Here is a 72,089-nt window from a genome sequence, read left to right as displayed (position 1 = left end):
ATTACGCTGTAGGGGAAGAAGCAGTCGGCGCCTTCTTCAGCTGCGAAGGATGGAAAGGCAAGCCGTCTGCCGATGATGATGAGGGCCCCAGTCGAGGACCCAAGAAGAACAACAAGAAGAAGAAAACACGGCCTTTCCAGCGAGAGGACCTCGACGACGATCTCATCGCCACCATGGAGTGCAAAAGGCCTCGAGGACCCCCAGAGGGGGCTATATTTGACAAAATGCTAAAGGAGCCCTGCCCTTACCATAAGGGAGGGGCAAACCACAAGCTCGAAGACTGCCGTATGCTAAAGAAGCACTTCGACAGCCTGGGGTTCAAGAAGGACACCTGTGACGACCTGAAGAAAGAGAAGAACGGCGACAAGGGGGACGACAAAGATGACGAAGGGTTCCCAGCCGTCCATGACTGCTACATGATCTACAGTGGACCCTCGACGTATCTAACCGCAAGGCAGCGCAAGAGGGGCGCCGCGAGGTCTTTGTGGCAAGGATGGCAGTGCCCCAGTACCTCAGCTGGTCAAGCACTCCCATCACCTTCGATCGAGACGACCACCCCGACAAGGTAGTCGCCCCTGGCGTCTACCCGCTTGTCGTCGACCCCATCATCGTCAACGCCAAACTCTCGAAGGTGTTGATGGACGGTGGCAGCAGCCTGAACATCATCTACCTCGAGACCCTCGACCTTCTCGGCATCAACAGGGCGTAGCTCCAACCAAGCGCCGGCGGCTTCCATGGTGTCGTGCCTGGAAAGAAGGCGTTGCCAGTAGGTCGAATCGACCTGCCGGTCTGCTTTGGCACGGCGGCCAATTTTAGAAAGGAGACCCTCACCTTTGAGGTGGTGGGATTCCGGGGCACGTACCACGCCATCATCGGGCACCCGGGTTACGCCAAGTTCATGGCTATCCCCAACTACACCTACTTGAAGCTGAAGATGCCTGGACCCAAGGGCGTCATCACCGTCAGCTCCTCCTACGAGCACGCGTATGAGTGCGACGTCGAATGCGTTGAGTATGGGGAAGCTGTCGAGAACTCCACCGAGCTCGCCTCGAAGCTCGAAGCCCTGGCCGCAGAGGCTCCAGAGCCCAAGCGTCACGCGGGCAGCTTCAAGCCGACGGAAGGAACGAAGAAGATCCCGCTCGACCCCACCAACTCCGACGGCAAGGTGCTAACGATCAGCGCCGACCTCGACCCCAAATAGGAAGTCGTGCTCGTCGACTTCCTCCGTGCAAACGCCGACATGTTTGCATGGAGTCCCTCAGACATGCCAGGCATACCGAGGGAAGTCGCCGAGCACTCCTTGGAAATTCGAGCCGGTTCCAAACCAGTGAAACAACGGTTGCGTCGCTTCGACGAGGAGAAATGCAAGATCATTGGTGAGGAGATCCACAAGCTTTTGACGGCCGAATTCATCAAGGAGGTTCACCATCCTGACTGGTTAGCAAACCCTGTACTAGTTAAGAAAAAGAATGGGAAAATGAGGATGTGCGTCGATTATACAAGTTTAAATAAAGCATGTCCAAAAGTTCCTTTTCCATTACCACGTATCGATCAAATTGTTGATTCTACTGCGGGATGTGAAACCCTTTCTTTCCTTGATGCATATTCTGGTTACCATCAAATAAAAATCAAAGAGTCCAACCAGCTCGCGACATCTTTCATCACGCCTTTTGGGATGTATTGTTATGTAACCATGCCGTTCGGGCTTCGAAACGCGGGAGCAACATACCAGCGATGCATGCTCCACGTGTTTGGCAAGCATATAGGGTCGACGGTCGAGGCATACGTCGACGACATCGTTGTGAAGTCAATGCAACGGGGAGACCTGATTTGGGACCTCGAGATCGCTTTCAGTTGCATACGCGCCAACAAGATCAAGCTCAACCCCGAGAAATGCGTCTTTGGTGTACCCTGAGGCATGCTCCTGGGATACATAGTCTCCCAACGCGGCATCGAGGCCAACCCCGAGAAAGTCTCGGCCATCACGAGAATGGGGCCGATCCGAGACGTCAAGGGAGTGCAAAAGCTCACGCGATGTTTGGCGGTGCTGAGTCGTTTTATCACGAGGTTGGGAGAAAAGGCATTGCCACTGTATCGGCTCTTGAAAAAAGCCGAGTGTTTCTCTTGGACCCCCGAAGCCGAGGAAGCCCTCGATAACTTGAAGAAAACACTGACCTCCGCCCCGGTCCTAGTCCCACCTCAACACGGGTCGTCAGTGCAGCAGTAGTGGTCGAGAGGCAGGAGGAGGGGCATGCGCTGCCAGTCCAGAGGCCGGTCTATTTCGTCAGCGAGGTGCTTTCAGAGACCAAAGCACGGTACCCACAGATCCAGAAGCTAATCTACGCCGTGATCCTCGCCCGACACGAGCTGCAACATTACTTCCTTGGCCACCCTATCACGGTGGTCTCGTCCTTCCCCTTGGGTGAGATCATCCAAAGTCGGGAGGCCACGGGAAGAATCGCCAAATGGTCGGTCGAGCTCATGAGCGAGACTCTCACTTATGCGCCCCGCAAAGCTATCAAGTCTCAAGATCTGGTGGATTTCGTCGCAGAATGGACGGACTCCCAACTCCCCCCGACTCAGGTTCAAGCAGAGCTATGGACGATGTATTTCGACGGGTCTCTCATGAAGACGCGAGCGGGGGCGGGCCTGCTATTCATCTCGCCCTTGGGTGTTCATATGAGGTATGTCATCAGGATACATTTTGCTGCATCTAACAACGTTGCGGAATACGAGGCCCTTGTCAATGGGCTGAAAATTGCCATCGAGCTAGGAGTTCGGCGCCTCGACATTCGAGGCGACTCCCAACTCGTCATCGACCAAGTGATGAAAGCCTCCAACTGCCACGACCCAAAAATGGAGGCATACTGCTAGGAGGTACGTCGGCTCGAGGATAAGTTCCACGGCCTCGAACTCGTCCACATCGCTCGACGCTACAACGAGGTAGCCGACGAACTCGCTAAGATCGCGTCCACTCGAGGCACGATCCCGCCCGACGCATTCTCGAGAGATCTCCACAAGCCATCCGTCGACTTGGGCGCGGGGGCTGATGTCGAAACCACCGCCCCACAACAAACTGACACCATCGAGGCACTGCTAGCAGCAGCAGAGGAAATGGAGGCAGAGCAGCGACCCGGTCGACTGTTCGACTGGCGCATGCCGTTCCTCGACTGCCTGATTCGTTGCAAGCTACCAAAAGATCGATCCGAGGCCCACCGTATCGCTCAACGGGCCAAGTCATACGTAATCTACGGCGAAGGCAATGAGCTATACCGACGAAGCCCGACAGGAATCTTGCAGCGCTGTATCACCACAGAGGAAGGCCGAAAGCTCCTCGAAGATCTACATTCGGGGGCTTGTGGCCACCACGCTGCTCCGCGGACCCTCGTAGGGAACGCTTTCCGACAAGGCTTCTACTGGCCAACGGTCGTAGCTGACACCGTTGAGCTCGTACGCTCGTGCCATGGGTGTCAATTTTACACCAAGCAGATGCACCTCCCCGCCCACGCTCTCCAAATGATCCCCACCACGTGGCCGTTCGCGGTATGGGGACTCGACCTAGTAGGGCCCCTACAGAAAGCAGCAGGGGGATACACCCATTTGCTGGTGGCCATCGACAAATTCTCCAAATGGATCGAGGCTCGACCCATCACGAACATCCGCTCCGAGCAGGCCGTCCTTTTCTTCACCGACATCATCCACCGGTTTGGGATCCCCAACGTTATCATCACCGACAACGGCACTCAGTTCACCGGCAAAAAGTTCTTAGACTTCTGTGACCGGCATCACATCCATGTGAACTGGTCCGCACTGGCCCATCCTCGAACTAACGGCCAGGTCGAACGTGCCAACGGCATGATTTTACAGGGCTTAAACCAAGAATCTACAACCGGTTGAAGAAATTCGGCAAGAAATGAGTCGAAGAGCTCTCTTCTGTCCTATTGAGCTTAAGGACGACGCCAAGCAGGGCCACTAAATACACCCCGTTCTTCATGGTCTACGGCTCTGAGGCTGTGCTCCCAACAGACCTCGAGTATGGGTCCCCTCGACTCAAAGCCTACAACGAGCAGTCAAATAAGGAGACTCGAGAGAACGCGGTCGACCAGCTCGAGGAAGCTCGAGACATGGCTCTCCTCAACTCCACTAGATACCAGCAGAAGCTTCGACTCTACCACGACAAGCACGTACGGAGAAGGGATCTGAACATGGGTGATCTTTTTCTACGGCGGCAGCAAAGCAACCAAGGATGCCACAAGCTGACCCCGCCCTGGGAGGGCCCATACGTGGTGGCCGAGGTCCTGAAGCCAGGAACGTACAAGCTCGCGGACGAAAAGGGGGCGGTCTTCACCAACGCGTGGAACATCGAACAGCTACGTCGATTCTACCCCTAGAATTTCAAAGATTTATGTTCCCATGTACATCCTGTACCAAGACCTTATGAATGAATGCATGAATTGATAAGATCTTTCCCTTGAGTAATTTACTTTTTTCATTGGTCGAAATCTCGACGTTAGAAGGGAGTACCAACTATGACCCATCATAGTCGATACCCCCTCGGGGGCTAGCAGGGGGTGCCCCCCAAGTGTCAAAAAAAACCAAGCGATTCTTTCTTTCCTATTAGTAAGCCTCGCACGGTCAAGCAGTAGAGGCACCTCGAGCCCCTCAAGGGCCGAGAGACAACGAGCCTGAGAACTCCTACGCCCCCGGGCTATGGTAACTCTACTCGCTTCCTCACCCTCGAGGCAATCGAGATCGCCCTAAACAAAAGACCAAACGGGGAATACAAACATAGGCACAAAAGGAAACAAAGGAACCTCAAGCGAAAAGACATGCAAATATCCACAGATCTATAAATCGCTTAAAAGACACAGTATTACTTAACACAAAATAATATACAAGGGGCCTCAGCACCCAGAGTAGGCTCGCAGGCCTCAGTCCACATCTCGGCCCTCACCACCATCGTCTACGCCCGAGCTAATCTCGTGAGGAAGTACTTCTAGCTCGAACAACTTGGCCAACCTTTCCCCATGAACCTCCGCATCGTCGATCAAGGCGTGGAGCCTCTCCTCGTTCTCCACGTCAGTCTTGGAGATGTCGGTGACGAAGCCGTGGGACACCACCTCCATATCATAAGAAAAGCCTGAGCAGACGACCGCCATTGCCCGCTTCACTCTGATATGAAGAGCGTCCCGCACTCGATCCCTCAGCATTGCACCAAGGTAGCACAACTGATCGACCAGTGTGTCGCCTCGAGCCGCCTCCCTCGACTCGTCCACAGGCTCGAGCTCCCAGGAGGCCGAGAGATCGCTTATCGTGGTCTGTAGCCGACCGTTCAAAGCAACCTCCCCCTCGAGCTGAGCCTTGGTAGAGCGGGCCTCAACTTGAGCCGCGAGCAGTTCATCCTTGAACCCTATAAAGGCCAACACAGACAAATTAGGCAACACAAATCATGCCTTTGAAGGAAAACATGATAGTAAAAACGTACCGTGAATTTTCTCCTCTAGAGCGGTGTTCTCACCAACAAGGTTGGTGTTGGCCCTCTCGATCCTTTTGTAGGTGTGCACCAGGTCGGTGTTGGCGACCCGCAGGTCTTCGATCACCTTGCCCGCCTGCGCGATGGCTCCATCTTTCTCCAACAACGCTCTCTTTAGATGGTCGACGTCATCAGAGAGGCTGCGAGATCGAGTCCGCTACGCCTCGAGATCTTAGAGGGCCTTCTTCTTGGCCTCCTCTGCGGCGCTACGAGCGATCTCGCCCTTCACACACTCCACCTTCATCTCTTGGTAGACCGCTCGGGCAGAGGCAACGTCAGCCGTGAGGAGGGCCTTCTCCTTGTCAAGATCGGCAGCTGCGTCCTTGTAAAATTTGGCCTCTTCCTGGGCCTTGGATGCAGCCTCCTCGACCGTTGTGGTCCGCTCCCTCAGCAACGCGGCTTCCTCCACCGCCTTCCTCAAGGCCTCCAGAGCCTCAGCCAGAGCGGCCTCCCTCTCCTTCTCCTCCTCGAGCGCCAAAAGTTCCTTTTAAGCCTTGAGGAGTTTCTCCGGCGACTCTAGGAGTTGGTCCTTGAGGAGAGGGAGTTGCTCCCAACTGCCCCACGTCGCATGGATAAAGCTTGACTTGATGCGGGAGGTCTCTTTCAGATCCTGCGAGCCAGCAGTGGAACAGTAAGGACACAAATCCAAAACGTCCTATGATAGCTAAGGCCCAAAGATACTCACAAAATAAGCCGGTCCGAGCCCGTTGTTGACGACGTCGGACAGGAGCCCCACCACATGCTTCATCTAGAGGCAAGGCTCCTCGAGGTGTTCCCACTTTTTGGCCTTCTTCCGATCGTCCAAAAAGATGTTAGGCTCGGACGGGTCGGTGGAGGCCCGGATGCGAATCCGGTCGGGGCACCAGTTCTCCATTTCCTCTTTCGTGCGCACCTTAACGCCCCGGATGAGCTCCTGGACGGCCTCGAGCGATCCCCCATGACATAAAAATAGGTCGATTAGGGAGGGGAATCGCCCGTCATCATCCACTGTCTTCTAGGTCCCGGTCTCGTCGGAAGCGCCACCCCCTGACGTCCCGGCTTCATCCTCCTCAGAGGGCTTGTGGTCTTCCCACAGCCGTCGTTCTTGGAGAAATCTGGGAGCGATCCCCTCAATGCCGTAGACCGTGCCCTTGATCTCGGACTGAGGGTCCACTGGGGTGCGCATCATGCAAGCAAGCGCCACCACTCCATCCGCCCGCCTTGGCTCCACCGGGAAAGAAGAGGGCGCTCCTGGGCGGAGCCACGCTAGGGTCGGAGGACCGTAGACCGGTAGACCTTTCTCCCCGGTCTCAGGCTCTTGCGGTGTCGGCGGCACTAGCTGGGGCGGATTGTGGGGCGGCGGCTCGAGCAGTCCCTCTAATTGCTAGCTCCTCTGCTGCTGCTGCTGCTCCTGGAGCTCCCGCAGCTCCTCCTGCCGGTCCTGCTCCAACAGTTCCTCGAGCCGGGCTCCTTCCGGCCGGCGCCCCTCCTCTCCTTCTCCCTCTTGCTGCTGCGGCTGCTGCTGCCCCTCATGCTGCTGTTGTCGCGTCTCCCGCTCACGCTCCTCCTCCTCCCTCTTCCTCTGCTCCTCGATGGAGTGGAGCCCGATGGGCCACGGCGTCCGCTTCGCCACAGGGGAAGCCTCGACCTCCTCGTCCATGGATTGAGCTTCCTTTGAAGGCCCGTCGCCGCCAGACCCGTCTCTTATAGTGATAGGATCCCCCTCGACCCTAGATCGGGGAGGCTCGGGGGCTCCCTCCTGCTCTTGGGGGTGAGGCGCCTCGACCCGCTTCGGCGACGGCGGGGTGGACTCCCCCACCAATGGGCTGGGCGGGGCGCTCTCGACGCCAGTTGGTGGCCTAGGGTTGGAGGAGCCTGTAAGCACAAAAAGCAAGTCAGCCATGATGATCGATATGAGGGTAACACGATATCGGGAATAAACCTCTAACCTGAGTCTTTGGAGGCCGCTCCCACCTTAAGCCTCTTGGCCATTGAGGGCTGGGCCTATTTGAGCGTCCGCTTCAACCTGAGGGAAGAAGAATGAACGTAAGTAAAAATCGCAGCCCAAGAAAATGCAAAAGCATCTGAAACCAGAACCACGACATTAAGACCTTACCCCACAGGAAGGGCGACCCGTCTACCGATCCCTCGACCAGCAGGCTTCGAGCCACCCCGTGTCGAGGCTCCGGGCCCCTCGCGAGCGGGCACCGGTCTCGGCTCGGCATCTCCCGCCTGGCCGGCGCCTGGACTTGTGCTCCTGCGATATGTTCCCCCCTTGCTCGAGGCCGCGGCGCGACCACGAGTCAGCGGCTCCGTCGTCAGGGACTTAACCCGGTGGCCTGCCTTAGACGTGGGAGGAGGTTGGGGGCGGGGGACGGTCCGACCTGGCGCAGGCTCTGGAGGAGTGTCGGCGCAGGAACAACGTGGAGACAGCTCCCTCTACTGACTTTCACGAGACCCGCTTGGCGCCTCCTTTGGGACTCCCGTCCGCGGGACGTCGACACCGGTCGGGGGAGGGCCCTCGAGGATCCGGTCGAGACGAGACGCCATTCCCTCGGAATCATTGCTGTCGTCGTCACCTTCGCCGCCATCGTCCTCGTTGGGGGATTCTTCCTCTGGCTCCCCCCTCTGCCTAGACTTCGCTCGACGCGTCTCCAGCGCTTGACGCTCGAGATTCTTCTTCTTTTCCATCTTCTTTTTCAAGTCCACTGCGGACTTCTGCTTTTCCGTGGACTCTCGCCGCTTGTCACGATCGACCTCGTCCTCCTTTACTGGAGGCCTCGAGGATCGAGCGTCGATCGGTCCCTGCACGGGCAGAGATGGTTCTTAAAAATGGTCGAAGAAGATCGAGATTCAAGATCGTACATAGGAAAAGGACTTACCAGGTCGATCGACCCCTGATCGGGCCTCATGGGGAAGCCGTTGACGTGCTCCGGCTGGAAGTCGCCAACAACGGCCGCCCTAACTCGGGCCGCAACCTCATCGTCTGCCGGAGCCTCGTTGGACATCCAGCAAGCCTCGAGATCCCGAGACGGAACACCGGGACCCATCTTGTCCATCCTCAACGGCCGGGACATCAACGGGAGAACCCTCCGATGTTGGACGGCGGAGAGAACGAGAGCAGCTGTCAGGCCTTCCTCGCGTAGCTTCTTCAATGCGTTGAGGAGGGGGTCGAGCCGCGCCTGGTGAGGTTGGACGACGTCGTAGCTCCAATGGCTCGGGCGCTCCGAGATCAAGCGCCCAGTGTAGACAGGGAAGAGGTCGTCGTCGTTCCGTAGATAAAACCACTGGGAGTCCCATCCGGCGTGGTTCGATGTTAACCCCACCGGGATGTACTCGCTCGGCCTCTCCGACTTGCCAGTCTTGAGCACCAGGTTGAGGTAACCGGCCCGTACCGGCTTCCTCACCCCTATGGTTCTGGTAGGGGCATTGAAGAGCTTGTCCCAGTACAAATGGAGCCACAGCTCCCAATGAGGCATCATCCCCAGGAAGCCCTCACACACCGCGGCAAAAACCGCCGCAGCGGTGACGATGTTCGACGAGAAGTGCTGGAGCTCCACCCCGTAGTGCTGGCAGAGCGCCCGCATGAAGCGGCTCGGAGGAGAGCCTAGGCCGTGGCGGTGGAACTTGGCGAAGGAGACCACGTAGCCCTTGGGCGGCCTTGGCTCCCGGTGGTCCGCCGTCAGCACGATCCACTCCGGCCGCGACGACAGAGTGCAGGGGCGCAGGAGTCCCTCCCTCTCGAGCTCGAGCAGCCGACGCTCCGTCATCGACGACGGGCGCCAGTCATTGGCGGCGATGAGTCTCACAGGCATTTTCAGGTGGGAGAAAGGCAACTTTACTACTGCTCGAGGGAGCGCGCGTGTGAGATGGCAAGGAAGCTGAGGCAAGAATGGAGGCAGAAGGCGGAAGGAGCGACGACAACAAGGCCACGGGGCATTTATAGACGGCAACCCACCAACGGACAGATTCCATGGATACGGTAACTCCTCCCATAAATGCGCCGCCTAACGGTCCTTATCTCTCTCACAGACGGGACGCTACGAATTCCACGCTGGCACAGTGCTGCAACGGCTCCCTCCTGAAAAGACGCGCCCAATGGGCAAAAAGATGAACCGCCACGGCCTTTTCCTTCCCTCGTAAGCTAAGGTACACATTTGTTACAACTAAAACCTCGAGAGGTCGCAGGCTGGCCCACCGAATGGGTTCGACAACCGATCTCGAGTACTGGAGTCAGGGATGCCCAGCGATTGGTCGAAAGTCGAGGCCCGCCTCGAGAATTCGCTGGGGATGTTCAAGGCAAGGTCGAGACGGTCGAGAGGAATCCCCCTGAAGGGAGGCATCGAGCCACTGGACTCTATGGAACGAGTCCAGCATCCCCGACCATATCGACCCCGCTTTATGAGAACGCCTCCGGGCTACAGCTGACCCCCTCGAAAGGGGCACAGGTTCTCACTTGGATTACCCGCTAGGAGCTCAATCTAGGGTAGATGACGCTCGCTCCACCAGGAGTACGTCGAGACCCCTGCGTAAAACGAATCGATCAGAGCCTTCCACGATGGATATCGAGAGCGTTTTCGCAAATTAGGCAATATAACCCTCGAAGGAGTCAAACACTCCTCCAAGGGCTCGGGGGCTACCCCCGCGGGGTCGCTCGCGCGCCCCCACAGAAACTCGACCGCAAAATATAGCCTCCACTCGAGCGCCAGCGCTCGAATGGAGACTCGAGGGCTACTGTCGAGGATATCAGTAAGGGGTACCCTAACTGATGAGCATATCAAGAGTAATCCATACACAAGTCAAGGCATCCGACTCGACACCCAGTTGTGTGCACGGTCCTCAACGACCATAGTCTCGAACACGGAAAGAGCGTCCTGCGAATCGATCAAGGCTCGAGCGCCGGCTACCGTGGAATACGGAAACAGGCTCGTACGAATTAGGAGACCTCGAGCGCAAGGACGCCACACGCCACCTGACGCGGGCATGGGAACCAGGGCATTTAATGCGCCTGCCGCGTTCTCACGTAACCCGCCAGTCACGGGAAGCGTGATAGGGAACAGGCACCCGTCCTGTCATTCTTTTTGCAGCCTTCCCCACCAAACAAGCTAGAACGTGGCAGGACGCAGGGAGTGTTGGCGGTTCTTAATGACATATTTACCCCGTCAACATAGTCCATGCAAAGGAAGAAAAGCATGTATTTTACTCACATATACTTATTAAATGCTTACCAAGTTCCACATGTAGTGCAAGTTGTGTTTTCCAGATCATATACAGGCATACAGGTGGAAAGCAAATAAAAAGGCGCAATCCGACACGTCAAAAAAATGCGCAAATAAACAAGTACCCAAAAGCCCAATATAGAAGTGCATCAATTTGCAGGTGGATCTGGACTCAGGGGCCCGATAGGAAGGCAACGGGCTTCGGGCCGGGGCCAGTGGGGCCCACCAGGGGGCGGCCGCCCCCTAGGGTCGGCCGACCCTGACCCAGCCCATCTCGGCACTGCCTTTCGCAGAGGCGGTGCTGAGCCTATCCTCCCGCAGTCCCCGCGTGCAAATTGTTGTTTACACCCTCGGGGACCGACCTTCCCCACCTATTTAAGGAGGGGGAGAGGGAGGCTCCATTCATCTCATCACATTCACAATCAACACTCCACCTTCAAGGCACTTGGGCACTACCACTTCTTAGTTTTTCCTTTTAGCTTTTAAAGAGAGAGTTGGGTGAGCTATCAAGGAGGGCTTGGCTCCTTGGAGAGAAACTTGGGTATGAATAAAGAATATCTTTACTCCAAGTCCGTGCCTTATCATGTCCGATATTGTTCTTCATATGAACTAGAGTATAGTTCGTATGCTATGGTATATGATATAGATCATAGGCCATGTTGTATGATGCTAGCATATGAACTAGAATATAGTTCTAGTGGAAATGATATGACATACATTTTAGTATATAGTTCTTATAGTATAATGCTACCCTAGGGCTAGTAGTGTATTATATGAACTAGTGCTAAGTGTATGTTGTATTATTCTCACTTAGGACTTTAGTCTAATTGCTTCATGTTAATTAATTGCCTAGAAATAGCTTTGTGTGAAGATGGGGGTTTATCATGCTCTTTTGAGAAGGCTCGGGCTTCTTACCTGTCGATCCGTAGGGTCGGGGACCCGGGGGAGTCCGAGTAGGTTCTTTGCATGTAAGCATGGTGCTTGGGTGTAGAGGCCGGGTAAATGCATTGTCCTAGTCCATGGTTGAGGAGATGGCTGCAGGTGGTGACAGCCCTGTCCGTCCTTGGCATTCCCCCACATTCGGCTAGGGTGTAGGAGTCTAAATAGTTGCGGAGGTTGCTGGCAGACCAGTACTCGCGTAACCTCCCAAACCATCTAAACACAGGACTAGATCTAAGTAGTATAATTACATGATTAACTAGTTCTATGACATGATCTGTATCTAGAACCACACCTGCTCCAATAGGTTGTTTGTTTATTCTTTGATTCAATTCATTCTTTTAGTCTCTTTTTATTCCTTAGCCCATATGCCATGCCTAGATTGTGATGGATCACTATTCTACATATAAATGTTTATCACCTGCTATGACCCTTGATTCCATTATTGCTATCATAATTACTTTGATCTATGCTTATCTTAGAATCCTTAACATATTAAGCCTTCCTTAGAGCGAACCTATAAATACGACACTCGGTAAATCCCCGGGTTGAAATGCTACACAATAATTCCCGTCCGCTTGCAGTACTTAAACTCCAAACCTAAGGAACTATCACCCCGGTATATACTTAACATTGTTGGTAGACATGCGCCGAGCTAGTGACTTGTTAAGGAATACCAACATGGCAATCTTAGTGCCACTACCATGATTAAGAACTGGAACCCTACCCTAACGGTAATAAGGCGCCGTTATCGGGAAGGTAGATCTAGCTTCCTATTCAAGGTGGTGATGCTACGGATCTGCCAATATAACACTGCCAATGTCATTATCATGAGTAGAGCAGAACCCTATTCTGGGTAGCGACGCTGAGAAACGCTAACAAGCATTTCTGGCACCGTTGCTTAGGATAGATTTATACTCTAATCTTGGTGATTGCATTAGTAAGTGTTATCACGACATTTCTGACATCGTTGCTGAGGACGGATTAAACCCTGTTCTTAGTGATGACGTTAAGAAATGCCAACAATCATTTCTGGCGCCGTTGCCGGGGAAGGCTAATATGAACATGATTCTAGATAAATATAATCAAGTAATCTGATGTGCGTAATGAGTCAATTGTTATGCAGGATAACTCTGCCTGTTTTCACCATGTTGTGGATGAAACAGGAGGAATAGTGTATGCCTGGTTTCTCTTTGCCGGAAAACTACATCTCCGATCCCGAGGCACTCCTAAGGACTAGACGGTCTCGAACCGTTTCGTCTTTTGCTACTCCACCGACAAGTGAACCAGCCGGTACCGCACCAACCCCGAGCGAACTCATGGCCGCCGAGAAGACACTCCGCAAGTTCTCCGTGCCCGCTGTCACCAACGTGGCCACTGGCCCTGCTGTTGACACGGTCGGCAAGAACTTCGAGCTACGCACCGGCCTGATCACCATGGTGCAGGCGAGCCCATTCTGTGGCTTGCCAAGCGAGGATGCGAATGCATACCTTCAACACTTCCTGGAGCTATGTGACACGATTGTCATCAAGGACATCACTCCTGATGTCATTCGGCTCCGCCTCTTTCCTTTCTCCCTCGTGGGGAAGGCGAAGAGGTGGTTCTATCAAGGTAAAGAAGCTGTCACCACATGGGAAAAATGACCCGCGGCATTCCTCGCCAAGTTCTTCCCCATAAGCAAAACCAATGCTTTGAGGGGAAGGATTGCCAGTTTTCAACAAAATGCCAGCGAAACAATCCCTGAAGCATGGGAGCGGCTACAAGAGTACATCCTAAGCTGCCCCCATCACGGCATGGAGAACTAGATGGTGCTCCAGAACTTCTACAATGGGCTCACGCCCATGTCGAAGGGACACCTTGACGCCACCGTTGGAGGCGCGTTCCTATCACTTACCACCGCCAGGGCCAAGGCCCTGATCGAGAAAATGGTAGAACACCAGAGCTTTGGGGAGGACAGGACTCAACCACCAGCTGCCAAAACACAAAAAGGCATGCATACCGTGAAGGAGATGGATATGCTTGCCGCAAAAATAGATTTATTGATGAAGCAACTCACCGAGAGGAACCAAGAGAACCCCTCGAACTCGGTGAAGGCCATAGACTCGCACATGACGTGCGAGGTCTGTGGAGAAGTTGGCCATTCGGGGAATGATTGCCCCGAAACCCGTGAAGACGCTGCCTACATCAACAACGAGTTTCGCCAACAAGGAGGCGCCAACCAAGGTAATGGTTGGAATAATCAGTCACGCTATTCATTCCAAGGTAATTCGAGTTTTAATTCGAATCAACCTTCATTAAAAGACCTAGTTCTTGGACAAGCTAAAATAAATGAAAACTTAACTAAAAAGTTGCTGTCCAATGATAAGGTTTTAGAAAACGTAAATACGAAATTAGAAAACTTGACTTCTTCTGTTCATAATCAACTGAGCTTTAATAAGATGCTTGAAACACAAATAGCTCAGATAGCTGCTGCCCTTCCTACTGAATATAAAAATAATTCTGAAAATGTAAAAGCGGTGACCACGAGGGGTGGTAAGACCACTCGTGATCCACCGAACCCTAATGCTGATGCAGGGAAGGACAAAGAGCAACAGGAGATAACAAAGAAAACCCAAAAAGATGTCAGACCAGAAGAAGAGGAAATGGCACCAAAAGACCCATTGGGGTACACGGACACCACGTACCTGCCATTTCCCACAAGAAATAGAAAACAAGCTGTGGATGAACAATTCACTCGCTTGTTGAGATGATGGAGAAGATACATGTAAGCGTTCCTTTGATGGACGTTCTACATGTACCTTCTTATGCCAAGTACATCAAGGATATCATCAACAACAAGCACCCACTGCCATCCACTGAAACAATTAAGCTGACGGAAGAGTGTAGCGCTGCTATACTCAACCGTCTCCCAGAGAAGAGGAAGGACCCGTGGTGCCCTACAATCACATGCTCAATTGGAACTCAGCGCTTTGATCATGCGCTATGTGATTTAGGTAGAAGCGTAAGTGTGATGCCTAAAGTTGTCTTTGACCAGCTCAACTTCACTCAACTCAAGCCAACCACGATGACTCTCCAACTGGCTAACTCATCGGTCAGGCATCCAACTGGAATAGCCGAAGATGTACCAGTACAAATCAGAGGACTGTTTGTTCCCGTGGACTTTGTGGTGCTTGATATGGAGTTAACCAAGGAATCACCATTGATCCTTGGGAGACCCTTCTTGAGCACCGCAGGAGCACAGATTGATGTGAAGGAAGGAAAGATCAGTTTACACATCAATGGGAAGGAGGAGAAGTTTGAGTTCAAACCAAGGCATCAAGAGCAATGCTCAATGATCCTGGTTAGATATGGACCAAATAAACAGATAAAAGAGGTGCAGATACAGCCTGAAATTATTTATAGCATCTCTAAATCAGTAAAAAGACCTACACAAAAGCCGGAGCAAAAGAAAAAGGCAGCTCCCAAAAATAAACATGAGGAGCAAAATAAAGCTTGTAAGCAAAACAAGGCTCCGGAAGAAAAAGAGAGTCCCCTTCCACCAAAGAAGGTATGGAAGGAGATCCAAAAGGCCACCACACCACCAAAAACCAATCAGATGAAGTGGAGGCCAAAGAAGGAACAAGCATCTCCGTCCACTTCTCCCAGACAAGGAGGTCCATCACCAAGCATGGGAGAAAAAGGTCTTGCTCACCAGACCTAAAAAGGTAAGCCCTAAAAAAAAATAAAACAATAATAATAATAAACACTGGCCAGAAGCTAGCTTGGGGGAGGACCCCCAATCCCGAGGTTATCTGCATTGCATATTTATTTTCACGCATCCTTAATTTTAAATTAGCATGTTTACTTTATGAAATTTTCATTAGTTAAATTCATGTTTTAATTATTGCATATAAAAAATGAAAAAAATGCTAAAAAGACAAAAATATAATTCCACTCTTATATGTGATGTAAGATATATGCTTCTTCCTTGTTGAAATGATGAATAGTTGCTCTATCATAATTTCTTTCCAGTATCTAGTTTCAACCATGAATTCTCCAAATTAATAAAATGATTAAATGCGTGGGTTGCAAAATGCTCTATCTAAAGTCTATAGTAATTAATGGATATATTTGTGATGATCTGAGCTGCTAGTATCTTGTTCTAAACAACGCTGGAGTTCTGGAGTTTTTACAAAAGTAAAATAATCACATTGAGTTAGATTAAGCTTTTTTGACCCTTTGAGAGGTTGTCATACCATGGAAAACAAAAATATTTCATTATGTTATCATCTCAAAAGTTTGTTAGAAGGCATATGGCTATGAAAAAGAAAAAAAAGCATCCGAGGAAATAAAAAGGCATGTGTCCGAAACCTCAAAAAGAAAGATCACGTGGAAATAAAAAGGGACATGTGTCCGGAACCTCAAAAAAAATAAAAATAAAAAAATGGGCAAGTGCCTAACAGTAGAATTAGCCACATAGCCATGTGTCTCTAATAGACAAAAAGAGAATGATGGAAAAGAAAAGGTTTTCAAAAATTCAATGGTATGATTAACTTTCTCTTTGGATCCATTGTTTAATTTGACAAATAAATGTGCTAAGTTTTGAAAATCAAAAACTCCAGAACAAAGGTGAAGTAAAGAACTTGGGATATAGCACTCGATCTGATCAAATCCATCCTGCAAATGCTTAAGGTCCCAAGGTATGAGCAATAAGCCCCATGACATATCTGTTCAAAATTCAAAGGAGAATTCTTGTTTGAAGGTATGTACTGGATAGAAGTGAAAATATTGTAGCAACTCCTAATCAACAACCAAGATCTTAGCTTCTTGCTCGAGGACGAGCAAGGGGTAAGTGTTGACGGTCCTTAATGCTCACATTTCACCATCAACTAATCATAGAAAAGGATCCAAATGCAACCAACACCTAGACTTAGGGTTTTATCTGACAGAATTCCACAAATTTTGGTGTTTGTCTATTTCTGCAGGGGGTTATCAGGAAATAGGGAAGAAAGGCCCACACGTCGGGTTTACATAGAGATATTAACGTGCTGCACAATTATCTACCATCTAGAAGAGTCCAGAAGCCACGGGAGCGAACGGGAGACGTAACGGAGCCGGGCACTGGGCGCCCGCCCTCCCCCCTGGACCAAACAGAGTCCAATTCAGGGACAATGCTCCACCGACCTAATACTTCAAGGAAAACCACACGATCAATATCGGTTTGATCCGACGGCCCAGATTCACTTGGAGGGACTATAAAACCAGACCCCCCTGGCACCTGGAGATCATACCTCTTCTACAGAATCAAAGTTAGGGTTTCAATTCTTCATCTAAGTAGAGAGGATCCCTCTAGTTCTTCTAGTTCTACCTCTAGTTCATCTAGATCTAGTTCTAGTTCATCTAGTTCTAGTTCTAGTTCCTCTAGTTCTAGTTCTAGTTAGTTCTAGTTGTAATCTAGAAAATAGGGAGAGAGAAGAGGAGAGCGGAGGAGGAGCCGGATCTGTCGGATCTTCCTCAACATAATACTTTTGCAGCATCTGGTTTGTTCTTCATCATTCTCCAGGTTCTTCAATTCATAACTCCTGAGTTCTTTAATTACTTTTATTTACATTCAAGTTATTTATTGGATTCCCGCTTGCATCAAGTGCTCTAGTCTTTATAACGCTAGAGTAGTAATTAATAGATTAGACGTGGTGTTTAGTCTTGCAATTACCTGGAATTGCACCCAATCCTACGGATTGTTGTGGTAGCCTTAGGGTAGTGACAGCCCTAATGGTCGACGTATTCCACCTCGTTCGGATCGGTGTTTGTAGGACCGTAGTCGGAGCTTCCTAGCCCCCTTCTCATCTCTTTCTGTGGTTAGTGTTCTGATGTCCTGAAATAGATAATCTTGAAGTAATTCTTGATTCTTAGATCAACTAGAGAACTCTCAGGAAACTTCCTCTCTTCCCACCAAAAATATTCATATAGTTATCCTTGGGCGATCTTGGATCTTAATTAGTACACTCACATTCTCTGTGGAAAATCGATACTCTGGAATACTCCCGGGTGAAGGCTACATCGGTATCCGTGCGCTTGCGGATTTTTCTGTTTGCGTTTAAAATACTCAACAAGCTTTCTGGCGCCGCTGCCGGGGAACGGTAGCTGTGCTAGTTTCGAACCAAGTCGTCCGTGTATCCTTTATCTTTTCCTTTTTTTTTACCACACTCACCTTACCATTTTCACCACACCACATGGATTTCACTCTAAGCATTAATGAGCATGGAATTTATTTCATAGCCACTTCATTTACTCCATGCTCATATGCAACATCTTCACAATCCATTGGTCTCTCCAACATCACCACATTCGAGATCTCCAACCCCCACTTCCTTTCTATTTATAGAAACTTTAAAAGGGCGGTTGTCGATGCATATGTCTATAGTAAATTTTGCAGATCTCGTTGAGTTGATCTTGATATAGGTCAGCGTTGGAGGGGAAACCACTTCACTGACATAAATGGATGGTTTCCCAAGGACAAGCTTAGTGTCCTAAAACAAGCACTGATCAGATTGTAACATGAGCTTTTAATTATTTGCAACATTACCTTGTGTATTGAGCATATAAGGATAATTGTAAAAATATTCCTTCGGGTATTCTTGTCACTAACCTTTCCAGGATTGGAGCAAGAAGATCGGATGAATGACAAGCACAATGTATGTCCAACCAATCATCATACAACATTGAATTAAACTCATCCAAACTTGAATTTTGCAAAATTCAAGCTTGGGGGAGTACTTTACATAAAATCATCCTTCCTATGTTGCTATGTTGGTTGTCCCTACCTTTAAGACATGCTCAATTTGTTAAATACTAATCACACTACTTCATCTCCACTTGAGTAGATCTCTATAAATGCTTTCATGCTACCTTTATTTGCTTTAGTATATGTCTAGGTTTGGAGTAGTTTCATTTATCTCTTAATTAAGCATGGTGCTTAGTTAGGAATGTTGATCTTACTTCCAAAGGATTTTAAATTAAGCATGATGCTTAGGTTAAAATTCCCTCCTAAATCAAATTAGACATGGTGTCTAGGTTGATCTTTGAGCCGATAGTATGCTATAGTAGATATTGGATATTTTGTTGGACGAACCCCTGCAGGAAAACTTTCAATATCGACCTGGGAAGTCCTGAGATAAACTCACATTGGAGACAAAGAGAGAGACACATGAAGTTTAACAATTTACACAAGGAAGGCATAGCTCACAAGAGATGATCCATGGAGGGTGCCACAAACACAATACACAACTACTAAGAGAGGAAAGCTTCCACAAGGTGATGCTGTACCATCACTCTTAAAGTAAGGTAACATCTTAAAGTACTTGACTATCACTTCTATAAGCTTCTCCTTATTTCTGGCGTTCACATGAATAAAAGAGACAAACATGTATGATTTACAACTCTAGATTAACCAACCCAATCGATTCAATATGTTTAATCCTTCCACCTTTGTGATCCCACACTCCTAATCATATGAACTAAAATATTGCACACTCAATCTATGGAAGATATATAAAAAACAAGATAAATATAGATTGATTATCTTTCCTTTAGGTTGAGTGATCTGATCTGACAAATGTTTTAAATGCTACACTCATGATCTTATTATCCATCAACTTTGTCTTGCTCACTATGCTTGAGGTTAGAGGAGAACAAACACACTTTTGGTTCTGTTGGTGTTTTCCACCAACAGGGCCCATGCACTTGATCTCTGCCTTGTCTCTATGAGCAGGTACACTTCGAGCAAAATATGAAGGACTTTTACAACTCCTAGACTCCACCAAGTGAAGAACCTAGATCTACGAGCACAAACACACTGGAGAGACTGGACACTTAGGCAATCACTGCCCTGAGATGCTTAAGGACATAACTTCTGGAGTAACCCTGTTGTGGAAGTAATTACTGACCTTCTGCCGGTCAAGAGAGACAATCCAGGACACCCCGTCATCCCGATCTCCATCGGCATGGTGGACTTCCTAGAAGCACTCTGCGAATTTGGCTACAGCGTCAACATTAGGCCCAGGGTACTCTATGAAAAATTCTTTACACTTCCTTTACTAGAGACAACCATGTGTTTGCAGCTTGCAGCTCGGACACTATGTTTCCCAAAGGGAATATTGAAGAACCTCTACGTCCGAGTTGTTACCTTGTGCGCCCCAGCAGACTTCGTGATGATAGAGACTGGTACTGTTGAGAGGGCACCCATCATCCTAAGGAGGCCATTCCTAAACACCTCGGGAGCTATCATCTATGCTAGTGCTGCCAAGATCAGTTTCTACATCAAGGGGAGGAAGGAGACGTTTTCCTTCAAGAACAAGACTACACAAATCTCAGAGCATTCCTGACATGAACCAAGGAAGAGGACCAACAGGAGGAACAGGAACAAGCAAGTGTGGACCGAGTCAGCTAAGATTGTCACTGCAGTTCAAGGAGGACAAGATCATCTATTTAAGTCACCGTTCCTAACCAAAAAGGACGACCCAGGCATGCCAAGCATCCAGTGCTCCATTAATGGATACAACTTCCAGAAGATGCTTTGCGACACCGGGTCAGGCGTCAACATAATGGCCGCAGTCACCTATCAACTCCTGTTCGGAACCATGCCACTAAAACCGTCATACATTTAGCTCCAGATGATTTTAAGGTTATTGACATGGGAGAAGACAAGTATGATCCACCCATCATCCTTGGAAGACCGTTCCTCAGCACCGTTAAAGCAATCATCTACATTGGAACCAGAGAAGTCCACATGCACTTCCCCTCTGAGAAGGTACGCCGCTATTTTACTGACCCTAACTATATAGTTGAAGACTCTAAGCAGGTCAGGACAAGAAGAAGACGACGCAACCTCAACCAGAGAAGACAAATCATCAAGGACGGATGGGTAGACTATGAAGGAGAATAGGTAATGTCTGAAGACATACAACTTGAACAGAACTGTCCTAAGGAGACCGTAGCACCGAGTCAGGTGTGTAGAGAGAAGAATGTTATACACGAAGAGGAGGCGCCGCCGGAACCACCGACTACGCCATCCAGCGAATCCCAGGACGATTGAGAAAACAGAGAGTCCCGTTCGGAGGACATAAAAACACCGAACGTCTTGCCAAGAGGTAAACTTGGTAGTTATCTTTTTCCTTTCAATTATTTTAGCTAATCAGGTTCATATCATCTTGAAAATAAAATAAAAATGTTTAAAATAGTAAGCCCCATGTGAGTATGCTCATGGCATAAAACCCATAAGTACATTCACTGTGGTGGCGTAAAAATAAAATAAATATATTCCTGTCCTAGAAAAATGAAAATACAAAAATAGATTTATGATCCTACTAAAGAGAGTAACATTTACTAAGGAGGCTCAACATGATAAAGGCTAGAGATTTTATGCTAACACTTAACTAGTTCCACAAAGCTTTGTTGTCTATTTGAGCTCCATAGAATTCAAGGATCAAAGAAGACTAGCACACGGAGGACATCTTAATCACTGTCAGAGTGCTGCCGACATTCAAATACACCTCCGCCACTTCTAGCTACATCACAAGGAATTACGTCAAAATCCAGCTTGGGGGAGAGCACTGCCATTTATCCAGCTAAGTGTTTCTACTCACGTTTATACTTTACTCGAATAATAAAAAGATGCATAATCATAAAAACCCAAATAAAAATTTTGTGCTTATATATATATATATATATATCTTTGCTTAGTTTGCTAAATAAATAAATAAATAAAGTTTGCTATGAACCCTCATGATAAGCTCTCACATGGAAATGATGAATAGTTGCTCTGCCATGTACCTAGTTTTCAAGTTTAAGCTTTCTCTCAAGTTTAGTCGTAACTGTTATTAATTAAGATTTGCTCTAAATCTGAACTTGTGGGAAGAGTACTTGATATGAAGTCTAAGTCGTTAACGGATATGATATGGGAAGGTTGAGCTGTTGTTTATCAGTTCCTAGAGATGCTAGAATTCTGGAGAATTTTATCTTTGAAAATCTTTAAAATGTTGCATGATGAGTTCCTGTATGATGAGAGTTTAAATTCCTACCACAGCCATATGTACATGCTTGCTAGACTTTGAGCCACACATTTACTTTTTACTGCTTATGAGCATTGAGTGTGGTCAAGCTGTGTAGACCCTTAGGAGCTTGTCATGTGGTTAAGTCAAGATTCACTTGCACGTTCACTCACACATGCTGCTTCTACTCCGAAAGTACGCATCCACATATATCCACCCATTTCCATCTTCAGAACCACCCAAAAATATCCTACTCCTAATCCGGGAGAGAATAGCCAAAAACATTTCTGTTTTCCCCTGTGAAATAAATGCTCAAGTTATCATGTTACTACCACTTGCTATATTATCTCATGAGATGAGTGCTCTAAAAAAAAGAAGAGAGAGAGAAAAAAGTGAATACGAGGAAATAAAAAGGGGCAAGTGCCCGGAACCTCGAAAGAAAAGAAAAAGTGAGACGAGAGGTAAAAATGGACAAGTGTCCGACAGTAGAATTAGCGGTACAAGATACCCACCTGAGAGAAAAGAAAAAAAAGAGAGAAAATATAGAGCATCTCATTCTCCTCTAAAAGTTTCAAAAGAGCAAGAAAGGTATGTATCCCCTCAAAAGAGCACAAGTAGAATTAGACTTCCACCATTGTTATCACCATCATCACCATACACCATTCATTCGCCACACATGCACATCTTGATTTGACTTATTGACTTATTCTTCTGGATCCATGGTTTGACTATGCAATAAATGTCTTGTAAGTATGTATTAGCTGTCTCCCACCTATGAGCTCCAGATATCAAAACCTTAGTAGAGTAGGGTGAGAGAGAAGGCAATGCCACTATGCCTCATACCAAAAATACCACATACTTTGAGAGAAGGCATACACCATTACTGCCTTGGTAAGGATCCAGAAATACCACAAAAGAGAGACTAGAGAGAGTCATACAAGGAATCTCTGAGTTTTATTTGAAAATCTGCAAAAACTCCAGAGCTATAGTTAATCGAAGAACAAGAGACATGGCGCTTGACTAGACCGTTCTATCTTTTAACTGCTCAAGACAGAAGTGACGGTTACAAGTCCCGTGGTGGAAGGTAAAATGAGTAAGTTTAAATCTTAACAGTTTACCCTAACCCAGAGATGAGATCTTGTTTGAACGTATGTGTATCTTTAAGGCATGAAACCACTGCAGAAACTCTTGAGTCCATCTTTGCTCAGGGACGAGCAAAGGTTAAGCTTGGGGGAGCTTGTTGACGGTCCTTAATGCTCACATTTAACCATCAACTAATCATAGAAAAGGATCCAAATGCAACAAACACCTAGACTTAGGGTTTTATCTGACAGAATTCCACAAGTTTTGGTGTTTGTCTATTTCTGCAGGGGGTCATCAGGAAATACGGAATAAAGGCCCACACGTCGGGTTTACATAGAGATATTAACGTGCCGCACAATTATCTACCATCTAGAAGAGTCCAGAAGCCACGAGACCGAATGGGAGACGTAACGGAGCCGCGCACTGGGTGCCCGCCCTCCCCCCTGGACCAAACAGAGTCCAATTCGGGGACAATGCTCCACCGACCTAATACTTTAAGGAAAACCACACGATCAATGTCAGTTTGATCCGATGGCCCAGATTCACTTGAAGGGACTATAAAACCAGACCCCCCTGGCCCCTGGAGATCATACCTCTTCTACAGAATCAAAGTTAGGGTTTCAATTCTTCATCCAAGTAGAGAGGATCCCTCTAGTTCTTCTAGTTCTACCTCTAGTTCATCTAGATCTAGTTCTAGTTCATCTAGTTCTAGTTCTAGTTCCTCTAGTTCTAGTTCTAGTTAGTTCTAGTTGTAATCTAGAAAATAGGGAGAGAGAGGAGGAGAGCAGAGGAGGAGCCGGATCTGTCGGATCTTCCTCAACATTATACTTTTGCAGCATCTGGTTCGTTCTTCATCGTTCTCCAGGTTCTTCAATTCATAACTCCTGAGTTCTTTAATTACTTTTATTTACATTCAAGTTATTTATTGGATTCCCGCTTGCATCAAGTGCTCTAGTCTTTATAACGCTAGAGTAGTAATTAATAGATTAGACGTGGTGTTTAGTCTTGCAATTACCTGGAATTGCACCCAATCCTACGGATTGTTGTGGTAGCCTTAGGGTAGTGACAGCCCTAACGGTCGACGTATTCCACCTCGTTCGGATCGGTGTTTGTAGGACCGTAGTCGGAGCTTCCTAGCCCCCTTCTCATCTATTTCTGTGGCTAGTGTTCTGATGTCCCGAAATAGATAATCTTGAAGTAATTCTTGATTCTTAGATCAACTAGAGAAATCTCAGGAAACTTCCTCTCTTCCCACCAAAAATATTCATATAGTTATCCTTGGGCGATCTTGGATCTTAATTAGTACACTCACGTTCTCTGTGGAAAATCGATACTCTGGAATACTCTCGGGTGAAGGCTACATCGGTATCCGTGCGCTTGTGGATTTTTCTGTTTGCGTTTAAAATACCCAACAGTAAGCTTGGGGGAGTTTGTTGGCGGTTCTTAATGACATATTTACCCCGCCAACATAGTCCATGCAAAGGAAGAAAAGCATGTATTTTACTCACATATACTTATTAAATGCTTACCAAGTTCCACATGTAGTGCAAGTTGTGTTTTGCAGATCATATACAGGCATACAGGTGGAAAGCAAATAAAAAGGCGCAATCCGACACGTCAAAAAAATGAGCAAATAAACAAGTACCCAAAAGCCCAATATAGAAGTGCATCAATTTGCAGGTGGATCTGGACCCAGGGGCCCGAGAGGAAGGCAACGGGCTTCGGCCCGGGGCCTGCGGGGCCCACCAGGGGGCGGCCGCCCCCTAGGGTCGGCCGACCCTGACCCAGCCCATCTCGGCACCGCCTTTCGCAGAGGCGGTGCTGAGCCTATCCTCCCGCAGTCCCCGCGTGCAAATTGCAGTTTACACCCTGGGGAACCGACCTTCCCCACCTATTTAAGGAGGGGGAGAGGGAGGCTCCATTCATCTCATCACATTCACAATCAACACTCCACCTTCAAGGCACTTGGGCACTACCTCTTCTTAGTTTTTCCTTATAGCTTTTAAAGAGAGAGTTGGGTGAGCTATCAAGGAGGGCTTGGCTCCTTGGAGAGAAACTTGGGTATGAATAAAGAATATCTTTACTCCAACTCCATGCCTTATCATGTCCGATATAGTTCTTCATATGAACTAGAGTATAGTTCTTATGCTATGGTATATGATATAGATCATAGGCCATGTTTATGATGCTAGCATATGAACTAGAATATAGTTCTAGTGGAAATGATATGACATACATTTTAGTATATAGTTCTTAGTATAATGCTACCCTAGGGCTAGTAGTGTATTATATGAATTAGTGCTAAGTGTATGTTGTATTATTCTCACTTAGGACTTTAGTCTAATTGCTTCATCTTAATTAATTGCCTAGAAATAGCTTTATGTGAAGATGGGGGTTTATCATGATCTTTTGAGTAGGCTCGGGCTTCTTACCTGTCGATCCGTAGGGTCGGGGACCCGGGGGAGTCCGAGTAGCTTCTTTGCATGTAAGCATGGTGCTTGGGTGTAGAGGCCGGGTAAATGCATTGTCCTAGTCCACGGTTGAATGGATGGCAGCAGGTGGTGACAGCCCTATCCGTCCTTGGCATTCCCCCACGTTCGGCTAGGGTGTAGGAGTCTAAATAGTTGCGGAGGTTGCTGGCAGACCAGTACTCGCGTAACCTCCCAAACCATCTAAACATAGGACTAGATCTAAGTAGTATAATTACATGATTAACTTGTTCTATGACATGATCTGTATCTAGGACCACACCTGCTACAATAGGTTGTTTGTTTATTCTTTGATTCAATTCATTCTTTTAGTCTCTTTTTATTCCTTAGCCCATATGCCATGCCTAGATTGTGATGGATCACTATTCTACATATAAATGTTTATCACCTGCTATGACCCTTGATTCCATTATTGCTATCATAATTACTTTGATCTATGCTTATCTTAGAATCCTTAACATATTAAGCCTTCCTTAGAGCGAACCTATAAATACGACACTCGGTAAATCCCCGGGTTGAAATGCTACACGATAGTTCCCGTCCGCTTGCGGTACTTAAACTCCAAACCTAAGGAACTATCACCCCGGTATATACTTAACACTATTGCTAGACATGCGCCGAGCTAGTGACATGTTAAGGAATACCAACATGGCAATCCTAGTGCCACTACCATGACTAAGAACTGGAACCCTACCCTAACGGTAATAAGGCGCCGTTATCGGGAAGGTAGATCTAGCTTCCTATTCAAGGTGGTGATGCTACGGATCTGCCAATATAACACTGCCAATGTCATTATCATGAGTAGAGCAGAACCCTATTCTGGCTAGCGACGCTAAGAAACGCTAACAAGCATTTCTGGCACCGTTGATTAGGATAGATTTATACTCTAATCTTGGTGATTGCATTAGTAAGTGTTATCACGACATTTCTGACATCGTTGCTCAGGACGGATTAAACCCTGTTCTTAGTGATGACGTTAAGAAATGCCAACAGGGAGTGGGTCGGAACGTCTAATCAAGACCCCCCTCGAGACGCCCAAGGTCAGCGCTCTGGCTAGCGAGGCGTTACACGGCACCCGACCCTCGAGTAGGCACGTTTCCTTCCTGGGGAAGGGTTGGGCGACGAGTGACAGCACCTCAACCACTCCGACGCAGCTGCTGCCGTGACGTACAAGCATGCAACAGATAAACCAGTCCAGGACGACACATAGAGCGGGATACAGGGGCACGCGTAATCATCATCAAGGTACCAAGACAAGATGGCTCGAGACCACGCCGGTACGGAGGCCTCGAGTAGGTCAGCGCGCCTTACCTCTATCGACCCCTACTCTAACGCCTATACATGTACCCTAGGCCTCTTCTTGGAAATATAAAAGGGGAGGCCCGGGAGCGGATAGAACACATGCAACACAACACAAGACTCACGTAGTAGAAGAACCTTACACATCTCAGTTCATACACGCCTGTATTCACCCCTGTACAAGCATTTAGGTGCAAGATAATACAAACTCTCCTCCCCCGCTGGACGTAGGGCCTTCTCTTGCCCGAACCAGGATAAATCTTTGTGTCTTTTCTTGTATCCCATCTGGAAAGGGGAGCACGCATACAAGTTTCACTCGTTGGTGTGACCCCCCGGGGGGAAAACACCGACAAGTTGTGATGAAACCCTTGCTGCATTTTACTCCTTCCTTGTCCAGATATCTTACCATTACCTGGTCATAGAGTTAGGATCAAGTCGCAGCTTAGTCATGCTTTAATCAGTAGAAGTCGGCTGATATCCTGTCACCTGCGCGAGATAGGGTTGTGTCGGATCACGATTGTCTATATGTGCTATCGTGGAAGGAACCTGATTAAAATGACTTAAGCCAGGCGGAGTTTTGCAAGGTTGTAGTAACTCCGTCTTTGGCAGCTAAGGACCGATCGTTGTACGTCCTCTTATCATGTTGAGCGCATGCCTGACACTTAGTTGGCCGGATAACTCGTTCCGACCGTGAAGCCTTGTAGTATGACTCAGGCCGGAATACCGGGAAGTATAAAGTGCGCACTACCGGAGGAAGTGCGGTGTGCGGGGGACCATTGGTGTAAGACCAAAGGCAGGTGAGTTAAAAGTCCTGACCTCCCTGGAAGAGTGGTAGCCCTGGGAGTGCGGCGCTGATCGGAGCCGCGATTCCTGAGTCGTACCAAAGGTGACCCACTGGCTCTCCGACGGGGGAAGCTTGGGTGAGTGCTAGGAATAACCCTCCAGCTGGATAGGAATCGATTCGAAGCGCCGTCTCTCCCGGATAGTGAGAACTTGACAGAGCAGCGGCAAAGGTAGCATTCACTAAGTACAATGGTTCTTGATAATGTTGTTGATGATAGCAAGGAAGAACATATGATGAACTTGATATGGTTATTATTGCTTGTAATAATCAAGTGAAGTGTTTTAGTCCAGGTGCTAATCTAGTGATAGGCTAATGATGATTAATATGATGCTAATGCAAGTAGTAAAGTAATCACTTAAGCTTTTGGCAAATGTTGAGTCAAGCCAGTTACACTTTATGCTCAAACTTACATGATCCTTGGTGTCTTTTATGTTTTACTAGACGGGTAAGTCTAGCTGAGTACATCCTCGTACTCAGGGTTTATTCCCACCTATTGCAGATGATATCTTTTATGATGGCTTCTGCAAGACCTGTCTCCATCCCGCTGCGGATGAAGACTAAACCGTTGGGCATGGTTCTCTAACTACTTTGTATCTGTTGCTTTTGATGGATGGCATGAGACTCTGGCTGAAACAAGAACTTGTGAAATGAACTTGGGAATGTGAGTTGTAAACTATTTTGCTTCCGCTACTACAAACATGTGTTGTAATAACTAAGTAACTCCGATGTGGTGCCGCTTCGATGGCAATGAATGACTATGTAACATTCGCTGTGTTATATTGAACTATTATGATCTTGGTTTGTTGCAAGTTGGTTTGAAGTCCTTCGTGATTTCAGTTGACTACCGGGATTATATGGGCTCCAGTTCGGAAACTTGATTACTAGTTGATCGTTTCTACACTTGAACTCTTATAATTTGGTCGGTTCTGTGACATGTCACGGGTACGGGGGCCAGAGCATTTAATGCGGCTGCCATGCTCCCACCTAACCTGACAATCACGGGAAGTGTAATAGGGGAACAAGCACCTGTCAAATCCCAAATTTTCCTAGCTTTATCCCCGAGATTGGAGAAAAGTACAGACCCGTACAGTATGGCAGACGTAATATCCCATCGCGACCCCTCGAGACGCTCAAAATCAGCGCTCTACATAACAAAGCCGCCTGAGCCTCCTGACCCTTGAACAGGCTTGTTCCTTCCCAGGGAAGGATCAAGCGACGGAAGTCAGCGCTTCAACCACCCCAGATGTGACTACTGCCACAACGTACAAGCGTGCTCACACCCAAGCCAATACCAGACGATGTGCAGGGAGTTAGGCTCAGGGAACGCACGCGCCATCATAAAAAAATACCCCATAACAAGACAGCTCGAGAACACGCCGGTACGAAGGCATCAAGTGGGTCAGCGCCATACCCCTATCAAGGCCTACTCAAACGCCTAAACTCTGTAACCTAGGCCTCCCCTTGGAACTATAAAAGGGGACGCTGGGAGAAACATCCAAGAGATATATAGAACACGATTCTCACACCACCACCATTGGCTAGGACTTAGAACCCTTAGTCACATCCACTTGTATTCACCCCTGTACAAGCACTTAGGTTCAAGATAATACAAAGTCTCCCCCCCCACTGGACATTGGGCCTTCTTTTGCCCGAACCAGGATAAATCTTTATGCCACTCTTGTATCACCATCCGAAAAGGGGAGCACGCACACAAATTCACCCGTTGGTGTCACCCCCCAGGGTCAAAACACCGACAGTTGGTGCGCCAGGTAGGGGTCCTGCGTGTTGCCATTGATTTCTCATCTCTTTTTGGATGGCCACTCACGTCTCACTGATCCCACGGTCCACGGTGATCTGGTTCGGGAGCCTTGAGTTCATGTCCACCGGCTTCAGCTACGACATGATCCTACTCTCAGTCAAAGGACTAGGAGGGGCCCACGTCATGCCCACGCGGTCAAAGGCCCCGCGACGGCCTCACCACCACGCTTACCCGCCCAAGAGGAGGCGTGATCAGCATCGCCACCGCCCCACCGCTGTTGCACGATCGTCGCCTCGTGCAAGACAGGCAACGATGGAGGGGCCGACAGCTCCGCACATCGAGACCACAGTCACGATGGCCAGGCGACAGAGCGGCCACACGACGGCGTCAGGGGGCAGTGTACCCCGTGCACCCTCGCCACCATCTACACTGCTACCACATGGTCTGTTCGCCACAAGGCGGATGCTCCCATTCAGGTTGGACAACGCTGCGATGTCGCTCGGCAGGACATATGTCCAGGTGCCGGGACGTGAGTGGAGCGACCATTGGTCCTCCCGCACGACATAGAGATGCAGCAGCAAACTCAGCAAGTGGCTGAGCAGTCAGGTTTTCCCTAGATACGTAGGCCTCGACGCCTAGGACCTAGGTGATACACCCTCACCACGCTCAGACAACAGTTGTCGGAGGAGGGGCGTGGATGTTTCTACACCACCGAGCTAGACCCCGACTCTGAATCCGACAGCTACGACCCTACAAGGGTATGTTTCAACATCGACAGGGCCATGGCTACCACGGCCGACACGCAGGACGCCGCCACTGGTGCTCGAGCTCCCGCAGCTAGGGAAGATCCTAGGACACCTGGGAACGATGGGTAGGCAGACCCACCCCTCAGGACGACAAGGCCACAACTTGCGCAGCTGTGAGAGCTGAAAGCCAAGCTAGACGAGGATCGCAAGCGCCTCAGCTAGCTTGAGCAGGCCCTCGAGCGAGACCAACCGCACCCGCATGGTGGGGGCACGCGCGGTCGTGCTCGAGACGTGTACCAATAGATCATCGGGGATGAAGAGCCTGAGCGGCTCGTAAGTTGTTTCCCTCGAGCTGGTCAGAACATCGTGGAAGCCTGAGCCTGTTGACGGTCCTTAAGTATCAAATTTAATTATCAAATAAATAAAGAAAATGATCCAAATGAAATCAAGATCTAGACTTAGGGTTTTATCTGACAGAATTCCACGAGTTTTGGTGTTTGTCTATTTCTGTAGGGGGTTATCAGGAAATACGGAAGAAAGGCCCACACGTCGGGATTACATAGAGATATTAACGTGCCGCGCAATTATCTTACATCTAGAAGACTCCAGAAGCCACAAGACCGAAGCGGAGTCGAAATGGGGCCAGAGGCAGGGCGCCCGCCCTCCTGCCCTGGGCGCCCGCCCCCTCCCTGAGTCCAATCAGGACTCTGCTTCGTGGGAGATCTCCACCGACCTAAAGGATGAATCTAAACCATACAATCTATGTCGGTTTGATCCAATGGCCCATATTCACTTGGAGGGACTATAAAACCAGACCCCCTGGCCCCTGGAGGAGGGAGCCTCTCAACCCTAATTCATTGTTCCATCAAGGGAGAAGAAGCCTCTGATCAAGATTAGAGCCACCACATCAATTAGACATCTAGATTAGCATAGCTACATAGGATTAGAACTAGAAGGAGTCAATCTTCGATTGGTTTCCGGATCTGTCAAGTGGATTCTTGGTAATTCGCTAATTGTGCTTCTAATTACTTTCTAATTATCTTTGTTCTTCAATATTATGAATATGACTTTGTTCTACTTCAATATATTGCTTATGACTTTGCTCTACTTGCTTATATTCAAGATTATATTGTTCTTAGTTTATCATAGTTATGTACTTGGCTTAGTTAGATTCGATCTATATACATGCTTAGGATCGTATAGCGTTTATCCATCGGATCCATGGGTAAATGATAGATATTGTGTAGGCGTGGTGCTTATACCGTATTTATCTGCGATTGTACCCAATATGCCAGATCGTGGGGTGGTTCGTGATAGTGACAGCTTCATTGATTCTTATATAGTCCCCCTCTCGTGTATTGGGCTGGCAGAGCAACATTATTACAGGGGAGTGATTGCTAAGTTTCTCATTTACCTTGCTAATATCACTATGCATGGGCGTAGTCTTGTCTTGCAATGATTGCTAAGTATGCTTGCACTAACTATGATATGCTAGACTATATAGTTGAGAATAACTTAGGGAATATTCTTGTAGTTCGTTCTAATACCATGCTAATGACTTTCTAGAGTATCTAATTGAGGTGCTTATCATATTTATTATGTGGCTAGATCAGATTAGTTATCCTTGTCACTATTATTATTTCATATATCTTTTATGTGACACTTATCCCTATATGAAGAGTTAGATATAATGTTCTCAATTATACATGCAATGATAGATGCTCAATCTCATATTCTATTCTGTACTCAATAGTGATGATTGCTAATCCCTTCCTAGTGGTAAAAATATAAATAACGATACCTGGAATACTTCCCGGTTAAAATGCTACATCGGTATTAATCTGTGCGCTTGCAGATCCCATTCATTATTTATTTAGAAGAGCAATTGCATATTTCAATACCGTGTCTCTTATATCATGCTGGGGATGACAACTTGGCTTAAGTGGTGTGAGGGATAGGTTTGGCATTTTTGGCACCGTTACTAGATTTAGAGAACTTAGTCTACTTTTGGTAATGATGTTAAGAATACCCAACAGAGCCCTCAAACTCTCAGGCATGGCGCATTCGAGACGAGGTGCAGGGCCTGCTCCACATGGCAGCAACCCAGCAAGCCGAGAGCTCAGCCTCTCGACGTCGAGGGGCAGCCACAAAAAAGTGCCCTGAGCCGGCCCGAAATGAGAGGGAGATATCAGTCCATCAGGAGCCACTGCCTCGAGGCAAGAAGATGGTGCCCGTTTAGGAGCGCCTCGTCGACAATCGAGGACCGCGCAACGCTCGACATGACATTAACGAGCATCGACGCCGTAGACACGGTGACGCTTAGGAGCAGAGTTACAGCGCCCAGTGTGGCAGACGATGTGATAGCGACGAAGACCGGATGGCTCCAGAGCCACCGGGCCCTCCAGTCTTCAGCAGGGCGATCCCCAGCACGCCGCTGCCAAGCCCATTCCAACCCCCGACCAGCATCGCAAAATACAATGGCGAAACTAAGCCAGAACTGTGGCTAGCAAACTTCTAGCTTGCATGCCAGCTGGGAGGCGCTCAAGGGGACGATCAAGCCATCATCCGGCAGCTGCCACTCTTCCTCTCCGACACCGCTCGAAGGTGGCTCGAGGAGCTCCCTGTCAACCAAATCCACGACTGGACCGACCTGGTCCGGGTGTTCGAAGCAAATTTTAAGGGGACTTACATCCACCCTGACAATTCATGGGACCTCAACAAGTGCAAGCAGAAATCTAGAGAATCCCTCTGAGAGTATGCTCGATGCTTCTCCAAGCAACGCACCGAACTCCTGCACATTCTCGACCACAACGTCATTCTGACTTTCGTCTCGGGCACCACTTGTAAGGAGTTGGTGCGAGAGTTAGGCCGAAATCGTCCGCGGACCGTCGATGAGCTGATAGATGTGGTGGCAAACTACGCCGCCGGCGAGGAGGCGGTCGGTGCTTTCTTCAGCCACGAGAACAACAAGGGGAAGGCACCTGCAGACGACAACGAGGGCCCTAGCTAGGGGCCCAAAAAGAACAACAAGAAGAAGAAGACGCGGCAGATCAAGCGAGAGGCCCACGATGATGATTTCGTCGCCACTGTCGAGCGCAAGAAGCCTCGAGGCCCCCTAGAGGGGGCCATCTTTGACAAGATGCTCAAAGAGCCCTGCCCCTACCACAAGGGAGGGGCTAATCGCTAGCTCAAGGACTACCGCATGCTCAAGAAGTACTTTGACAGCCTAAGGCTGAAGAAGGACAACCAAAGGAAGGATAGAAGCGACAACAAGGGCAGAAACAAAGACGATGAGGGGTTCCCCACCGTCCATGATTGTTACATGATCTACGACGAAACCTCGACGCAGCTCACCTCGAGACAGCGCAAGAGGGAGCGCCGGGAGGTTTTCACGGTGAGGATGGCAGTGCCATAGTACCTCAACTGGTCGAGCACCCCCATCACCTTCAATCGCGACGACCACCCCGACAGGGTTGTCGCCCCTGGTGTCTACCCGCTCGTCGTCGACCCCATCATCATCAACATCCGGCTCTTGAAGGTGTTGATGGACGGTGGCAACAGCCTCAACATCATCTACCTCGAGACCCTCGACCTCCTAGGCATCGAGAGAGCACAGCTCCAACCCAGCACTGGCGGTTTCCATGGTGTCGTGCCAGGGAAAAAGGCGCTACCGGTGGGTCGAATCGACCTACTAGTCTGTTTTGGCACGACGGCCAACTTCAGGAAGGAAACCATCACTTTTGAAGTGGTGGGTTTTCGAGGCACCTATCACGCCATCATCGGCCGCCCAGGATACGCCAAGTTTATGCCGATCCCCAACTACACATACCTCAAGTTGATGATGCCCGGGCCTAGGGGAGTGATCACCATCAGCTCCTCTTATGAACACGCCTACGAATGCGATGTCGAGTGCATCGAGTACGGGGAAGCAGTTGAGAGCTCTGTCGAGCTTGCCTCGAGGCTCGAGGCCCTCACCGCTGAGGCTCCAGAGCCTAAGCGCCATGCAGGCAGCTTCGAGCCAGCTGAGGTGAAAGCTCTAGTTTGGTTTTGGATAATTGATGAAACCCTAGTACTAACCTCTATACTAAGTGTGTGTAGACTTAATGAGGTTGGTACATGCCAAGTGATGGAGCAAGTGATGATCATGGTGATGATGGTGATGACCACAAGATAATCAAGTGCTCAATGTGCAAAAGAAGAAAGAGAAAAACAAAACCCTATGGAGATCAAGGCAAAGGTATTGCTTAGGGTTTTGGCTTTGGTGATTAAGACACCATAGAGGGTGTGATCACATTTAGGATAGATAGCCGTACTATAAAGAGGGGAATTCTTTGGCTAAGCGGTTATCAAGTGCCACTAGGTGACATTGTTCATGTGCATGAATTTAGAACCTAGTGAGCTAACTTAACTCCTTTGATGAAAAAGATTGTGAAAATGCTAACACACATGCACATGTTGGTTTACACTTTGTGGTGTTGGCAAACTTTGAGAAGGAGGTGGAGTTTGAAGGGTAGAGACAGGATGGGTTCGGCAGGATTTGGTGCTTTTTGAGAAAATGAAGTGCATATTTTCTATTGCGCCGGTGGGAAACTTTGGAAAAGTCACGAGAGTGTTTCTCACTAAGAAACACTCACTGGACGCTGGCCGTTGACGCACCGGACGTAGAGGCTGGGAGTCCGGTGTGCTGTGGTGCTAGGGTTAAGCATCGGACGGTGAACACCGGACGCAGGGGAGCTCCTGTTCGTGCGTCTGGTCCTTTCTAACTTTGGCCGATGTGTTTGACTAGAAGCACCAGACGCTCAGGGAGCATCCGGTGGTGTGTGTCCAGTGACCTGTGCATTTTGCAAACCTCTCTGGGTTTAAGACCAGTGAGCACCGGACGGTCCGGTGCTCAGCGTCCGATGCCCTGCACGTTTTGCAGACCTCTCTATGTTTAGGACCGGTGTACACCGGACGCGTCCGGTGGTAACTTGCTCAGCGTCCGGTGCTTTGCAGGTTACCGTTAGACTCTGACACGTGGCTGTTTCTAGAGCACCGGACGCAGGTGTTGAGCGTTCGGTGCCCCTTTAAGAGCATCCGGTGACCCCATGTTTTGCCCAGTGAAAAGAGCCAACGGCTCTATTTGTTTAAGGGGCTATAAATTCTTGTTGGCCGGCTTAGGGCTCACACTCTTGGTATTCTTGACTACTAGACATCCTTGTGAGCCTAAGCAAACACCTCCCACTCATCTCCTTCGTAGATTAAACATCTTTGTGAGATTGGGAGTGATTCCAAGTGCATTTGCTTGAGTGATTGCATTTAGTGGCACTTGGGGATCGTTGTAGCTGCGGTTTTCTTGTTACTCTTGGTTGTTGCCGCCACCTAGATGGCTTGGAGCAGCGGAGGAGGATTGGCACGAGTTGGTGATTGTTCGTGGCCATCTCCCGGTGATTCTGAGGGGTCTTGTACCTTCCCCGGTGGAGAGCCAAAAGGTAACTCTAGTAAAGTGCTCGTGTCATTGAGTTACCTCACTTGTGGGTAGGTTCTTGTGGTGTCCTAGTGAGGACGAGGTTCGTGCTACACCTCTGAGCCACTAAACCACCAAGTGTTGGTCGACACAACGGGGACGTAGCGTGCCGGCAAGCACGTGAACCTCGGGAGAAAAATTGGTGTCTCAATTGTGTTTGATTGGCATTATCCCAGTTCTTGATTGTTTATATTGGTGATTGGTTCATCCCCTACTCGGTGGTATAATTTCCTCATCCACTCTTTTACATTTCCGTAAACTAGAGTAGCTTACTTGTATAGAAACTTTAGGTAGCTTTCTAGTGTAAGTAGTGACATAGCTCTTGTGTGCCTAGTGATTATATCAAGTAGAATTGTGGGATAGGTGGCTTGCAAACACCCCTTTAGAGCTAGAGCAAAAAGCTTTGCTTTGTTATTTACTAACCTCTTGCTCTAGTGAGTTTGTAGAATTTTTAAATAGGCTATTCACCCCCCTCTAGCCATATTAGGACCTTTCAAGTGGTATCGGAGCCGTGGTCACCGTTTTGTGAAGGCTTAACAACCTCGGTGCTCAAATTATGGCTCAAATAGTGTTCAACCATGTTGTGGGCAAACCACCATTCTTTGATGGCACAAGTTCTTTTGATTATTGGAAGAGAAAAATGAAAATGTACCTTGGATCAATCAATGATAGAGTGTGGGAACTCACGGACAATGATTTTGTGATCCTTGACCCCGCCAACCCCACCGACAATGAGAGAGCAAACAAGCAATGCAATACTATGGCTCTCAACACAATCTACAATGGCATTGATTCAAAGGTATTTGAACAAGTCAAAGATCTTGAGAAGGCAAGTGAAGTGTGGACAAGGCTAGGAGAAACATATGAGGGCACTACAACGGTAAAAAGTGCCAAGTTGTATATGCTCAAGGACAAGCTATCCAACTTCAAGATGAAGGATGATGAGTCAATCCTAGAGATGTTCTATAGGCTCCAAGTCATCATCAATGATCTCAAGGGCCTTGGTGATAAAGTAAAGGATGAGGACTTCATTCACAAGTTCTAGATGTGCTTGCCCAAGAGGTTCAAGACATTAAGAACCATCATATTTAGAGGAGGATTAACGGGTGTATCTCCCAATGAGGTACTTGGAGATGTCATGACCGAAGATCAATACAATAACAATGATGATGAAGTGGTCATGAAGAAGGATGATGATGATAAGAAGAAGAAGAGCGTAGCATTCAAAGCTAGCTCTTCATCCAAGAGCAAGAACAAGGGCAAGGCCAAGAAGGAAGAATCAAGTGATGAGGAGTGCTCCAATGATGATAGTGATGATGAAGCACTAGCACTCTTCGTCCGCAAGTTTGGCAAGATGATGAAGAAGAAGGGCTATCACACAAGAAAGAGAAGAGATCACTTCAAGAACAAGGAGCATGTAAGGCTATGCTACAAGTGCAAGAGCCCCGATCATATTGTGGCGGATTGTCCTTACAATAGTGACAATGATGAGGATGACAAGAAGAATAAGAAGGAGAAGAAAGAAAAGAAGGAGAAGAAGATGGTCTTCAAGAAGAAGAAGAAGGGTGGATCCTATGTTGTGACATGGGATAGTGATGCTTCTTCGGATGATGATTCTAGTGATGATGACAAGGCATCCAAGAAGAAGGCACTTGAAAGCATTGCTATCAACAAGCCATCACTCTTCGACACTCCTTCATGCTTCATGGCCAAGGGCCACAAGGTACAATATGATGAAAGTGAAAGTGAAAGTGAAAATCAACATGATAGTGATAGTGATAGTGATAATGATGATGAATTCACTAATGAACAACTCATGGACATGCTAGAACAAGCCGATTCACTTATTCAATCTAAAAACAAGAAGTGAAAAGAATTGACCAAGAAGTTGAAAGCTCTTGAGCAATCCTTTGATGAGCTCAATGCTAATCATGAGAGGCTAGTGGAAGCCCATGAGAAGCTTGGCAAGGCTCACACCAAGCTTGAGAAAGCTCACTCCTTTTTGTTAGAAGAGAACAAGGAAAAGGTTGTTGTATCATGTTATGTGGGCACAACATGTGACTTAATTAAAGAATCACTCAACCCACTTATTGTTGTTGCCACTAACTCTTCTTGTAGGTCTTCATCCACCACCACCAACTCTACCTCTACTTCTAGTGTTAGTGTCACTTGTGATACCTCACTAAAGGATGAGAATGAGACTCTCAAGAGAGAGGTGGATGAGCTCACTCACGCCTTAGGCAAAGCCTATGGTGGTGAGGCCCGCTTGCTAAAGTGCTTGGGTAGCCAAAGGTTTTCTCTCAACAAAGAGGGATTAGGCTATGCCCCCAAGAAAGGCAAGGTGGGCTTTGCATCTCACAAGCCTAGGTTTGTGAAGAGCAATGGTCGGTATTGCAATAGATGCAAGCAAGTTGGGCACCTAGAGCATAATTGCAACAAAATAAACAAGAACAAGAAAATTGCTAATGTACCCTACATTCCTTTTGATTCTTGTTATGTGCTTACCAAGGGTGAGAAGGGTGTGCATGCTAAGTTTGTTGGTACACCAGTTGTGGGTCCAAAGAAGAAGGCCATTTGGGTACCAAAAAGCTTAGTCACTAACCTCCAAGGACCCAAACAAGTATGGGTACCTAAGAAACATTGATTTGTTTTGTAGGTAAACTATAAAGCCGGAGGAAGGCATTGGGTGCTTGATAGTGGGTGCACACAACACATGACAGGTGATGCAAGAATGTTCAATTCAATCAATCCAAATGATGACAATGGTGTTGATAGTATCACATTTGGTGACAATGGCAAAGGCAAGGTCAAAGGGCTCGGTAAAATTGCTATATCCAATGATTTGAGAATTTCCAATGTGCTACTAGTAGAGAGCTTGAACTTCAACTTGCTATCCGTAGCTCAACTTTGTGATCTTGGTTTCAAATGCATATTTGGAGTTGATGATGTAGAGATCATAAGTGTAGATGGCTCTAACTTGATATTCAAAGGCTTTAGATATGAGAATCTATACTTGGTTGATTTCAATGCTAGTGAAGCTCAATTGTCAACATCCTTGCTCACTAAATCTAGCATGGGTTGGTTATGGCATAGAAGGCTTGGTCATGTTGGAATAAAACAATTGAACAAGTTAGTCAAGCATGATCTTGTTAGAGGCTTGAAAGATGTCACATTTGAGAAAGACAAGCTTTGTAGTGCATGTCAAGCCGGAAAGCAAGTTGGCAACACTCATCCAAAGAAGAGCATCATGAGTACATGCAAGGAATTTGAGTTGTTGCTCATGGATCTATTTGGACCAACCACATACACAAGCATTGGTGGAAACAAATATGGATTTGTGATAGTAGATGATTTCACAAGATACACATGGGTAGAAATTGATGGTTGTGAATGTCTAGTTACTAATGGTGCTAAGGATGGTGTATATTGGCAACTCCGATTGGTATCACACTTCAAAGGTCCATTCTTTACACCTTAGCACCATTCGGTAGAAATTGACTCCTATATTTCCTATTCAAGCATATGTGCAAGCTTTCAAATCCAAACTCTTAGCACATATGTAGGGGGAGCAATTGCTACCAATTTCGGTTTATGAAACTTGTCCATAATCTTTGCACATGGTAAAATGCTTGGGCAAGCAACATGAATTCAAGAAAGTTTTATTGAAAATCTTTGTAAAAAGGGTTGTCATCAATTACCAAAAAGGGGGAGATTGAAAGCCCTAGTTTGGTTTTGGATAACTGATGAAACCCTTGTACTAACCTCTATACTAAGTGTGTGTAGACTTAATGTGGTTGGTACATGCCAAAGTAATGGAGCAAGTGATGATCATGGTGATGATGGTGATGACCACAAGATGATCAAGTGCTCAGCATGGAAAAGAAGAAAGAGAAAAACAAAACCATATGGAGATCAAGGCAAAGGTATTGCTTAGGGTTTTGGTTTTTGTGATCAAGACACCATAGAGGGTGTGATCACATTTAGGATAGATAGCCATACTATAAACGGGGGAATTCTTTGGCTAAGTGGTTATCGAGTGCCACTAGGTGTCATTGTTCATGTGCATGCATTTAGAACCTAGTGAGCTAACTCAACTCCTTCAAAGAAAATGATTGTGAAAATGCTAACACACGTGCACATGTTGGTTTACACTTTGTGGTGTTGGCACACTTTGAGAAGGAGGTGGAGTTTAAAGGCTAGAGAGAGGATGGGTTCCTCTCTCCCTCCCGCCGAGCTTTTTGAGAAAATGAAGTGCATATTTTCTATTGCGCCGGTGGGAAAATTGGAGAAATCGCGGGAGTGTTTCTCGCTGTGGAACACTTACAGGACACTGGCCCAGAAGCACCGGACGTTGTGCCTGTGTGTTCGGTGAGCAGGCAGCCTGGCTCGGTTAGGGTTAGGCACCGAACGATAGGCACCGGACACAGTTTGGAGCATCTGTTGGTGTGAGTCTGGTGCCCTGAGCATTTTGCAGAGCTCTCTGAGTTTAAGTCCGGTGAGCACCGGATGCAGCTTGGAGCGTCCGGTGGTGTGCGCCCGGTGACCTTGTGTTTTGCAGACCCTCTCTGTGTTTAAGACCGGTGTGCACCGGATGCGTCCGGTGCCAACTTGCTCAGCGTCTGGTGCACTGCAGTTGACCGTTAGACTCTGACATGAGAATTCCAAAAGACGACACGTGGCTAACGTTGGAGCACCGGATGTAGGTGTTGAGCGTCCGGTGCCCCTTTAAGAGCGTCCGGTGACCCCGTGTTTTGCCCAGCGAAAGAGCCAACGGCTCTATTTGTTTGAGGGGCTATATATACGTGTTTGGCCAGCTTGGGGCTCAGACTCTTGGCATTCTAACATACATAACATCCTTGTGAGCCTAAGCAAACACCTCCCACTCATCTCCTTCATAGATTAAACATCTTTGTGAGATTGGGAGTGATTCCATGTGCATTTGCTTGAGTGATTGCATCTAGTGGCACTTGGGGATCGATTTGGCTGCGGTTTTCTTATTACTCTTGGTGGTTGCCACCACCTAGATGGCTTGAAGCAGCGGAGGAGCTTTGGCACGAGTTGGTCATTGTTCGTGGCCATCTCCCGGTGATTCTGAGGGGTCTTGTACCTTCCCCGGTGGAGAGCCGAAAGGTAACTCTAGTAAAGTGCTCGTGTCATTGAGTTACCTCACTTGTGGGTAGGTTCTTGTAGTGTCCTAGTGAGGACGAGGTTCGTGCTACACCTCTTAGCCATCGAACCACCAAGTGTTGGTCGACACAACGGGGACGTAGCGTGCCGGCAAGCACGTGAACCTCGGGAGAAAATCATGTGTCTCCATTGTGATTGTATTTTGGATTTCTCCCTGTGATTGGACTTCATATTATTGATTGGTTCATCCCCTCTATGCGGTGGTATAAAGTTCAAACCATCTCATTTACATTCCCGCAAACTAGAGTATCTTACTTTCTTGTATAGAAACTTTAGATAGCTTTCTAGTGTAAGTAGTAACTTAGCTCTTGTGTGCCTAGTGATTATATCAACTAGAATTGTTGGATAGGTGGCTTGCAAACACCCCTTTATAGCTAGAGCAAAAAGCTTCGCTTTGTTATTTACTAACCACTTGCTCTAGTGAGTTTGTAGAATTTTTAAATAGGCTATTCACCCCCCTCTAGCCATATTAGGACCTTTCAGTCTCCCAGCGTGGCATCGAGGCCAACCCCTAAAAGGTCTTGGCCTTCACCAAGATGGGACCGATTCGAGACATCAAGGGCATACAAAAGGTAACACGCTATCTGGCGGCACTGAGCCATTTCATTTCAAGGCTGTGGGAAAAAGCGTTGCCGTTATACTGGCTCCTGAAGAAAGCTGAGCGCTTTACGTGGACTATCGAGGCTGAGGAATCCCTCAACAAACTAAAAAGAATGTTGACCACTGCTCCGATGCTGGTGCCCCCTTGACCGCGAAACCTCTGCTTTTGTACGTCGTGGCAATGACCCAAGTCGTTAGCGTGGCCGTGGTGGTCGAAAGGCCAAAGGAAGGGCACGCGCTACCAGTTCAGCGGCCGGTCTACTTCATCAGCGAGGTGCTCTCAGAGACAAAGGTACGATAGCTCTAGGTTCAAAAATTGATTTATGTTGTGATTCTCACCAGATGCAAGCTGAAGCATTAATTCCTCAGCCATCTGATCATGGTGGTGTCATCCTTCCCGCTAGGCGAGATCATCTAGAATCGACAGGCCACTGGGAGGATCGCCAAGTGGTCGGTCAAGCTCATGGGGGAGACCCTCACCTATGCGCCTCGCAAAGCCATCAAGTCTCAAGCACTGGCGGATTTCGTCATAGAATGGACAGACACCCAGCTCCCCCCGGCTCAGGTCCAAGCGGAACTCTGGACGATGTACTTCGACGGGTCAGTCATGAAGATAGGAGCTGGTGTAGGCCTGCTATTCATCTCACCTCTCGATGTCCACATCAGGTATGTCATCCGAATACATTTTGCCACGTCAAACAATGTTGCAGAATACAAGGCCCTTGTCAACGGGCTATGGATCGCCATCGAGCTAGGAGTCCGACGCCTTGACATTCGACTTGACTCTCAACTGGTCATCGATCAAGTCATGAAAGCCTCAAGTTGCATGACCCAAAAATGGAGGCTTACTGAAAGGAGGTACGCAAGCTGGAGAACAAGTTCCATGGCCTCGAGCTCATTCACATCGCACAACGATACAATGAAGCGGTCGAGGCATCCACTCGAGGCACTATCCCCCAGATTGCATCCACTCGAGGCACTGTCCCCCAGACACATTCTCAAGGGACCTGCTCGAGCTATCTATCGACCTAGGCGCGGGGGTTAGCGTCGAAAATTCCACCCCTGAGCCCATCGACACGATCGAGGCTCTCCTAATGACGGTGGCAATAATGGAAGTCGAGCAAACCCTTAGCGCCCTAGGCAACCGTTTGACTAGCGCACACCTTACCTCGACTGCCTGATCCGGGGTGAATTACCAGAAGATTGATCTGAGGCTCGTCGTATCGCTCGACGGGCCAAATCATACGTGATCTATGGTGAAAGCAAAGAGCTGTACCAACGAAGCCCGACTGGGATCTTGTAGCGCTGCATCACTATAGAAGAAGGACGGAAGCTCCTCGAGGATCTACACTCAGGGGCTTGTGGCCACCATGCGGCTCCTAGAACCCTCGTCAGCAACGCCTTCTGACAAGGCTTTTACTGGCCAACTGCCATCACTGAAGCCATCGAGCTCGTTCGTTCATGCCATGGGTGCCAATTCTACACCAAGCAAACCCACCTCCCCACTCATGCTCTACAGATGATCCCCATCACTTGGCCGTATGCAGTATGGGCCCTTGACCTCGTCGGCCCTCTCCAAAAGACAGCAGGAGGGTATACCCATTTGCTGGTAGCCATCGACAAGTTATCAAAGTGGATTGAGGCTCGACCCGTCACAACATTCCCTCTGAGCAAGCTATCCTCTTCTTCACCGACATTAATCCATCGGTTTGGGATACCCAACATCATCATCACCGACAATGGCACACAATTCACTGGCAAAAAGTTCTTGGACTTCTGTGATCGGCATCACATCCGTGTGAACTGGTCCGCAGTAGCTCACCCTCGAACTAACGGTCAGGTTGAGTGTGCCAACGGCATGATTTTGCAAGGGCTCAAGCCTAGAATATACAACCGATTGAAGAAGTTCGGCAAGAAATGGGTCGAGGAACTCTCCTTGGTCTTGTGGAGCCTAAGAACAACGCCAAGCAGAGCAACGAAATACACCCCATTCTTCATGGTCTATGGCTCCGAGGCTGTGCTTCCAACAGACCTCGAGTATGGGTCTCCTCGACTCAAAGCCTACAATGAGCAGACAAACAAGAAGACTCGAGAGAATGCGGTTGACCAGCTCGAGGAAGCTTGAGACATGGCCCTCCTCAACTCCGCAAGGTACCAACAGAAGCTTCAACGCTACCACGACAAGCACATGCGCAAGAGAGACCTGAACATGGGCGACCTCGTCCTATGTCGGCGGCAAAGCAATGAAGACGCCACAAGCTGACTCCACCTTGGGAAGGCCCATACATGGTGGCGGAGGTCTTGAAGCCAGGAACGTACAAGCTCGCAGACGAAAAGGGGGCAGTCTTCACCAACGCATAGAACATCGAACAGCTACGTCGCTTCTACCCCTAGAGCTTCGAGGCTTTACATTTTCATGCACATCTTGTACCATCAAGGCCCTGTGAATGAATATGTGAATAAACGAAAGTACTTTTTCAAGTAATGCATGTTATTACTAGTTAAATCTCGACGTTTGGAGGAAGTCTCGACTATGACCCATCATAGTCGAAACTCCCTCGGGGGCTAGTATGGGGACCCCCCCACAGGCTCCTAAAAATCAAACTTTTTTTTAAAAGCACGATGTTATCTTTTCCCTTTCAAGCCCTAAGGAAACCTCACATGATCGAGTAGTAAAAGCACCTCGAGCCCCTAAAGGGCCGAGGGACGTCGAGCCTGAGAACCCCTATGCCTCTAGTCTATGGTAACCCTACTCACTCCCTTACCCTCAAGGCAATCGAAGACGTTCTAATGAAAGATCGATCGAGGAAACACAAACTTAGGCAGCAAGGAAATAAAAGAAACTCGAGCATAAAAATAACAAGGGTATACAGAAACCGCAAGTCTTAAGGCCACTTGGGCCACAACGTTTATTTGATACAAGTGCTAAATATATTACAATGGGTCTAAATACCCAGATTAGGCTCGTAGGCCTCAGTCCTCATCCTCGCCCCCATCTGCCGTGCCCGCGCCGGTCTCAGGAGGGAGCACCTCTAGCTCGAACAACTTCACCAGCCTTTCACCAGGAACCTCTGCGTCATCGATCAAGTCATGGAGCCTCTGCTCATTCTCAGCGTCGGTCTTGGAGATGTCAGTGATGAAGCCGTGGGACACCACCTCCATATCATAGGAGAAGCCCGAGCAGACAATCGCCATAGTCCTCTTCACCCCAGTATGGAGTGCATCCCACACTCGGTCCCTCAGAGTGGCGCCCAGATAGCATAACTGGTCGACCAGGGCGTCGCCTCGAGCAGCCTCCCTCGCTTCATTTGCAGGCTCGAGCTCCGAGGAGGTCGAGAGGTCATTGACCGCCGTCCAAAATCATCCAGTCAAGGCGACCTCTCGAGCTGAGCCTTAAAAGACTAGGCGTCATCCTTGGCGGCCAGCAGATCATCCTTAAGACCTGCAGAAATTAAGATAAGGAGTCAGGCGACAGAAAAGTTACATCACAGAAACAAAGAAAACATAAGGGCATAGAAAACTTACCGTGGACCTTCTCCTCAAGGGTTGTATTTTCACCGACCAAGTCGGTGTTGCTCTTCTCAATCTCCTTATAGGAGCGAGCCAGCTCTGTCTCCTTGACCCGAAGGTCCTCGATCAGCTTGCCCGACTGCAGGATAGCGTCTTCTTTCTCCAACAGCGCTTTCTTTAGATGGTCGATGTCGTCAGAAAGGCCACGAGAGCGGGCTCGCTCTGCCTCGAGGTCCTCACGTGCCTTCTTCTCAGTCTCTTCCATGGCGCCTCGGGCAATTTCGCTCTTCAGAAGCGCCTCCTTTAGCCCGGCATAAGCGCTCCGGGCAGCGGCAAGGTCTAACTCGATGAGCTTTTTTCCTTTGTCTAGCTTGACGGCCTCATCCTTATACTGCGTAGCCTCCTCCCGGGCCTTGGCAGCCGCCTCCTCGGCCGAGATAGCCTGCTCCTTTGTCTGGGCCGCTTCCTCCTTTGCTTTCTCCACGGCCTTTCGAGCAACATGGGCGTCTTCCCCCGCCTGAGAGACCCGTCCATACCAGACAAGGCCTTCTAAGCTTCAGTCAAAGCGGCCTCCTTCTCCTACTTCTGCTCTAGGGCCACAGTAAGATCCTTGTACGCCTGAAGGAGCTTTTCTTGTGACTCGAGGAGTTGATCCTAGAGAAGAGGGAGCTGCTCCCAACCACCCCTCGTCGCGTGAATGAAGCCCGATTTCAGCTGGGAGGTCTCTTTCAAGTCCTGCAACAGAGCATGAGGTGATAAGCGCGCTAGTTCAACAAGAAATTACAAGCGACGAGAGTCCAGGGGTCCTTACAAAGAAGGCCTAGCCCAGGCCATTATTGATGATGTCAGACATTAGACCCACGACGTGCTTCATCCAAAGACGAAGCTCTTCAAGGTGCTCCCACTTTTCAGCCTCCTTTCGATCGTCCATCATAATGTTGGGCTCATCCAAAGACATGGAGGCTTGAAGGCGGATCCTTCCAGAACCCCCAATGCTCGAGCTCTTCTTTTGTGCGTGCCTTGACGCCTCGGATAAGTTCCTACACTGTCTCGAGTGAGACTCCATGGCGCAGAAATAGGTCGATGAGAGAGGGAAATCGCCCATCCTTGTCAACAGACTTCCACGTTCCGGTCTCGCCTACCTCGCCGCCACCAGAGGTCCTAGCCTCATCTTCCCCACCAGCGCCAGAAGTTCCAGGCATGTCTTCCCATGGTCGCCGACCCTCTAGGTAGCCCGGGGCGATCCCCTTGATGCCATAGAGGGTGCCCTTAATCTCTGAGCTTGGATCCACTGGTGTGCGCCTGGCGAGCACCAGCGCCATGACACCGTCCTCCCATCATGGCTCTGCCAGGACGGTGGCAGGCGCCCCAGACGAAGCCATGAGGGAGTGGTGGGCCCGTAAACTGGTAGCTCCTCCTCCACCGTCTCGAGCCTCCGCCATTCTTCGAGCTGCTACTGCTGCTGCTGTGGTTGCTGCGATTGCTATTCAAGCAGCCCCTACAGTTGCTGTTACTCGGGCAGCTCCTCCAACTGCCACTGCTGCAGTTGAAGCTCCTATAGCTCTTGCTGTCGGTGCTACTCCAGCTGTTCCTCGAGCTGCCGCTGCTGCCCCTACGCCTCTTGTTCCTTCTGCTGCTGCTCCTGCGCCTCTTGTTGTTGCAGCTCTAGTAGATGACGTTGCTCCCCTCTTCCTCCTCTTTCTTCTTTTCCTCTTCCCTCCTCTTCTGTTGCTCCTCCTCGTTCTTCCTCTTCTTCTCTTCCTCAATGGAATGGAGCCCAATGGGCCATGGCGTCCGTCCCCTAACCTGAGGGGTCTTGACCCCCTTGTCCGTTACACGAGCGCCTGTCGAGCGCGGGCCATCCTCGAACTCATCACTAATAGTGATGGGGTCACCCTCTCCCCCCGACTTGGGCGGCTTGGGGGCTCCCTCCTGACTTTGGGAGCAAGGCGTCCCGCCCTGTCTAGGGGGCGGTGAGACGCCCTCCGACGGGCGTGGCGGGGTCTTGTCACCACCTGCGGGTAGTCATGGGTCAAGAGGGCCTGCATACGACCCAAAACAACACATCAGTCACACGGAATCTTTGCGCTAAGTAGAGTCAACCCCAAAACCATGAAGAGACAAGCGAGCCACTTACCCGGAGCCTTGGAGCTCACCCCCACCTTGAGCCTCTTAGCCATCGAGGGCTGGGCCTGCTCCAACTGCCTCTTCAACCTGAGCAGGAAAGAAAGGGCCTAAGATGGTGGGAGCCTGTGGATGAACGAGACAACAAAGACAAAATCACGGTATGAAGACCTTACCCTACATGAAGGACGACCTTCCTACTAGTCCCGCGGCCAGCAGGCCTCGAGCGGCCGTGTGTTGTGGCCCCTGGTTTCTCCAGGACAGGCGTGGGCCTCGGCTCCACTCTCCCCCCTAACGATCCCCGGGACTAGCGCTCCTCTGATGCCCTCCTCCCTGGCTCGAGGCCACCGCGGCAGCGCGGCCTCAAGTCAGCGGCCCCGTCACCACGGTTTTGACCCTGCGGCCTAGGCCAGACGCTGGAAGGGGTTGTGGCGGAGGAACAGCTCAACCTTGGGCAGGGGCAGGGGGCGTGTCAGCGAGCGGGCGGCGAGGCGACGCCTCCTTTTGGCGCCTGTCGAGGTCCCCGCCTTGCGGCCCCTCGGAAGCCCTCACACATGACGAGGAGACATTGGTTTGCAGCAGGCTTTGCAGGACCCAATCGAGGCGAGCCACCTTCCCCTCAGAATCATCATCATCATCATCATCATCGTCACCATCATCTTCATCGGGGGATTCTTCCTCAGGCTCCCCCTTATGCCTCTGTTTGGATTGTCGTTCCTCGAGCGCCTGACGCTCGAGGTTCTTCCTCTTCTCCTTCTTCTCTGCGTCCTTTGCAGATTTATGCTTCTCCGTGGAGGCGTGCCTTTTCTCATGCTCAACGTCATCCTCCTTCACCAAAGGCTTAGAGGACCGGGCGTCGATCGTCCCCTGGCAAAATAGGCTTAAGTCTTGGAAAAATGGGAAAGAAAACGACAAAACCAACAGCAAAGGCAGAGTAACGATCACTCGAGGGGCTTACTAGATCATAGTAGCCTTCCTCAGGCTTCATGGGGAAGCCGTTCACCTGCTCCGGCTGGAAGTCGCCTGCAATGGCCGCTCAGACCCTGGCGGCCACCTCCTCGTTCGGAGGCGCCTTGTTAGACATCTGGCACACCTCGAAGTCCCGTAGCGGAATGCGAGGGCCCTTCTCATCCATTCTCAGTGGTTGAGACATCCACGGGAGTACCCGTCGATGATGGACCGCCAAGAGGACGAGTGTGGCAGTCAAGCCCTCCTCGCACAGCTTCTTTAGGGCATCGAGAAGGGGGCGGAGCTAGGCCTAGAGAGTCTTGATGACGCCATAGTTCCAGTTCTTCGGGCGCACTGAGATCAACCGCCCGGTGTAGGCGGGGAAGACGTCGTCATCATTGCGGAGATAGAACCACTACGAATCCCACTGGGCGTGGTTGAACGTTAGCCCACTTGGGATGTACTCTCGAGGCTCTTCCGAATGGCCCATCTTCTGAACTAGGTTGAGGCAGCCGGCCCGGATTGGCTTCTTCACCCCAGCGGTCCAACCGAGAGCGCGAAATAGCTCGCCCCGGTAGATGTGGAGCCACAGGTCCCAGTGCGGCATCACACCCAAGTAGCCCTCACACACCGCGGCAAAGATTGCCGCAGCGGTGATAGCATTGGGGGAAAAGTGATGGAGCTCGACACCGTAGTGGAGGCAGAGCGCCCTCATGAAGCGGCTCGGAGGGTATCCGAGCCTGTGGCGGTGGAACTTGGCGAAGGAGACGACGTAGCCCATCGGCATGTTCGACTCCTGGTGATCCGCCGGCGGCACGATCCACTAAGGCCGCATCAAGGAAGCACCGGGGCGCAGGAGCCCCTCATTCTCCAAGTCCCACAGCCGACGCTCTGTCATGGTCGATGGGCGCCAATCATCGGCGGTGATGAGTCTCACCGGCATCTTGTCAGGAAGTGGAGGATGACTCTACGAAACTCTCCACTCGAGGGTTGTTGACAGTCCTTAATGCTCACATTTAACCATCAACTAATCATGGAAAAGGATCCAAATGCAACCAACACCTAGACTTAGGGTTTTATTTGACAGAATTCCACGAGTTTTGGTGTTTGTCTATTTCTGCAGGGGGTTATCAGGAAATACGGAAGAAAGGCCCACACATTGGGTTTACATAGATATATTAACGTGCTGTGCAATTTTCTATCATCTAGAAGACTCCAGAAGCCACGGGACCGAAGCGGAGGCCGAGAGGGCTCAGGGACAGGGCGCCCGCCCAAGTCCTGAGGGCGCCCGCCCACCTATTCTGCCCAATCAGGGTACAACTCGGGGATCATGCTCCACCGACCTAAAGGATCAAGGATAACCATTCAATCAATGTCGGTTTGATCCAACGGCCCATATTCCCTTGAAGGGACTATAAAACTAGACCCCCTGGCCCCTGGAGATCATACCTCTTCTACAGAATCAAAGCTAGGGTTTCAATTCTTCATCCATGTAGAGAGGATCCCTCTAGTTCTTCTAGTTCTAGTTCCTCTAGTTCTAGTTCTAGTTAGTTCTAGTTGTAATCTAGAAAATAGGGAGAGAGAAGAGGAGAGCGAAGGAGGAGGAGCCGGATCTGTCGGATCTTCCTCAACATTGTACTTTTGCAGCAACTGGTTCGTTCTTCATCGTTCTCTTGGTTCTTCAATTCATAATTCCTGAGTTCTTTAATTACTTTTATTTACATTCAAGTTATTTATTGGATTCCCGCTTGCATCAAGTGCTCTAGTCTTTGAAACGCTAGAGTAGTAATTAATAGATTAGACGTGGTGTTTAGTCTTGCAATTACCTGGAATTGCACCCAATCCTGCGGATTGTTGTGGTAGCCTTAGGGTAGTGACAGCCCTAACGATCGACGTATTCCACCTCGTTCGGATTAGTGTTTGGAGGACCGTAGTCAGACCTTCCTAGCCCCCTTCTCATCTCTTTCTGTGGTTAGTGCTCTGATGTCCCGAAATAAATAATCTTTGAAGTAATTCTTGATTCTTAGATCAACTAGAGAAATCTCAGGAAACTTCCTCTCTTCCCACCAAAAATAACTATATAGTTATCCTTGGGCAATCTTGATTCTTAATTAGTACACTCACGTTCCCTCTGGAAAATCGATACTCTGGAATACTCCCGGGTGAAAGCTACATTGGTATCCGTTCGCTTGCGGATTTTTCTGTTTGCGTTTAAAATACCAAACAAGCTTTCTGGCGCCATTGCCGGGGAACGGTAGCTGTGCTAGTTTCGAACCAAGTCGTCCGTGTATCCTTTTTCCTTTCCTTTTTTACCACAATCACCTTATCATTTTCACCATACCACACGGATTTCACTCCAAGCATTAATGAGCATGGAATTTATTTCATAGCCACTTCATTTACTCCGTGCTCATATGCAACATCTTCCCAATCCATTGGTTTTTCCAACATCACCACATTCGAGATCTCCAACCCCCTCATCCTTTCTATTTATAAAAACTTTAAAAGGGCGGTTGTGGATGCATATGTCTATATTAAATATTGCAGATCTCGTTGAGTTGATCTTGATATAGGTCAGCGTTGGAGGGGAAACCACTTCGCCGACATAAATTGATGGTTTCCCAAGGACAAGCTTAGTGTCCTAAAACAAGCACTGATCAGATTGTAACATGAGCTTTTAATTATTTGCAACATTACCTTGTGTGTTGAGCATATAAGGATAATTGTAAAAATATTCCTTCGGGTATTCTTGTCACTAACCTTTCCAGGATTGGAGCAAGAAGATCGGATGAATGACAAGCACAAGGTATGTCCAACCAATCATCATACAACATTGAATTAAATTCATCCAACCTTGAATTTTGCAAAATTCAAGCTTGGGGGAGTACTTTACAAAAAAACATCCTTTGCCATGTTGGTTGACCCTACCTTTGAGACATGCTCAATTTGTTAAATACTAATCACACCACTTCATCTCCACTTAAGTAGATCTCTATAAATGCTCTCATGCTACCTTTATTTGCTTTAGTATATGTCTAGGTTTGGAGTAGTTTCATTTATCTCTTAATTAGCATGGTGCTTAGTTAGGAATGTTGATCTTACTTCCAAGGGAGTTTAAATTAAGCATGCTGCTTAGGTTAAAATGCCCTCCTAAATCAAATTAGACATGGTGTCTAGGTTGATTTTTGAGCCGATAGTATGCTATAGTAGATATTGGATATTTTGTTGGACTAACCCCTGCAGGAACACTTTCAATATCGTCTTGGGAAGTCCAGAGATAAACCAACATTGGAGACAAAGAGAGAGACACATGAAGTTTAACAATTTACACGGAAGACATAGCTCACAAGAGATGATCCATGGAGGGTGCCACAAACACGATGCACAACTGCTAAGAAAGAAAAGCTTCCACAAGGTGATACTATACCATCACTCTTCAAGTAAGGTAACATCTTAAGGTACTTGACTATCACTTTTATAAGCTTCTCCTTGGTTTTGGCGTTCACATGAGTAAAAGAGACAAACATGTATGATTTACAACTCTAGATTAACCAACCCAATCGATTCAAAATGTTTAGTTCTTCCACCTTTGTGATCCCACACTCTTAATCATATGAACTAAAATGTTGCACACGCAAACTTTGGAAGATATATATATATATAAACAAAAGTATAGATAGATTATATTTCCATTAGGTTGAGCGATCTGATCTGACAAATGTTTTAAATGCTACACTCATTATCCATCAACTTTGTCTTGCTCACTATGCTTAAGGATAGAGAAGAACAAATACACTTTTGGTTCTGTTGGTGTTTCCACCAACAGGGCCCATGCACTTGATCTCTGCCTTGTCTCTATGAGCAGGTACACTTCGAGCAAAATATAAAGGACTTTTACAACTCCTAGACTCCACCAAGTGAAGAACCTAGATCTACGAGCACAAACACACTAGAGATACTGGACACTCAGGCAATCACTGCCCTGAGATGCTTAAGGACATAACTTCTGGAGTAACCCTGTTGTGGAAGTAATTACTGACCTTCTGCCGGTCAAGAGAGGCGATCCAGGACGCCCCTCATCCTGATCTCCATCGGCATGGTGGACTTCCTAGAAGCACTCTGCGACTTTGGCTCCAGCGTCAACATTATGCTCAGGGTACTCTATGAAATATTCTTTACACATCCTTTACTAGAAACAACCATGTGTTTGCAGCTTGCAGATCAGACACTAAGTTTCCCAAATGGAATATTGAAGAACCTCTGCGTCCGAGTTGGTACCTTGTACGCCCCAGCAGACTTCTTGGTAATAGAGACTGGTAGTGATGAGAGGGCACCCATCATCCAATGGAGGCCATTCCTGAATACCTCAGGAGCTGTCATCTACGCTAGTGCTGTCAAAATCAGTTTCCACATCAAGGGAGGAAGGAGACGTTTTCCTTCAAGAACAGGACTACACAGATCTAGGAGCAATCCCGACATGAACCAAGGAAGAGGACCAACAGGAGGAACAGGAACAAGCAAATGTGGACCGATTCAGCTAAGATGGTCACTGCACTTCAAGGAGGTCAAGATCGTCGATTTAAGTCACCGTTCTTAACTAAAAAGGATGACCCAGGTATGCCAAGCATCCAGTGCTCCATTAATGGATACAACTTCCAGAAGACGCTATGCGACACCAGGTCAGGCGTCAACATAATGGCCGCAGTCACCTATCAACTCCTGTTCGGAACCATGCCCCTAAAACCAACATACATTCAGCTCCAGATGGCAGATCAGACATTCCAAAAGGTTATTGAAATGGGAGAAGATGAGTACGATCCACCTATCATCCTTGGGAGACAGTTCCTCAGCACCGTTAAAACAATCATCTACATTGGAACCGGAGAAGTCCACATGAACTTCCCCTCTGAGAAGGTACGCCGCTATTTTACTGACCCTAACTATATAGTTGAAGACTTTAAGTAGGTCAGGACAAGAAGAAGACGACGCAACCGCAACCAGAGGAGGCAAATCATTAAGGACGGATGGGCAGACTATAAAGGAGAAGTGGTAAGGCCTAAAGACACACAACTTGAACAGAATTGTCCTGAGGAGATCGTAGCACCGAGTCAGGTGTGGAGAGAGAAGATAGTTATACATGAAGAGAAGGCGCCACCGGAACCACCGACTACGCCACCCAGCGAATTCCAGGACGACTGAGAAAACGGAGAGTCCCGTTCGGAGGACTTAAAAACACCGAATGCCTTGCCAAGAGGTAAACTTGGTAGTTATCTTTTTCCTTTCAATTATTTTAAAATAGTTTGCTTAGTTAATCAGGTTCATATCATGTTGAAAAGAAAATAAAAATGTTAAAAATAGTAAGCCCCATGTGAGTACTCATGGCATAAAACCCATAAGTACATTCATTGTGGTGGCGTAAAAATAAAATAAATATATTCCTATCCTATAAAAATGAAAATATAAAAATAAATTTATGATCCTACTAAAGAGAGTAATATTTATTGAGGAGGCTCAACATGATAAAGGCTACATATTTATGCTAACACTTAACCAGTTCCACAAAGCTTTGCTGTCTATTTGAGCTCCATAGAATTCAAGCATAGACTAGCAGACGGAGGACATCCTAATCGCTGTCAGGGTGCTGCCGACATTCAAATACACCTCCGCCACCGGCTATCTATATCAGAAGGAATTACGTCGAAATCCAGCTTGGGGGAGAGCACACCGATTTATCCAGCTAAGTGTTCTACTTAAGTTTATATTTTACTCAAATAATTAAAAATGCATAATCATAAAAACCCAAATAAAGAATTTGTGTTATATATATATATTTTTGCTTAGTTTGCTAAATAAATAAATAAATAAAGTTTACTGTGAACCCTCATGATAAGCTCTCACATGGAAATGATGAATAGTTACTCTGTCATGACTAGTTTTCAAAATTGAAATCTCTCTCAAGTTTAGACATAACTGTTATAATTTAAAGCTTGCTCTAAACCTGAACTTGTGGGAAGAGTACTTGATCTAAAGTCTAAGTCGTTAACGGATACAATATGGGAAGGTTGAGCTGTTGTTTATCTGTTCCTAGAGATGCTAGAATTCTGGAGAACTTTATCTTTGAAAATCTTTAAAATAACACATGATGAGTTCCTGTATGATGAGAGTTTAAATTCCTACCACAGCCATATATACATGCTTGCTAGACTTTGAGCCACACATTTACTTTTTACTGCTTATGAGCATTGAGTGTGGTCAAGCTGTGTAGACCCTTACGAGCTTGTCATGTGGTTAAATCAAGATTCACTTGCACGTTCACTCATACATGCTACTTCTACTCCGGAAGTACGCATCCACATATATATCCAACCATTTCTATCTCCAGAACCACCCAAAAATTATTCTACTCCTATCAAGGAGAGAATAGCCAAAAACATTTCTGTTTTTCCCCTGTGAAATAAATGCTCAAGTTATCTTGGTTACTACCACTTGCTATATTATTTCAGGAGATGAGTGCTCTAATAAAAAAAAGGAGAAAAAAGTATACGAGGAAATAAAAAGGGGCAAGTGCCCGGAACCTCGAAAGAAAGGAAAAAGTGAGACGAGAGGTAAAAATGGACAAGTGTCCGATAGTAGAATTAGGGGTACAAGATACCCACCTGAGAGAAAAGAAAGAGAAAATATAGAGCATCTCATTCTCCTCAAAAAGTTTCAAAAGAGCAAGAAAGGTACGTATCCCCTCAAAAGAGCACAAGTAGAATTAGACTTTCACCATTGTTATCACCATCATCACCATACACCATTCATTCGCCACACATGCACATCTTGATTTGACTTATTGACTTGTTTCTCTGGATCCATGATTTGACTATGCAATAAATGTCTTGTAAGTATGTATTAGCTGTCTCCCACCTATGAGCTCTAGATATCAAAACCTTATTAGAGTAGGGTAAGAGAGAAGGCAATGCCATTATGCCTCATACCAAAAATACCACATACTTTGAGAGAAGGCATACACCATTACTGCCTTGGTAAGGATCCAGAAATACCACAAAAGAGAGATTAGAGAGAGTCATACAAGGAATCTCTGAGTTTTATTTGAAAATCTGCAAAACTCCAGAGCTATAGTTAATCGAAGAACAAGAGACATGGCGCTTGACTAGACCGTTCTATCTTTTAACTGCTGAAGACACAAGTGACGGTTGCAAGCCCCATGGTGGAAGGAAAAATGAGTAAGTTTAAATCTTAACAGTTTACCCTAACCCAGAGATGAGATCTTGTTTGAACGCATGTGTATCTTTAAGGCATGAAACCACTATAGAAACTTTTGAGTTTATCTTTGCTCAGGGACGAGCGAAGGTTAAGCTTGGGGGAGCTTGTTGATGGTCCTTAATGCTCACATTTAACCATCAACTAATCATGGAAAAGGATCCAAATGCAACCAACACCTAGACTTAGGGTTTTATCTGACAGAATTCCACGAGTTTTGGTGTTTGTCTATTTCTGCAGGGGGTTATCAGGAAATACGGAAGAAAGGCCCACACGTCGGGTTTACATAGAGATATTAACGTGCTGCAAAATTTTCTACCATCTAGAAGACTCCAGAAGCCACGGGACCGAAGCGGCGGCTGAGAGGGCTCAGGGACAGGGCGCCCGCCCAAGTCTTGAGGGCGCCCGCCCACCTATTCTGCCCAATCAGGGTACAACTCGGGGATCATGCTCCACCAACCTAAAGGATCAAGGATAACCGTTCAATCAATGTCAGTTTGATCCAACGGCCCATATTCACTTGAAGGGACTATAAAACCAGACCCCCTGGCCCCTGGAGATCATACCTCTTCTACAGAATCAAAGCTAGGGTTTCTATTCTTCATCCAAGTAGAGATGATCCCTCTAGTTCTTCTAGTTCTAGTTTCTCTAGTTCTAGTTCTAGTTAGTTCTAGTTGTAATCTAGAAAATAGGGAGAGAGAAGAGGACAGCGAAGGAGGAGGAGCCGGATCTGTCAGATCTTCCTCAACATTGTACTTTTGCAGCAACTGGTTCGTTCTTCATCGTTCTCTAGGTTCTTCAATTCATAATTCCTGAGTTCTTTAATTACTTTTATTTACATTCAAGTTATTTATTGGATTCCCGCTTGCATCAAGTGCTCTAGTCTTTGAAACGCTAGAGTAGTAATTAATAGATTAGACGTGGTGTTTAGTCTTGCAATTACCTGGAATTGCACCCAATCCTGCGGATTGTTGTGGTAGCCTTAGGGTAGTGACAGCCCTAACGGTCGACGTATTCCACCTCGTTCGGATCGGTGTTTGTACGACCGTAGTCAGACCTTCCTAGCCCCCTTCTCATCTCGTTCTGTGGTTAGTGCTCTGATGTCCCGAAATAAATAATCTTTGAAGTAATTCTTGATTCTTAGATCAACTAGAGAACTCTCAAGAAACTTCCTCTCTTCCCACCAAAAATAATTATATAGTTATCCTTGGGCGATCTTGATTCTTAATTAGTACACTCGCGTTCCCTGTGGAAAATCGATACTCTGGAATACTCCCGGGTGAAAGCTACATCGGTATCCGTGCGCTTGTGGATTTTTCTATTTGCGTTTAAAATACCCAACAAGGGTCTGTTGTGTCGCAGGTGTGCAGAGATGTGTAGGAGAGCAAGAGCGATGGCAATGGCGGAACATGGAAGGGACGACAGCCGAGCAGAGCTTCGATATTTATAAGCCTCCCGTAACGGGCGGATCTGATAATCGCAGTAACCTCCCCAATGGATGCGCCGCCTAACGGTCCTATTTCTCTCTGGTAGGGCGTTTCAGATTCCGCCAATGGAACAGCGCCGCAACGGCTCCCTCCTAAAAAGGCACGCCCAACGGGCAATAAAGCGAACCGCCACAACTCTTCCTTCCGTCGCAAGGTAAGACGTGCACACGCCACCATAATAACCTCGAGGGAGCGCAAACCGACCCACCGGATGGGTTCGACGGTCGCCCTCGAGTACTAGAGTCAGGGACGCTCAACTGAGGGTCAAAACAAGGCCAGCCTCGAGAACTCGCTGGGAGTATCCAAGGCAGGAGCAAGAAGGTCGAGAGGAATCCCCACGGAGGGAAGCGTTGAGCTGCTGGACACTATCGAACGAGACCGGTATCCACGACCACGCTAGCCTACTTTAATGAGAACGCCTCCAGGCTATAGCCAACCCCATCGAACGGGTCATGGGTTCTCGCTTGCATTATCTGATAAAAGCTCACCCGGGACGATGACGCTCGCTCCATTAGGAGTACGTCATGCTCCTGGCCCCAAAGGGGCAAAACCGGCCAACAAGGGTCGAAGATTCCCTCCCAGAACGGACGCCCCTCAACGAGGTGGAAAACTGGGAGTGGTCACATCTAAAAAAGCAATACAGCCCTCGAAGGAGTCCAAGACTCCTTCAAGGTCTCGGAGGCTACCCCCCGCACGAAAACTTGACCACCAGCAGAACCCCTGCTTGAGCACAAGTGCTTGAACAGGGGCTCGGGGGCTACTGTCGAGGATGTCAATAGGGGGTACCCCAGCCAGCGCTCAGAATGTAAGGATTCACAAACAATTCAAGGCTCCAGCTCGACACTCCGACATAAATACGTGATCACTAGGGCGCGGTGTCGACCATAGCCCCGAATACGGAAACGGGGTCGAGCGAATCGATAAGGGCTCGATGGCCAGCGACCGTCGAATACGGAAATAGCGTCGAGCGAATCGGCGAGCCTCGAGCGCAAAAGCGCTCCCCAACGTCTGTCATGGGTACTGGAGCCAGAGCATTTAATGCGGTTGCCATGCTCCCCCCTAACCCGATAGTCACGGGAAGCGTGATAGGGGAACAAGCACCCGTCAAATCCTCACTTTTCCGAGCTTGATCCCCGAGATTGGAGAAAAGTACAGACCCGTACAGTATGGCAGACGTAATATCCCATCGCGACCCCCCTCGAGACGCTCGAAGTCAACGATCGACATAACAAAGCCGCCTGACCCTCAAACAGGCATGTTCCTTCCCAGGGAAGGATCGAGCGACGGATGTCAGCGCTTCATCCACCCCGGACGTGACTACTGCCACGACGTACACGCATGCTCACACCCAAGCCAATACCAGACGATGTACAGGGAGTTAGGCTCAGGAAAGCACGCGCCATCATCACCAAAATACCCCGTAACAAGACGGCTCGAGACCACACCGGTACGGAGGCCTCGAGTGGGTCAGCACCATACCCCTATTGAGGCCTACTTAAACGCCTAAACTCTGTTACCTAGGCCACCCCTTGGAACTATAAAAGGGGACGCTGGGAGAAACATCCAAGAGATATATAGAACACGATTCTCACACCACCACCATCGGCTAGGACTTAGAACCCTTAGTCACATCCACTTGTATTCACCCCTATACAAGAACTTAGGTGCAAGATAATACAAAGTCTCTTCCCCCCGCTGGACGTAGGGCCTTCTTTTGCCCGAACCAGGATAAATCTGTGTGCCACTCTTGTATCACCATCCGAAAAGGGGAGCACGCACACAAATTCACTCGTTGCTGTCACCCCGTCGGGGTCAAAACACTAACAGCAGCATCGCACACAGCAGCAGCATACACACAGTGGCATCGCATATCAGCAGCAGGCACGGACCAGATCGATGGAGTAGGTACGAGGCAGACGACAGCAAACCAGATGGAGAACCGCAGCAAAACTCGACGAGATGGAGGCGCCGAGATTTCTCCTTAAATCCAAACCTTATAGTTAAAGGACCAACATGAGTCTGTTTGTGTTTATAGGCCAGCTCAAAAAGAGAAAATTAATGAACTGGATATTTTGTTCTTAAATAGAGCAGCTTCAACTAATCTTTGGAGTGCCATTACTGATTTTGGATCAGAGGCAGATTATAATTGAATTAGACTTTGGTGGTGGGTGAACTATAGTCATAGCTTCTAAGATTGTATATTTCATCACAACCTGCTCCTACAAGGCATGTCTGGAAAAGCAAAGTATAAATATTGTAGAGGCATTATCTATAATCTTCAACCTGCATTTTTGCACAAAACTATATTGTAGGGACATTATCTTATGTTTGAAGCCTGATTAATCCTGATTTGTGATCAAACATCCACCTTACGAAACATGTCAATGTCCTAAATGGCATTCACATTGAGCAAACATGCCATCTAAGCTCTATAAACAGAGTACATTAAAAATGCTTCTGTTTTAAGATACAGCTGAATTGCACAAAAGCCTGTTTGTTGACACTGGAACCTCTGCATTCATCAAAATGCTTCCAAGTTTTAAGATGAAAGCTAATTACAGGTTCCATTTGGTACATACAAAAAAATTGCAGCTATCTGAATATTATGGGCGCAGAAAAAAAAACAGAGAGAAGCTGCTTACAAGTGGCGAGGCAGATGATCTAGACATACAAGAACAGGGAGAAGTAGAGGCTTGTGGCGAACCTCCACCGTAGATCGGCGCGGGCGCGGCGCGGGCGCTCGGCCACCGGAGATCGGCGTGGCCGGTCGCTGGGCCACCGGAGATCGAGAGGAGCGGGCACCGGCGCTGCCGCTCGGGCAGCGGGCTCGCTGCTAACGCTACGGTGGCATATACAAAAAATAATTCAAAAAACTTAAAAATAAATCAGGGTCTATACTAACGATATTAGTAAAATACAAAACAAGATAAAATTTGTAAAACCAAATATTTTAACCATACAAAAATCAAGACTGCTCCTCCATAATTGTGACTACTCACATAATATTTTGAGTAAAGTGCATCAGCGGTTCCTAAACTTGTTAGGATGTGTCATCCCGGTCCTTAAACTCGTAAAATGACCGTTTAGGTACCTAAACTTATTCGGTTGTATCATCCTGGTCCCTAAACTTAAAAATCTCCCATATAGGTCCTCAAACTTGTTCAGTTGTGTCATCCCGGTCCCTAAACTTGTTTTTAAGTCTTATCTGGGTCAGAACAGGACGAATCTAAAAACTCTATATTGAAAAAGAATTCATAACATTTTCATATGAACTCAAATGAAGATAAACTTTATATCAAAATTGTAGGTAGCAACATGATCTACAACTTTGCAGTTGAAAAGTTTTTAAATTAAAATCGTTTAGGTTCCCAAAATTTTTTTTATAAGTTTATAGAATTTAAAATTTAAAATTAAATTTTATAACACTAAACGACTTCAAATAAAAAACTTTTCAACTACAAAGTTGTAGATTGTGCTGAGGACTATAACTTTGGTATAAAATTTGTCTTCATTTGAGTTCATATGAAAAAGTTATGAATTATTTTTTGATATAGAGTTGTTAGATCGCTTTGTTTTAACCCAAATGAGATTCAAAACCAAGCTTATGGACCGAGATGACACAACTGAACAACTTTGAGGATCTAAACGGATGATTTCTAAGTTTAGGGACCGGGATGACACAATTGAACAAGTTTAGGGACCGAGATGACACAGATGAACAAGTTTGAGGACCTAAACAATCGATTTGTGAGTTTAGGGACCGGGATAACACGACAGCACAAGTTTAGGGACCGGTAGTGCACTTTACTCTAATATTTTTTATTTAAACCAGGGAAGACAGAGCATGACTGGAAAATATTAACATGATAATGACTTTGTCTAATATTTTTTAACTTTCAACTCACTTAAAGTCTTCATCTAGCAATCTCAAATTAGTACTTTTTGATTAAGACCACCCTCTTCCCTCAGTCAGTGTTGTCTATGGGAATATTACCTCTATGACTAAGAACCATCAAAACCAAACGAAATGATGGCAGACTTCATAGCATCTAGGCTCACTTATCTCTGTACATGTTTACTCAAAAAAAAAACTACAACAACAAGCATGACAAAAATATGTAGACAAACTCATTTTTGTACGTACCGAATAGGTACTTTGCAAATTTGTGAATACCAAGCTATTGATGTACGGGCTCTGGAGCTTTGATCTTGAGCAACAAACACTTTGCAAACCCAAACTACCCTGCGAATCTATCATTCCTTGTTAACAGATCCCACTGCAATATGTCTGAGAAGATGATCTGCAAGTGCAGACCAGGTTATAGTACTGAAGCAAAATAAAGCATGTCTATTTTAAGAGATTGTGACAGGCTATAATGGTTGCAGCTTCCAAGTTAGCACAACATATTTGTTTCAAAAACATTATACCTGTTTTTTTTAGCTCACACATTATTGACACTCATTGTACCTGTTTTTTTAGGTATCACACTTGTAGGACCTTCAGAAGTTTTCAAGTCAATAAATTCAATGGTGACCGAAGAAGCCAAATTTCTAATGAATTGAGCAAGGCAATAAATATAAATTTAACAATTCAGACAATGCCATTTTATTCAGATCATTGGAGCAGAGACAGAGACCATAAATATATATGTACTTGTTTAATTTTCTTGGTACTACGATAATACAAATCCTCATCATACACTGCACTAATCATCTAGTAACTCCCCCCAAACCAACCAACCAAAAAACACCTAAATCTCCTACAACTCTAAATCCCTCGACTCCGCATTTACCAAAACAACAAATCAGCAGCAATTGGTTTTTGCTCTCTCTCAAGGTTGGTTTGTCCTCTCTCTCAAATAAGCAATTCACATCTCTAAAATCAGGCAGCACTTCGAATGTATTGCAATCAATTTACTTCTCTGTTAGAAATTGCAAGGACGCAAGAATACCTGGGAACCAGAGGCCTGTCCATGTGCGGCTCGCGGCCAGGGGCGTCCGCGAGGTCTCGCGGCACGAGACGCGGGCACCGGCGGGCGGGGCGCGGCCACCGGGCTCGCTGCGGCGTAGGCGCGGCTCGCGGTGGGCGGGGCGCGGCCACCAGCACCGGCGGGTGGGGCGCGCCGCGGGCACCGGCAGGCGGGGCGCGGCCACCGAGCTAGCTGCGGCCTCCCACAGCTCGCGGTGGGCGGGGCGCGGCCAACTGCGCGGCCACTTTGGCAGCGGGCGGGCGGGCCGCGGCCACCGGCACCGGCCGGCGGGGCGCGCCGCGGGCACCGGCAGGCGGGGCGCGGCCACCGGCTTCGCTGTGGCCTCCCGCAGCTCGCGGTGGGCAGGGCGCGCCGCGGGCACCGGCAGGCGGGGCCGTGGCCACTGGCTTAGGGCACCGAGCTCGCGGCGTGGGGCGCGGCCAACGGAGATCGAGCGGGTTCCGGCTTCGCTGCGGCCTCCCGGGACTAACCACGCGAGGAGGAAGGAGCCAGGCGAGGCGGTGATGCAGAACACGGAGGGGATGGGGGGCCTGCTGCTACCGCAGCTTCTCCGAGTCCAGCCCCAGCCAGGCGAAGAGGAAGGAGCCAGGCGAGGCGGTGATGCGGAACATGGAGGGGATGTGCCGCTTCTCCGAGTCGATGCGGATCACGGAGGGGATGTGCTGCTGCCGTAGCTTCTCCGAGTCGATGCGGATCACGGAGGGGATGGGGGCCTGCCGCTGCCGCAGCTTCTCTGAGTCCCAGCCAGGCGATGCGGTGATGCGGATCACGGAGGGGATGGGGTTCTCTGCTCACGGTGGAAAGGGGAAGGGGATCGGGGTCTCTGCTCAGTGCTCACGGTGAAGATAGGAATGGGGGAGGGGATCATGGAGGGGATGCCGGTTTCCAAGTTTAGACGCTGGGGAGCCGCAGCGGACGCACGACGGGGCACGGCAGAAGGACGAAACCAAATGTCGCAAAAAAAAGTCCTTGTTTTAATCTTTTTAGTTATAGGAGATAGTCTCCTCCACCTGCGTCCGTATGCATCACCGCTCCATCTCGACCTTCCATCTCAGGGTACCCGACTTAAACTCCCCACCAAGTTGTCGCCACAAAAAACAAAACAGATTTGCTAAATAACAACCGGTTGTTTTGCCTTCAACTCGCGCGTGAATTTCTGGCTGTTGGATTTGGCACCTATCGCACGGATTGACACCTGATATGTTGTCCGATCTATGCCGCTGATTTCTGCCCCTCGATTGTGGCTTTAGAGAGTTACATCTCAAATTTGATTAAAATTATAAAAAAAATAATAGAAATTTATGACATCAAATAGGTATACTATGAAAATATAATTAATGTAGAATCAAATGATATCTATTGGATATCATAAATATTATTATTTTACTATGTAAGTTTGGTAAAATTTGAGATGTTTTGACTCTATAAATATGCTAAAATAACTTGTAATTTTGGATGAAGAGAGTACTTACTAAAAGATATTTGGGACAGCAAAGCCTATTTATGAATTATCCACCATTGCTTGACATTATGAGAAGTTAACCTAATTACCACATCTATTTACGAATTACTTTAGATTAAAAAAATTAACACTAGTACACAGAGGTACTATATAGGCGGTTTGCAACCCCTTTCTACAGGCGGATTGGCGAACCGCCTGCGCTGGTGGCCTGTGGAAATAAACTTTTCCACAGGCGGGTAACTGAGAACCGCCTGTAGAAATGCATTTGTTGACACCGTTTTTGGACACGTATCAGGAAGGTTAATGGAGCTTGGATCGGCAAATGAAAAAGTAATAACTGGTTGACAAAGGAGTTGTCGATGGCTTATGATACCGATGATAAAGCAGCGGGATATGATCAAGTCCAGAGATGGTAGTTGATCTATGTTGATGGCCGATATTGATGATTGCCGATGCCGATGAAGGATGATATGCCGATGGTGGTGGAGGAAGACGTAGGAATCATCGGAAAGATGATGATGGTGTGCCGATCGCCTAGGATAGATAAATAATTGTTTTCCATAATTATTAGAGTTTGTTTTGTATATGGATTCTGTTTAGTTTGGAATTAGGATCCTAGTCGTACCTAGTTGTAACTCTTTAGGACAGGGTATATATATAGACCTGGTAGCGATGTAAGGAGACAATCTAATCAATCAAACACAAGTTTTTATATTTATTCTTGCATCTACTTTTCGACGACTTCGCCAACTTGCATAGTTTCCTTTTACTTATGAGTTCTTAAGAATTCTTTGAGTCATACTCGACGAGTTCTCAAGTTCCGCGTGAATACCTCTTCGCCGTGACATCCGGGCGCATCGCTGTTGTTGGGACCAAAGTATTCGAGTTATCACCTTTGTCGATTGCAGGGTCAAATCGGCTGGCACGCCTTAATATTGAATCGGGTATTAGCCCTTTGTGTTTGCAGATCCACTTTTGTATTAACACATCTTTTGGCACACCTAGTGGGATAGATCTATCATCAAGATCAACATGTCTAATACTGAGTTCGACACGGAGAACATCATTGTCGTGACGGAGGATGATCTCAAGGATGAATAGTAGCAAGCTATGGCAAGAGCTATGGAGGAGTACAAGCAGCTCTGTTCGATATCCTTCAGTGTCAACAGGAGTGGTGACGTGATCCTGAAGCAAGAACTGCTGATGCCTCGGCAGATCACTTTTGAAGCCAATCCTGGTAAATTGCAAAATATGGTTGACAATGCTATTAATCGTGCTTTAATCAACCAATCTAGTGTGTTGTCCAACACTATTTTCAAAGCTGTGGCTAGAACTTTCAAGGAAGGGCAGACACCACCTTTATATGTTGGCCCAGCCTATCATCAGCCTGGGTTGTCATCGGTTACAGCTTCATCGGCACCTACGGCTGTTGCGGGGCCAGAAGTTACTTCTCCTCCAAGCACATTACGGATGACTAATGGGCAATCTACACTGATGAGAACTAATCCAGCAGCATCAGATGGATGAATTCAACTAAATAGAGATCTATCGGCATCGGCGATGTCAGGATCTGTGTTCTAGAATTGTCAAGTTCCACCAAATTGGTGGGGATATGGTATGTCTCTAGATTTTCTTGCAAATAGCTCTGGAATATCTCAGCTGGTTGATTTGACAGTCAAAGCCCCTATGACATCGGCACCTCCAGTATCGCCGATGACTCAGAATCCTCAATATTCTACAACTACTACTGTAAGGCCTATTACTGGGAACTTTCAGATGCCAACATTCTGGATGCCTAATGCATCGGTAGATCCACTGCCGACGCACCAAAGGTTTATGACTCAGACAGGGTATGTCAACCCAATGATGATACCCAATTATCAGCCATCGGTAGGGCCTGTGCCGATGAATGCCCACAATGGATGGATAGGGCAGTTTGTCTTTCCACAAATGACACAACAAAATCATCCGGCTACGGGATTCCAGCAAGGACAAATGCAATTTGGTTTTCAGAATCAAGGACCAGCCAATCAACCGATGAATCTTGCTCAGCAGATCGGTGGCCAACAGGATATGCCCAATGCTATGTTCCCTGGGGATCGTACACCTCAGAGACACGTGGAAGCTAGCAGGCGCCAGAACCTGGACCCGCACATCGACAGGATGCCGATGCCTATTGGGCCGATAAGATAGCTGAAGTTATGAGAGATCAATTCAGAATAAAACTGAAGGTCAATACTTATTCTTATCGGACACTGTATCCTCCTACGTACGACTTGATTCCACTTCCAAATCGGTACAAGGTGCCAAATTTCACTAAATTCTCTGGACAAGATGACACGTCGACCACGGAACATGTTAATTGGTTCATCATCCAGTGTGGAGAAGCTGCCAAACGAGATGAGTTAAGAGTTCATCTATTCTCAACATCTTTGTCTAGATCGGCCTTTACTTGGTTCATTTCATTGCCTCCAAACTCAGTAATTACTTGGGCCGATCTAGAGAAGCATTTCCATAAGTACTTATTTTCAGGGGTTCATGAGAAAAAGATTAATGATTTAGTTAGGCTGAGGCAACTGTTGACGGTCCTTAAGTATCAAATTTAATTATTAAATAAACAAAGAAAAGGATCCAAATGAAATCAACATCTAGACTTAAGGTTTTATCTGACAGAATTCCACGAGTTTTGGTGTTTGTCTATTTCTGCAGGGGGTTATCAGGAAATACGGAAGAAAGGCCCACACGTCGGGATTACATAGAGATATTAACATGCCGCGCAATTATCTTACATCTAGAAGACTCGAGAAGCCACGGGAAGGAAGCGGAGGCCGAGAGGGGCCAGAGGCAGTGCGCCTGCCCTGTTTCCCTGGGCGCCCGCCCTCTGTTGGAGTCCAAACAGGACTCTGTTTCTCGGGAGATCTCCACCGACCTAAAGGATCAAGGATAACCGTTCAATCAATGTCGGTTAGATCCGACGGCCCAGGTTCACTTGAGGGGACTCTAAAACCAGACCGCCTGGCCCCTGGAGGAGGCACCCCTTGATCATTATTCATAGATAGAGCAAAAGCTAGGGTTTAGAGATGAGAGCTCTCCTCTCTTTTCTAAACTAGAGTAGATCTAGATAGTAGTGAGATGGAGAGCGAAGGAGGATTAGAGGAGAGGCCGGCCTGTTGGTTCTTCCTCCGGTTGTACTTCGTCATGATCAAGCTGTAATCAAGCTTGCTCATGGGATGACTCTGGTAATCTACTTCTAATTCATTATGCAATTACTAATCATGTATGTTCTGGTTGACAACTCTTTTGAGTACTTCTAATCTATAGGACGCTATAGGTTAGAGTTGTAGTATAGATGTAAGCGTGGTGCTTAGACCTAGATTACTTGTGGATATCCCCTGTCCAGCTGGATCGTGTGGTAGGCCGCGTAGGTGACAGTTACGTTGGTCCTCTGTAGTCCACCTCTCGTTAGCAGGACGGGTAGGGTTTATCGGCCTAAGGATAAGCATCTTTTGTGGTGTACTCTTATCACGTGGTTCGTCCTAGACATAGACATACCCCTTTGAAGTAGAGAAACCATAGTTATTCTCTCTATTCTGCTACCATCGCCCATATACTAGATTGCTCTACTCTCTATTCCCATATTATCACTCACTGTTATCTTACCTTTAATATTGTTCTTATTTGATTCTACCATCTTTCCTATTTACACTAATTTACTTATCTTGGTTAAGTTAGAGCGTAGATCAGTTCTCCCGTTTCCCTGTGGATACGATAAAACCTTTAGCCGGGTAAAAGCTTCAACGGTATCCGTACGCTTGCGGATTATCTGTGTGCGTATAAATACCATAGTACACTCTAGTGCCATGCTGGGGATGACAACCTAGTATTCAAGTGGTGTTAGCAAGTGTCAACAAGCATTTTTGGCGCCATTGCCGGGGAGACGGTTGCTGAGTTGACTACGAACTAGCTTAATCATTTTCTAAAAAATAAAATATATATATATATATACTTTTTCTTTTATCTTTTGCCTTATCTCTGCTAATCTTTCTTCTTATCTAATCATTGATTTCTGGTCTATCATGAATTCAAACATGTCTATCTATGAATTTCATAGACCTACGGGCACACATCTCGAACCACCAAAATCTTCAAAGCCTATCATAGCATCTAGTTTTGAGATAGACCCCGAATACATAGAATTTGTTCAAAAACAACCTTTCTCAGGAGAAGGTGAGGAAAACCCATACACACACCTAAGAGAGTTTTATCGAGTCTGTGACCTCCTTCGCATAGAAGAAATATCCGATGAGACCCTTAAATGGAAGCTCTTTCCGTTCTCTTTAACGGGAAAAACTACACATTGGTACAAACTCAAAATAGGGAGTGTTCATGGAGATTGGAAGGAGTTATATAGTAGTTTTCTTTCTAAATATTTTCCAATCTCCAAAGTGGCAGAACTTCGGTGTGAGATTATTTCTTTTAGACAACTGGAAGAAGGATCTCTTAGGAAATCATGGGACCGCTTTATTAACCTTACTCTCACTGGCCCAAAGCTTTCTATTCCAGAAGAAGTTCTTCTAATTCACTTTTTTGAGGGCCTTAGTGGGGAAAATAAGCAAACCTTGAATACAGCCTCTAGAGGATCCTTCTATCACCTACCTGCTAGTGAAGCCTGGAATTTGATTGATTTATTAAGTGGAAAGTCTCCTAGCTTTATTATCCCTGAGAAAGAGACAGAACCAGTTCCTAGACAAGAAGAAGAAGTTTCGATAGCCAGATCAGAACCACTTCAATTCCAAACTTTAGCTATCTATCCTAAACCATCAATACCCCAAAATTCTCCAAGAGAGGAAGGAATTCCGACCTTAAATCTTTCAGATGCTGATGGTTTAGACTTCTGGTTCCATAAGAGACCTTCAAGCAGGGATAATTCAAATCCTCGCAATAATGGTTCTCTTAGAGAATGTCCTGGTTCCTATTATGAAGAAGTCGAGGATGACATATCAAGTGAAGGAGAGCTAAGCCATATTGAAAATTCTAACACCTCCCCTTTCCTGATCACAAGTTCTAAATGGCTAGAATGTGAAGAATGGATGGATAAAGAAGAAGCCTTAATGAATTCTGACTTTGGTTCAATTTCAAATGGTGAGTTCTTGACTCCCTTTGAAGATGGGATTCATCCAACTATAGAAGAGGACATAAGTGAGACCAATCCAAGAGAAACTCTGAACATTCAGATTGGAGACGAAGATAACATTAATGAGCATGGAATTTATTTCATAGCCACTTTGTTTACTCCATGCTCATATGCAACATCTTCCCAATCTATTGGTCTCTCCAACATCACCACATTTGAGATCTCCAACCCCCTCTTCCTTTCTATTTATAAAAACTTGAAAAGGGCGGTTGTCGATGCATACGTCTATAATAAATATTGCAGATCTCGTTGAGTTGATCTTGATTTAGGTCAGCGTTGGAAGGAAAACCACTTCGCCGACACAAATTGATGGTTTCCCAAGGACAAGCTTGGTGTCCTAAAATAAGCACTGATCAGATCATAACATGAGTTTTTAATTATTTGCAACATTACCATGTGTATTGAGCATATAAGGATAATTGTAAAAATATTCCTTTGGGTATTCTTGTCACTAACCTTTCCAGGATTGGAACAAGAAGATCAGATGAATGACAAGCAAGTACAAGGTATGTCCAACCAATCATCATGCAACACTGAATTAAATTCATCCAAACTTGAATTCTACAAAATTCAAGCTTGGGGGAGTACTTTACATAAAAACATCCTTTGCCGTGTTGCTATGTTGGTTGTCCCTACCTTTAAGACATGCTCAATTTATTAAATACTAATCACACTACTTCATCTCCACTTGAGTAGATCTCTATAAATGCTGTCATGTTACATTTGTCTATTTACTAGTAAGTGTTAGTTTGGAAGTACTGCACATACTTCTACTGGCTTTTAAATTAAGCATGGTGTTTAGGTTAAACAGCCTTCCTTAATCTGATTAGACATGGAGTCTAGTTCGGTTATTGAACTAAAAACTGCTTGTGTAGACATTGGTATATTTTTGTCGGACTAACCCCTGCAGGAAAACTTTCAATATCAACCTGGGAAGTCCTGAGATAAACTCACATTGGAGATGAAGAAAGTGACACATGAAGTTTAACAATTTGCACAAGAAAGACGTAGCTCATAAGAGATGATCCATGGAGGGTGCCACAAACACGATGCACAACCGCTAAGAAAGGAAAGCTTCCACAAGGTGATACTGTACCATCACTCTTCAAGCAAGGTAACATCTTAAGGTACTTGACTATCACTTTTATAAGCTTCTCCTTGGTTCTGGCGTTCATATAAATAAAACAGACAAACATGTATGATTTACAACTCTAGATTAACCAACCCAACTGATTCAACATGTTTAGTCCTTTCATCCTTGTTCTTAGTACTACCTCCATGATCTCACACTCCTAATCATATGAGCTAAAATGTTACACATTCAATCATTGAGAGATACAAAGAAAAAGACATATACATAGATAGATTATCTTTCCATAAGGTTGAGCGATCTGATCTGACAAATGTTATAAGTGCAACACTCATGAACTTTTCATCCATCAACTTTGTCTTGCTCACTATGCTTAGGGTTAGAGAAGAACAAATACACTTTAGGTTCTGTTGGTGTTTTCCACCAACAGGACTCATGCACTTGATCTCTGCCTTGTCTCTATGAGCAGGTACACTTCGAGCAAAACACGGAGGAGTTTTATAACCCTCAGACTCTACCAAGTGAAGGACCTGGATCTACGAGCACAAACACACTGAGCAGGATACTGCCAACGCCGCACTTCGAACTGCTGGGCAAACGAAGAGGTGCAGACGTCAAGGTCCGCACCTGAATCAAATGACGCACCTGAAGAATGAACACGGTGAGAAGTCTTGTTAAGAAGACTTAAAACATTGAACCCTCGCCAAAAGGTAAGATCGGTAGTTATCCATATTTATCCTTTCTACATTCCCTTTTCCCTTTAATTATTTACTTTTCTTAAATAGATTATTAGTTAAATCATGCTATCTTGAAAAGAAAATAAAAGTATTAAAAAATACTAAGCCCCATGTGAGTATACGAGTGGCATAAAACCCATAAGTACCTTCACTGTGGTGGCATAAAAATAAAATAAATATTTCTTTTCTGCTTTATAAAATAAAAATATAAAAACAGGGAGTAATATTTATTGAGGAAGCTCAACATGATGAAGGCTAGATATTTATGCTAACACTTAATTAGTTCCACAAGCTTTGTTGTCTATTTGAGCTCTACAGAATTTAAGAATCAAGAAGACTAGCAGACGGAGGACATTCTAATCGCTGTCAGAATGCTGCTGACTTTCAAATACACCTCTGCCACCTGCTAGCTACATCAAGAGAAATTACGTCAAAATTCAGCTTGGAGGAGAGCACTCCCATTTATCTCGCTAAGTATTTCTACCTATCTTTATACTTATATTATGTTAGAATATTAAAATACATAAACTATGAAAAACCAAATAAAGATTTTTATGCTTATATATATATATATATATATCTTTTGTTTAGTGTGTTTAATAAATAAATAAAGTGGTTATGCTAATCTGAATCTTAATAATAAAACTCTAGCATGGATATGATGAATAGTTGCTCTGCCTAAATTGCAAATTTGAAGTTCTCTCTCAAGTTTAGACATAACTGTTATAATTTAAAGCTTGCTCTAGATCTAAACTTGTGGGATAAAAACTTGATCTGAAATCTAAGTTGTTAACGGATATGATATGGGAAGGTTGAGCTGCTGTTTATCTGTTCCTAGAGATGCTAGAATTCTGGAGAATTTTATCTGTGAAAAATCTTTAAAATATTGCATGACGAGTTCCTGTATGATGAGAGTTTAAATTCCTACCACAGCCATATATACATGCTTGCTAGACTTTGAGCCACACATTTACTATTTACTGCTTATGAGCATTGAGTGTGGTCAAGCTGTGTAGACCCTTAGGAGCTTGTCATGTGGTTAAATCAAGATTCACTTGCACGTTCACTCATATATGCTACTTCTACTCCAGAAGTACCATCCACATATATCCATCCATGTCCATCTCCAGAACCACCCAAAAATATTCCACTCCTAATCCGAGAGAGAATAGCCAAAAATATTTTTGTTTTCCCTTGTGAAATAAATGCTCAAGTTATCTTGCTACTACAACTTGCTATATTATCTCAAGAGATGAGTACTAAAGAAAAGAGAAGAAAAAAAAATAAACGAGGAAATAAAAAGGGGCAAGTGCCTGGAAACTCGAAAGAAAGAAAAAGTGAGACGAGAGGTAAAAATGGACAAGTGTCCGACAGTAGAATTAGGGGTACAAGATACCCACCTGAGAGGAAAGAAAAAGAAGAGCATCTCATTCTCCTCATAAAGTTTCAAAAAGCAAGGAAGGTATGTGTGGCAGAACCCCCTAAGTGTTTGGGTCCACCGACACCTGTCATTATCCCAAGGACTTCTGACGGTGATGCCGGGGATCCTCCCACTTTAGAAGCCCGATGAGCATCGCTGGACGCTCATTCCACTGCTACCTGTGGCGTACTAAGCAGGCTCGTCCTGACCACTGGTGATGGTCAATTAACGAGAACTTCTTCTTCTCGCCCTTACAGGATAGCAAGTGGCCACCTTATCACCAGGATCATTCGTTGCGAAGACATTGCAGTACCACAACCGACATACGACCAAAATAATATTTCAGAGTAAAACAGCGGAAGTATTACATAACTTATTTTACAAAAGGAGTTCTTCCAAATAGCATAGTGTTATTACAAACCAGATCCAGCGGAGCAACTTAAACTTTAGTACATCAATTACAAATTTACAGACCCTGCCCATGGGTCACGCTCACTCTTCTTCGTCGTCAACCTCGACGACGGTCACACAACAGGGTCCAAAACAAGTCGGCTCCTGAGCTTCACCTGCAACAGGGGGTTGGCAAACCCTGAGTACGGGAGTACTCAACAAGACTTACCCGGTGGAAAAAGAGGAGAAATTAGGAATG

At 47.1% G+C, this 72,089-nt stretch overlaps 1 protein-coding gene and 1 long non-coding RNA gene across 2 annotated transcripts; both read right to left on the bottom strand.

Moving 5' to 3' along the window:
* Positions 46,387 to 48,580, bottom strand: LOC110434764 (caldesmon-like). Its single transcript, XM_021459488.1, has 4 exons — positions 48,425 to 48,580; positions 47,543 to 47,712; positions 46,859 to 46,935; positions 46,387 to 46,736 (listed from the first exon to the last, which is right to left on the bottom strand). The coding sequence occupies exons 1-4, from the start codon at positions 48,578 to 48,580 to the stop codon at positions 46,387 to 46,389; spliced, it is 753 nt and encodes a 250-aa protein (XP_021315163.1).
* Positions 58,928 to 61,611, bottom strand: LOC110435025. Its single transcript, XR_002452680.1, has 3 exons — positions 61,499 to 61,611; positions 60,691 to 60,847; positions 58,928 to 59,385 (listed from the first exon to the last, which is right to left on the bottom strand). It is a non-coding gene; the product is annotated as an uncharacterized LOC110435025 (long non-coding RNA).

The sequence above is a fragment of the Sorghum bicolor genome, chromosome 4 (assembly GCF_000003195.3).
Source record: "Sorghum bicolor cultivar BTx623 chromosome 4, Sorghum_bicolor_NCBIv3, whole genome shotgun sequence".
NCBI lineage: Eukaryota > Viridiplantae > Streptophyta > Magnoliopsida > Poales > Poaceae > Sorghum > Sorghum bicolor.
The sequence above is the reverse complement of the archived record's forward strand: the minus strand, read 5'-3'. Positions and strand labels throughout refer to the sequence as shown.

What these genes read in the sequence shown, in the direction of transcription:
- LOC110434764 (XM_021459488.1), bottom strand. Translation starts at nt 48,580, where the DNA reads ATGCCGATGGGCTACGTCGTCTCCTTCGCCAAGTTCCACCGCCACAGG. An exon ending in GAACGACAATCCAAACAGAG is followed by an intron (nt 46,936 to 47,542) that starts GCATAAGGGGGA and finishes TTTCCTGCTCAG; the next exon opens with GTTGAAGAGGCAGTTGGAGC. An exon ending in GGTGAGCTCCAAGGCTCCGG is followed by an intron (nt 46,737 to 46,858) that starts GTAAGTGGCTCG and finishes GACTACCCGCAG; the next exon opens with GTGGTGACAAGACCCCGCCA.